The sequence below is a fragment of the Apodemus sylvaticus genome, chromosome 11 (assembly GCF_947179515.1).
Source record: "Apodemus sylvaticus chromosome 11, mApoSyl1.1, whole genome shotgun sequence".
In the NCBI taxonomy this organism is placed as follows: domain Eukaryota; kingdom Metazoa; phylum Chordata; class Mammalia; order Rodentia; family Muridae; genus Apodemus; species Apodemus sylvaticus.
The window spans coordinates 99,861,283-99,933,371 of NC_067482.1; positions in this window are offsets into that span (position 1 = coordinate 99,861,283).

Here is a 72,089-nt window from a genome sequence, read left to right on the forward strand (position 1 = left end):
TTGGAAGGTGTGCACAGGTCTGGCTTTTCACCAGCGCCATCACTTATTGTGGATGGCTTAATTCCTTCATGAAAGCTGATAACTCACAGAATTTGAAAGAGAAATAAAAAATTTAGCTTAGGATAAATTCATTGTTTTATTACATTAAGATTAACGAACACCTTAATCTCTCTCTCTCTCTCTCTCTCTCTCTCTCTCTCTCTCTCTCTCTCCAGTAGTTTAGAAGACAAAAGTCCCTCTCTCCTGAGCTTTAAAGTGTTTAAAAATTTAAAGATTGTTTTTTAAATGTTGAGATGTTTCATATGATGATGTTAATATTAAAACGCCATATTGGGGACAAGCAATAAAGGAAAGATTTTAGTTGAAGAGTGGCATGTTTCTATGTCAAAAGCCCATAGAAACATGGGCTTGATGGCTAGTTATTCATCAACTTGACACAAGCTAGAGTCATTTGGGAAGAGGAAACCTCAATTGAGAAAATGGCCCTTCAAGATTGCCCTGTGAACAAGCCTGTGGAGCATTTTCATAATCAATGATTTATGTAGGTGGGCCCAGATCACTGTAGCTCACACCACCCCTGGGATGGTGGTCCTCGGTGCTATAAGGTAGGAGGAAGAGCAAGCCAAGATGGACAATCCAGTAAGCAGCATACGTTCGTGGTTTCTTCATCTTGAGTTTCTGCTCTGTCTTAACCTTCATGGTAGACTATTATCAGGGCCTATAAACTGAAATTAATCCTTTCCTCTTCAGTGTCTTGCTTTTTGTTCATGGTGTTTTATCAGAGAAATAGAAACTAAGACAGATATCACTACACTTCCTTTGATATTGGGTGTCTGCACCTGCCAGATACAGATACAGTCTGCAGAGGACTGTATTTAGTTTCTAATGACTAATCTGAACATTAAACACACACACACACACACACACACTCACCTTGTGTACTCACTTTAAAGATTGATGTATTGAAGAGTAAACTTGACATTAATAGTTCCTTTCTCTTTATGCTCCAAGGTCCCCACACACTAGGAATGGATATCTTCATCTGTAGTGAGTGTCACCAGGCATCACAATCACTGCCATCTATCAGTCAACAAATAGTTGCTGCCTCACATGTACAGAGGCTATCATGTCTTACTAGGGCTTCGCTGTAGGTTGTAAGCCACACGACCAGCCCCATCTCTGTCTTATTAGCCTGACTGACGATTCTAGGGCTTACAAATTCTGTATTTCTATCTGTCTTCACATAATATCTTAAATACTTAATTTTAAGGCTTATCAAGTAGAAATCCTTTAAAAAAGAAGTTAGGTTAAGAAGTTTCTATTTTTTTCCATTTGGGAAGAAAGTATATTATTCCTGATACTCATCTGAAGCCACGGATTTATTTGATAAATTCAAGTTTCATTATTTTTGTTCATCTACCAGAATATGTTTAGATGACATGGGAATCCATATACTTACTATTTAACTACTGAGGGCCTGTGAGTTTACTGAGGCCCTGCTTAGAGCCTTTGTGCATATGGCATAGCTCTAGAAAGAAGCAATAAGCACTGGAAGAAAGCATCTTTTGGGAAGTTTTACTTTTGTGAGGTTATCTGTTGATAATGAAATATGGAAAAATTTCAACTATGCAAGGGTGAGTTTTAAAAATACTCTACAAAAATACATGTATAAACAGAAGTAGTCTATCGTTGCTGCAAATCTCAATATGTGAATTTTTTCCATTTTGAGGTTTTTATTCTTAGGTTCCTATATATGCATGCATGCGCGCGCACATACACACACACACACACACACACACACACACATTATAACTTTCTATTGATTGGACAAGAGATGCCTCTGAAATATCCTTATCAAGGTCATCATGCTTTGAAAATATTTAAAGAGATGTAATGCATTTTCAGTACAAGATGATAGTGTAGTTGTTTTTGCAGCGATTGTCATTGCTAGAGTACAGAACATTAGTCCTTGCCACTAGATATTTTTTTAAATGTAATAAGAAAGGAATATGATATGATCAACCCAACCAAAGTGCTAGAACATCTACCGCCACCTGTTAGCATCTTGCAGTTGATAATTTTGAACAAATGTCAGTAGTGTCAGGTCTTTGCATGTTTGAGATAAAGGCAGAGTCACTGACTTTCTATATTTCTGATGCTTTTTTTCTTTCTGTTCACATTTTCATTTTGTTTGCTTCAGCCTTTTCAACAACTGAGCAAGCAAAGTTTATGAGTCCATGGTCACACAGAATCTGGGGACAAAACAAAGGGAGATGTGTTTTTCTTGTATTCCACAGGAGCATGAATAAGTGAATAATGTCTTATCCTTTGAAAATGACCAAAAGTTATATTTTTCCTGGCCCTAAGTCAGGGTCACAGCTTGAAATCAAAGTGATTTTCCACAGTTAGGGTCTTTAGCATCACCTCCTCCATCTGCACTGTTTTCAATTGTTCCAGTAGAGAAAGCCGGGGCTAGGAGAGTGGATTCACAGATAGGTGTGGCTTTGATAAGACTTGGTCTGGTCTGTGTAGACCACCAGTTCCCTATGCAGCTTGTCACACTGTTCCCTGCCGATGTTGTTTTTTAGTCATGTGAAGAACAATGTCTGAATTGTTTTTATTTTTTATGAGAATCCTATCAACTTGGTAATTTATGGAGAATGGAAATATGTTTTTCATATTTTGAAAGGCTAGAAGTCTAAGATCAAGGTGACAATGTCTGAAGATGACCTCTGGCTACAGACTGGCGAAGAAGAACAGACTCCCCTGTCATAAGGGCAGGGATCTCAGTAATGAGAGAGAAGCGATCATAAACCAGGAAACTCATAGAGTTATATCTTTTGCAGAATCACAGTGACTATCTGACTGGCTTCTGAGCAAGTCAGCCAAACCTTAACAGATGACATCATTTTAGTAACACCACTTTAAGGTAGTAGGCTTTTGCATTATGTGATGTCAGGTATTGTACAATAGTTAAAAGGATGAGACAGGGCCAAGAGGGACTTCCTCCAGCTTCCTAAAGTCATCTGAAATATCTTCTTGAAGTCGTTGAGCATCTCTTCTGCCAGTAGGTTTGGTAGCCTCTGCAACTGGCTATTGCTTCATATTGGACAATGGATATTCCTGCTGGACTTGAATTGGAATCTCTTCCATTTACAAAATGTTGATAAGTGGTACTAACGAAAAATGCCTTAATTCCTTGTATAAAAGCATATTTCTTCTGATTTGTAGCACACTTCCTTTTCTGTGCTCACTGAAGAAGACACCCCTGTCCTGTCTTCTTGCTGACTCATTTCTGTATCCAAGATCAAAAGCACCCCTGTCCCAAGCATCCATGTGCTACTGCATCTGCACATCCCTTATCAGGTTTGAACTGCATCATGTACTGTCAGGGAAGACAAAGTAAGGACCATGTCTAGTAGCAATGCTAGGTTACCTCTTGTCTGAGGCTCATCTAGAGGAAGGTGGAAATTGCCTCCTGGTGCAGCTTTTATTGAAAATACTTTACCTAGACATATTCATCTTTCAGAGAATGTACATTTATTGGTTTGATTTCTAAACTAAGGAGAACTGTTGTTAAGATTTCATGGTTCAGATTCAGTCATATTATGGACCCAGTGGTGATATCAGTAATAAAAATATTATTGTTAGATAATTATATCAATATACAAATTGCTATAGAGTGAAGAATTGGAAGAAAGAATCCCAGCCTACCATTCTCGGCCATTAGCTCACTCTTGGAAATATTCATGGTTCATATGTCAGGATGAGTATTCAAAGATACACAGTAACTATTAGTTGTGGTTTTGTGTATGAGTGTGTATGTGTGTGTGTGTGTGTGTGTGTGAGTGTGTGTTTTCTTTCCTTTTTCTTGCTTTTCATTCCTTCTTTCTCCTCCTTTGGATAAAATTTTACTCTTTCATTCAAAGTGCGAATGGCCTGCAGTGAGAGGCTGGGTCCTTCTACAGCAAATGTGCTGTATTTGAACTTTGCTATCACACAACACTTTCTGTGGCCGCTTGTCTGAAATGACTTAATTTGCACTGCAGAACCAGCCCTGAACCCACAAATACTCCAAAAAGCCACAGTGAGCCAGGGCAGCAGACCTATTACTAATTTTTTATTAAAATCCCCGAGGCGCCCCGCACAGGGCCCCAAAGCAGCTTTAATAATAGACAACACACAGCACATTTTTCTTGTATTGCCATGTAATCAAATCTGAGGCTGCTGCTCACTTTCTTTGTTTTACCTAGAGGACCGGCTTCCAATTTAGTTGTGGCCTACTCTAAACTGATTCTTCATTGTAATTAATGCCTGCTTTGGCCTCAGCCACTTACACAACTTTCCATTAGAGGTTTGCAGCCATCCACTGAGTATTTTACTAAGTTACCCTCACAGACCTGCTATAGCTGCAATTTTGTTAAAGTCCTTTTTATTATTTTTTTACAAAGAATTTTTAAATTGCTTAGCTAAATAGTTTTTTTTTTAATTCCCCCTTTTCTCTACTTGTGCTGTACCTATTAAAATGTTTGGGCCAGAGTCCAAGTTATAGCCATACATACATACAACACACACACACACACACACACACACACACACACACACAATTTGCCCCTTTCCTGCCTCAAATAACCCCAGCCTGTAACTGATTTCAGAAAGAAGGCTGCGAGAACTTATTTAGATCACGATCTGCTAGGGCTTATTTTCTGTCTGTTTTGTTCTGTCTGTTTCCTCTGCGCTAGTACTTGGACATTCAAATTCCTTGCAGAGACAGTTGAGAGATGTCTGTAAACATCTGTGTGGGGAGTTCCCTCACAACTAAACTTAAAAAAGCATATGATGTGTCTTTGCTGCTCCTTGAACCTTCTCTGTTAGCTAGGTTGGCATCTTCAGTGGCTTTTCTTAGAGCCTTGTATAGAATGGCTTTCCTAGAAGATTCTACATCTGTTTATGGCTGTCTTCTCTCTCCCATTCCCAGGCTTTACTAAACTGCAAAGAACAACCATCAGCAAGTGTAGACCCTGGCTCCTTAGTTCCTTTGCATTTCTACCTGGAGAGGTGGTCTTCAGGAGTACTTATGAACACAGAGGTTCCACAACCTGTCCTGGATAACACATAGCTTCTGAAGGGCGGATCTTGGAGGGAACAATTCTTTTAGAAGCCTTTGCTGACAACACCCTGAACAGACATGCTGGTACCTCTGTGTAATTTTTAATTCCAACATTTTAAATATTAGTAGTTTGCCCACTAGGACTGCTAGGGAAACAACAGATTTCCTTAATTCTCTCTGTAATATTTCATAATCATTTGCTCTTGGATAATATTTTACAGAATGGCACAGTGCTGTTGGCCTTGTAAGTAGGATTTATAGACTCTGCTCACTTTTACCATGTGAGTTGTTGGAGTTGAAGCTTATACAAAGGTTTAATGGAATAAACAAACTATCTATGTTATGGTTTGCTGTCCATAACTGGCTCATGTATGATAAAAGAAAACACAGTTAGAGGTTGGGGAGAGTTGAGGTCCTATCTAGTTCCTGGTTATCGCTTATTTTTTGAGCAAACATGATCAATTCGTCCCTTTGTTGTGGTGTGACCACTTCAAATTTATGTTTAGTCCTTCCTTGTTTCTTCAAGAAGCATCTTTGGATATCATTAAACAAACAGAAACACTTAAATAAAGTGGTTGACCCACTATTCTTTTAAACATAGGTATCTTTCACACAAGAACAAGGCATTTAGTAAGAACCTAGTCTGAGTATGGGGTTTAGAAAAATCTCATGTGGTTTGTGCGTGCGTGCGTGTGTGTGTGTGTGTGTGTGTGTGTGTGTGTGTGTTACATAAACTTCTAAATATAATCTGGCAGTAAGCAGAGGGCAATGTTTAATTTCTCAGGTTTTGTATTTTTTTTTTTAATTTATTCTTTTTTTTTCTGTTTTCTTGCTTTTCTTTTTTTTCTTTTTGTCTTTTTTTTTATTTGATATAATTTATTTACATTTCAAATGATTTCCCCTTTTCTAGCCCCCCCCCCACTCCCCGAAAGTCCCGTAAGCCCCCTTCTCTTCCCCTGTCCTCCCTCCCACCCCTTCCCAGTTCCCCGTTCTGGTTTTGCCAAATACTGTTTCACTGAGTCTTTCCAGAACCAGGGACCACTCCTGCTTTCTTCTTGTATCTCATTTGATGTGTGGATTATGTTTTGGGTATTCCAGTTTTCTAGGTTAATAACCACTTATTAGTGAGTGCATACCATGATTCACCTTTTGAGTCTGGGTTACCTCACTTAGTATGATGTTCTCTAGCTCCATCCATTTGCCTAAGAATTTCATGAATTCATTGTTTCTAATGGCTGAATAGTATTCCATTGTGTAGATATACCACATTTTTTGTATCCACTCTTCTGTTGAGGGATACCTGGGTTCTTTCCAGCATCTGGCAATTATAAATAGGGCTGCTATGAACATAGTAGAGCATGTATCCTTATTACATGGTGGGGAATCCTCTGGGTATATGCCACAATTACGCTGATACCAAAGCCACAAAAAGATCCAACAAAGAAAGAGAACTTCAGACCAATTTCCCTTATGAACATCGATGCAAAAATACTCAACAAAATTCTTGCCAACCGAATCCAAGAACACATCAAAACGATCATCCACCATGATCAAGTAGGCTTTATCCCGGGAATGCAGGGTTGGTTCAATATACGGAAATCCATCAATACAATCCACTACATAAACAAACTCAAAGAACAAAACCACATGGTCATTTCATTGGATGCTGAAAAAGCATTTGACAAAATTCAGCATCCTTTCATGCTTAAAGTCTTGGAGAGAACAGGAATTCAAGGCCCATACCTAAACATAGTAAAAGCAATATACAGCAAACCGGTAGCCAGCATCAAACTAAACGGAGAGAAACTTGAAGCAATCCCACTGAAATCAGGGACCAGACAAGGCTGCCCCCTTTCTCCTTATCTTTTCAATATTGTACTTGAGGTACTAGCTCGGGCAATTCGACAACATAAGGAGGTCAAAGGGATACAAATTGGAAAGGAGGAAGTCAAACTATCATTATTTGCAGACGACATGATCGTCTACCTAAGTGACCCAAAGAACTCCACTAGAGAGCTCCTACAGCTGATAAACAACTTCAGCAAAGTGGCAGGTTACAAAATCAACTCAAGCAAATCAGTGGCCTTCCTATACTCAAAGGATAAGCAGGCTGAGAAAGAAATTAGGGAAATGACCCCCTTCACAATAGCCACAAACAGTATAAAGTATCTTGGGGTGACTCTTACCAAACATGCGAAAGATCTGTATGGCAAGAACTTCAAGACTCTGAAGAAGGAAATGGAAGAAGACCTCAAAAAATGGGAAAACCTCCCATGCTCATGGATCAGTAGAATCAATATAGTTAAAATGGCCATTTTGCCTAAAGCACTATACAGATTCAATGCAATACCCATCAAAATCCCAACTCAATTCTTCACAGAGTTAGAAAGAGCAATTATCAAATTCATCTGGAACAACAAAAAACCCAGGATAGCTAAAACTATTCTCAGCAACAAAAGAAAATCTGGGGGAATCAGTATCCCTGACCTCAAGCAATACTACAGAGCAATAGTGTTAAAAACTGCATGGTATTGGTACAGTGACAGGCAGGAGGATCAATGGAACAGGATTGAAGATCCAGAAATGAACCCACACACCTATGGCCACTTGATCCTCGACAAAGAGGCTGAAAACATCCAATGGAAAAAAGATAGCCTTTTCAACAAATGGTGCTGGTTCAACTGGAGGTCAGCATGCAGAAGAATGCGAATTGATCCATCCTTGTCTCCTTGTACTAAGCTCAAATCCAAATGGATCAAGGACCTCCACATAAAGCCAGACACTCTGAAGCTAATAGAAAAGAAACTGGGGAAGACCCTTGAGGACATCGGTACAGGGAGAAAGTTTCTGAACAGAACACCAATAGCGTATGCTCTAAGAGCAAGAATTGACAAATGGGACCTCATAAGGTTACAGAGTTTCTGTAAGGCAAAGGACACCATCAAGAGGACAGATCGGCAACCAACAAATTGGGAAAAGATCTTCACCAATCCTACATCAGATAGAGGGCTAATATCCAATATATATAAAGAACTCAAGAAGTTAGACTCCAGAAAACCGAACAACCCTATTAAAAAATGGGGTACAGAGTTAAACAAAGAATTCTCACCTGAAGAACTTCGGATGGCGGAGAAGCATCTTAAAAAATGCTCCACTTCATTAGTCATTAGGGAAATGCAAATCAAAACAACCCTAAGATTTCATCTTACACCAGTCAGAATGGCTAAGATTAAAAATTCAGGAGACAGCAGGTGTTGGAGAGGGTGCGGAGAAAGAGGAACACTCCTCCACTGCTGGTGGGGTTGCAAATTGGTACAACCACTCTGGAAAGCAGTCTGGCGGTTCCTCCGAAAACTGGGCACCTCACTTCCAGAAGATCCTGCTATACCACTCCTGGGCATATACCCAGAGGATTCCCCACCATGTAATAAGGATACATGCTCTACTATGTTCATAGCAGCCCTATTTATAATTGCCAGATGCTGGAAAGAACCCAGGTATCCCTCAACAGAAGAGTGGATACAAAAAATGTGGTATATCTACACAATGGAATACTATTCAGCCATTAGAAACAATGAATTCATGAAATTCTTAGGCAAATGGATGGAGCTAGAGAACATCATACTAAGTGAGGTAACCCAGACTCAAAAGGTGAATCATGGTATGCACTCACTAATAAGTGGTTATTAACCTAGAAAACTGGAATACCCAAAACATAATCCACACATCAAATGAGATACAAGAAGAAAGCAGGAGTGGTCCCTGGTTCTGGAAAGACTCAGTGAAACAGTATTTGGCAAAACCAGAACGGGGAACTGGGAAGGGGTGGGAGGGAGGACAGGGGAAGAGAAGGGGGCTTACGGGACTTTCGGGGAGTGGGGGGGGCTAGAAAAGGGGAAATCATTTGAAATGTAAATAAATTATATCAAATAATATAATTTTTACCACTTTTATTATCACTTTTATTATCAATTATCACTTTTACCATGTGAGTTGTTGGAGTTGAAGCTTATACAAAGGTTTAATGGAATAAACAAACTATCTATGTTATGGTTTGCTGTCCATAACTGGCTCATGTATGATAAAAGAAAACACAGTTAGAGGTTGGGGAGAGTTGAGGTCCTATCTAGTTCCTGGTTATCGCTTATTTTTTGAGCAAACATGATCAATTCGTCCCTTTGTTGTGGTGTGACCACTTCAAATTTATGTTTAGTCCTTCCTTGTTTCTTCAAGAAGCATCTTTGGATATCATTAAACAAACAGAAACACTTAAATAAAGTGGTTGACCCACTATTCTTTTAAACATAGGTATCTTTCACACAAGAACAAGGCATTTAGTAAGAACCTAGTCTGAGTATGGGGTTTAGAAAAATCTCATGTGGTTTGTGCGTGCGTGCGTGTGTGTGTGTGTGTGTGTGTGTGTGTGTGTGTGTGTTACATAAACTTCTAAATATAATCTGGCAGTAAGCAGAGGGCAATGTTTAATTTCTCAGGTTTTGTATTTTTTTTTTAATTTATTCTTTTTTTTCTGTTTTCTTGCTTTTCTTTTTTTTCTTTTTGTCTTTTTTTTTATTTGATATAATTTATTTACATTTCAAATGATTTCCCCTTTTCTAGCCCCCCCCCCCACTCCCCGAAAGTCCCGTAAGCCCCCTTCTCTTCCCCTGTCCTCCCTCCCACCCCTTCCCAGTTCCCCGTTCTGGTTTTGCCAAATACTGTTTCACTGAGTCTTTCCAGAACCAGGGACCACTCCTGCTTTCTTCTTGTATCTCATTTGATGTGTGGATTATGTTTTGGGTATTCCAGTTTTCTAGGTTAATAACCACTTATTAGTGAGTGCATACCATGATTCACCTTTTGAGTCTGGGTTACCTCACTTAGTATGATGTTCTCTAGCTCCATCCATTTGCCTAAGAATTTCATGAATTCATTGTTTCTAATGGCTGAATAGTATTCCATTGTGTAGATATACCACATTTTTTGTATCCACTCTTCTGTTGAGGGATACCTGGGTTCTTTCCAGCATCTGGCAATTATAAATAGGGCTGCTATGAACATAGTAGAGCATGTATCCTTATTACATGGTGGGGAATCCTCTGGGTATATGCCACAATTACGCTGATACCAAAGCCACAAAAAGATCCAACAAAGAAAGAGAACTTCAGACCAATTTCCCTTATGAACATCGATGCAAAAATACTCAACAAAATTCTTGCCAACCGAATCCAAGAACACATCAAAACGATCATCCACCATGATCAAGTAGGCTTTATCCCGGGAATGCAGGGTTGGTTCAATATACGGAAATCCATCAATACAATCCACTACATAAACAAACTCAAAGAACAAAACCACATGGTCATTTCATTGGATGCTGAAAAAGCATTTGACAAAATTCAGCATCCTTTCATGCTTAAAGTCTTGGAGAGAACAGGAATTCAAGGCCCATACCTAAACATAGTAAAAGCAATATACAGCAAACCGGTAGCCAGCATCAAACTAAACGGAGAGAAACTTGAAGCAATCCCACTGAAATCAGGGACCAGACAAGGCTGCCCCCTTTCTCCTTATCTTTTCAATATTGTACTTGAGGTACTAGCTCGGGCAATTCGACAACATAAGGAGGTCAAAGGGATACAAATTGGAAAGGAGGAAGTCAAACTATCATTATTTGCAGACGACATGATCGTCTACCTAAGTGACCCAAAGAACTCCACTAGAGAGCTCCTACAGCTGATAAACAACTTCAGCAAAGTGGCAGGTTACAAAATCAACTCAAGCAAATCAGTGGCCTTCCTATACTCAAAGGATAAGCAGGCTGAGAAAGAAATTAGGGAAATGACCCCCTTCACAATAGCCACAAACAGTATAAAGTATCTTGGGGTGACTCTTACCAAACATGCGAAAGATCTGTATGGCAAGAACTTCAAGACTCTGAAGAAGGAAATGGAAGAAGACCTCAAAAAATGGGAAAACCTCCCATGCTCATGGATCAGTAGAATCAATATAGTTAAAATGGCCATTTTGCCTAAAGCACTATACAGATTCAATGCAATACCCATCAAAATCCCAACTCAATTCTTCACAGAGTTAGAAAGAGCAATTATCAAATTCATCTGGAACAACAAAAAACCCAGGATAGCTAAAACTATTCTCAGCAACAAAAGAAAATCTGGGGGAATCAGTATCCCTGACCTCAAGCAATACTACAGAGCAATAGTGTTAAAAACTGCATGGTATTGGTACAGTGACAGGCAGGAGGATCAATGGAACAGGATTGAAGATCCAGAAATGAACCCACACACCTATGGCCACTTGATCCTCGACAAAGAGGCTGAAAACATCCAATGGAAAAAAGATAGCCTTTTCAACAAATGGTGCTGGTTCAACTGGAGGTCAGCATGCAGAAGAATGCGAATTGATCCATCCTTGTCTCCTTGTACTAAGCTCAAATCCAAATGGATCAAGGACCTCCACATAAAGCCAGACACTCTGAAGCTAATAGAAAAGAAACTGGGGAAGACCCTTGAGGACATCGGTACAGGGAGAAAGTTTCTGAACAGAACACCAATAGCGTATGCTCTAAGAGCAAGAATTGACAAATGGGACCTCATAAGGTTACAGAGTTTCTGTAAGGCAAAGGACACCATCAAGAGGACAGATCGGCAACCAACAAATTGGGAAAAGATCTTCACCAATCCTACATCAGATAGAGGGCTAATATCCAATATATATAAAGAACTCAAGAAGTTAGACTCCAGAAAACCGAACAACCCTATTAAAAAATGGGGTACAGAGTTAAACAAAGAATTCTCACCTGAAGAACTTCGGATGGCGGAGAAGCATCTTAAAAAATGCTCCACTTCATTAGTCATTAGGGAAATGCAAATCAAAACAACCCTAAGATTTCATCTTACACCAGTCAGAATGGCTAAGATTAAAAATTCAGGAGACAGCAGGTGTTGGAGAGGGTGCGGAGAAAGAGGAACACTCCTCCACTGCTGGTGGGGTTGCAAATTGGTACAACCACTCTGGAAAGCAGTCTGGCGGTTCCTCCGAAAACTGGGCACCTCACTTCCAGAAGATCCTGCTATACCACTCCTGGGCATATACCCAGAGGATTCCCCACCATGTAATAAGGATACATGCTCTACTATGTTCATAGCAGCCCTATTTATAATTGCCAGATGCTGGAAAGAACCCAGGTATCCCTCAACAGAAGAGTGGATACAAAAAATGTGGTATATCTACACAATGGAATACTATTCAGCCATTAGAAACAATGAATTCATGAAATTCTTAGGCAAATGGATGGAGCTAGAGAACATCATACTAAGTGAGGTAACCCAGACTCAAAAGGTGAATCATGGTATGCACTCACTAATAAGTGGTTATTAACCTAGAAAACTGGAATACCCAAAACATAATCCACACATCAAATGAGATACAAGAAGAAAGCAGGAGTGGTCCCTGGTTCTGGAAAGACTCAGTGAAACAGTATTTGGCAAAACCAGAACGGGGAACTGGGAAGGGGTGGGAGGGAGGACAGGGGAAGAGAAGGGGGCTTACGGGACTTTCGGGGAGTGGGGGGGGCTAGAAAAGGGGAAATCATTTGAAATGTAAATAAATTATATCAAATAATATAATTTTTACCACTTTTATTATCACTTTTATTATCAATTATCACTTTTACCATGTGAGTTGTTGGAGTTGAAGCTTATACAAAGGTTTAATGGAATAAACAAACTATCTATGTTATGGTTTGCTGTCCATAACTGGCTCATGTATGATAAAAGAAAACACAGTTAGAGGTTGGGGAGAGTTGAGGTCCTATCTAGTTCCTGGTTATCGCTTATTTTTTGAGCAAACATGATCAATTCGTCCCTTTGTTGTGGTGTGACCACTTCAAATTTATGTTTAGTCCTTCCTTGTTTCTTCAAGAAGCATCTTTGGATATCATTAAACAAACAGAAACACTTAAATAAAGTGGTTGACCCACTATTCTTTTAAACATAGGTATCTTTCACACAAGAACAAGGCATTTAGTAAGAACCTAGTCTGAGTATGGGGTTTAGAAAAATCTCATGTGGTTTGTGCGTGCGTGCGTGTGTGTGTGTGTGTGTGTGTGTGTGTGTGTGTGTGTGTGTGTGTTACATAAACTTCTAAATATAATCTGGCAGTAAGCAGAGGGCAATGTTTAATTTCTCAGGTTTTGTATTTTGCTTCTCAGTTGAAAAGCTCCTACGTACACTGGGACATGAGTTGTAAGTACTAGCTAAGATTACTTACAACACGTGTTATAAGACTAACAAAGACTATCAGCCAGCACTAAGGAGAAAATTCTTGTTTGTTTGTTTGTTTGTTTTTTGGATTGGATATTTTCTTTATTTACATTTCAAAAATTTCCCCTTTCCATGTCTCCCCTTTGGAACCCCCTATCCCATCTCCCCTCCCCCTGACTCTATGAGGGGGCTCACCCACTCCCTTCCTCTTGCCCTGGCATTCCCCTACACAGGGGCATCGAACGGCCCAAGAGTGTTCCCACTGATACGTGGCCAGCACCATGGGTGGCTTCATGCGTACTCTTTGGTTAGTGGTCTAGTTCCCGGAAGCTCTGTGGGGGAATCCGGCCTGTAGACACTATTGCTCCCTCCATGGGGCTGTAAAAACCCCTCAGCTCCTTCAGTCCCTTCTCCAACTCCTCCATCTGGGACCCCCGAGCTCAGTCCAATGGTTGGCTGTGAGCTTCCACATCAGTATTTGTCAGGCTCTGGCAGAGCCTCTCAGGAGACAGGCATATCAGGTTTCTAGCAGCAAGCACTTCCTGGCATCCACCACAATGTCCGGGTTTGGTGGCTATATATGGGATCGATCTCCAGGTTGGGCAGTCTCTGGATGGCCTTTCCTTCAGTCTTTGCTCCACACTTCATCTCCATATGTCCTCCTGTGAGTATTTTGTTCCCCCTTCTAAAAATCACTGAAGCATGCACATTTTGGTCTTCCTTCTTTTTAGGCTTCAAATGGTCTGTGAATTATATCTTGGGTATTCCTAGCTTCTGGGCTAATATCCACTTATCAGTGAGTGTATCTGTGTTCTTTTGTGATTGGGTTACTTTACTCAGGATGATACTTTCTAGTTCTATCCATTTGCCTAAGAATTTCATGAATTCATTGTTTATTGTGTAAAAAAAAGTACCACATTTTCTGTATTCACTCCTCTGTTGTGGGACAACTGGGTTCTTTCCAGCTTCTGGATATTATAAATAAGGCTGCTATGAACATAGTAGAGCATGTGTCCTTATTACATGTTGGAGCATCTTCTGGGTATATGCCCAGGAGTGGTATAGCTGGGTCCTATTTTCTGAGGGTTTGCCAAACTGATTTCCAGAGTGGTTGTACCAGCTTGCAATCCCACCAGCAATGGAGGAGTGTTCCTCTTTCTCTACATACTTGGCAGTATCTGCTGTCACCTGAGTTTTTGATCTTAGCCATTCTGACTGGTGTGAGGTAGAATCTCATGGTTGTTTTGATTTGCATTTCCCTCATGACTAAGGATGTTGAACATTTCTTTAGGTGCTTCTTGGCCATTCAGTATTCCTCAATTGTGAATTCTCTGTTTAGCTCTGTTCCCCATGTTTAATAGGGTGATTGGGTTCTCTGGAGTCTGACTTCTTATAAGTTAACTAAGGCGTGCTCCACACAGTTGTAGATTGTATCCCCCTTTTCACCCCTTCCCTTGGCCTGAGTAACCAGCTCATCCTCTCCTGCCTGCTTTCTGAATGTGAGCATGCCTGGCACCTCTTCTTTCCACGAGCAAACAGCTCTCCACAGCCCTAGTCCATACCCATTGACTTCTCTTTAAGAACTGCCTGACTGCCAGGCTGTGGTGGCACACGCCTGTAATCTCAGCACTCTGGGAGGCAGAGGCAGGTGGATTTCTGAATTTGAGGTCAGCCTGGTCTACAGAGTGAGTTCCAGGACAGTTAAGGCTATACAGAGAAACCCTGTCTCAAAAAAAAAAAACAAAAAAAAAAAAAAAAAAAAAAAACAAAAAAAAAAAACAAATCCCAAACAAACAAACAAAAAAAGAAACCAAAAAACAAAACAAAACAAAACACTTCCCCCCCCCCAAAAAGAACTGCCTGGCAGCAAGTGTGGGAGACTACCTACCACCAATTACAGCAGACAACAGTAATCCTGCTCCGTCCTGGGTACACACCATGGCTCTGTTTGCACTTATTTTCAAGTTAAATCAAGAAGCTTCACTCCATGGTCTTTAAGTTCTCAGAAGTGCAGTGGATAGTTCTGAGCTCGAGGCCAGCCTGATCTACAGAGTAAGTTCCAGGACAGCCAGGGCTACACAGAGAAACCCTGTCTCGAAAAAACCGAAAAAAAAAGTTCTCTTTTGTAGGATTTTTTCCCCTTTTGTAGATTTTTCTGAAGTGTGCATGTACATGTGTGAATTCATTGAAAGGCAGGAACATTCTATCGGGGTCTTTGACAGATGTTAGAATTTTCTAGCAAGTAGAACAATTGACCATATCTACCAGGTACCCAACCAGAATGTCCCTTACCAGCACTTAGGTGGAATCAGATGGATTCAGCACAGATGCATTTTGTTTCCACTTCAACAGGATATTTTCTTCTTTTCATGACACAAAGCAAGATGCTGAAGTATTACCTAGGGCTTGGATGATTGTTGGGCTGAACCAACTGGCAAGAGTCTTTGTCAAGATGCTGAGCACAATGGCGAGTACTCTTTCAAGCCATTGGGGTGACTTAGTCGCCATCCTCTTGGTATTCACCATTTATAGTACAAAGGGAGATAATCTAACTCAAGCTCCTCACTTATGTTCGAGGTGCCAGCATAGCACTTCTGTGTTTGAAAGAGGCAGGCAAAATAACTTCTGAAAGACATAACTAAGAAAGTTAAACTCAGAAGTTGCTTAAATAATGTAAAAACTCCGATGTAATAAACACATGATCTATCCTGCACTGGCCTTGCATTTCCTGTATGGACATAGATGATGTCTCTGACAGCAGGGAGGAGGAGCTTTCCAGTGAAGGAAGACTTCAGGGACATGGAAGCAGATGAGACACGAGGGAGGCTGGGCAAACCCTGTACTCTGCACTGGGCAGGATGAAACCACACAGGTAGCTGCTCAGGCAGTGGGTATGTCCCGGATGGTTGGAGAAGGCTGATAGCATGCTCCAATCATTGGGGTTGTTGTCCTAAAGAGATGCACCCGACAATTCTGACTCAGGTGGACCTGACTGAGGTGTTCACATGGACAGTCTTAATGAACCTGTGGCCTTCAGGAAAGCTTGTTCCAGTTGGGCTTCACTCTGCTTAGTATTACAATGTAATACAATGTAATTATGGAACATATCAGAGGTGAGTGACTAGGGAGAATATATCACATGCTCCCCTGGGAATAACTCTCTCTCTCTCTCTCTCTCTCTCTCTATATATATATATATATATATATATGTGTGTGTGTGTGTGTGTGTATATATATGTGTATGTATGTATATATATATGTATATATGTATATATGTGTGTGTACACATATACATGCACATATACATACACACATACATATATATTAATATATATTAAAGTTATTTATTTAATTTTTCCTCTGTATGGACAGACTGGGACACTGTTGGCTCGTAGGCTGAGCTGCTGGGTTGGAGTAGTAATATCCTTAAGAAACCCATTGCTATCCAACTTTTTTCCTCTGCGTGCTTGTCCTAAGTGTCTTTCCCTTTTGTGTATGTGTGTGTTTGAGACAGATGGCAGCTTTACAGTGTGATGTTAGGAGGAAAAGTGTTTGGGAAGGGAAGAGGGAAGGCAAACAAGAAAAGCAAGCCTTGAATAAGCAATTTTTCTTAAAAGGAATACATCCTGGGACAGTTTATTTTTGTGATCTGCCTGGAATTTGGGGACAATGTGCTAGAATTCTCTTCTTGCCTTCAGCTGGCAAGCTGCCTAAAAATGGTAGAGGACTTGGAAGAGAGACACAATGTTTCTATTAAAATAAGGCTTTATTGAAAGCAGGGCCAGTGGCTAAAGTTAGTCCTTGGTTTTTTTTTTAAGGCGCTGTTCCTGGGTCTATGAGAACAGTGAAGTGGAGAATGGAAACTATTATCCAACTTGGGCGCCAGGGCTCAAATATCTAAGTATATGCAAATCACTGCAGGCCAAGAGCTGGGCTGCTCCGGGAAGAGAATATGAATTATTTGGATAATTTCTTTAATTTCTCATTTTATTTATGGAGTGAACAGAGTCTATATTTGAACTCAGGATGAGTTTAATATATTTTCTTGAGCTGGAAACACTCCTCTGCATCTCTTCCTTCAGGGTTGTTACTGTTAATGTTTATAGGAAAAACCTCCTTATGGCTTGGGGATCATGCTGGGCTCTGGTCACATCAAATATCTTTGCAGTATTGCAGTCCTCCAGATGTGCAGGGATGGCTTCCAGACCAGATTCTGGTTCTTACAAGATCCCCAAACAAACTCTTCTCCATCACAACCAGCAGTTGTTGTTTTAAGATTTCTCTATTTGAATCAGTCTCAAAACTCAAAGATCATGCTGGTTCCTTGTTTTCATTGTGATTCCATCATGGCCTGTGTGCCATGGAGTCTTTTTGATACATTTCCCATATAGGGGTAATATTTGTTCATGTTTACTAGGCTTAATAGAAGTAATATGCCAACCTAAATTCATGAGTTAATCTCAATTATTATTTATAATAATTGTCAACATAATTGTTACACTCTATTTAAAAACATTTATTTATATGTGTGTACTTTTTCTATGTGTGTATTCATGTGTCTCTGTGTGTTGTGAATATGTGTATCCATGTGGACTCATGCTTGTATTAACACATGTAGCCCTCAGAGAGCAACTTGCAGGAGTTGTTTCTTTCCTTCTACCAGGTCGCTTCTGGGGATTGAACTATAGCAAACACTTTCTGCTGCTGAATGGGATGGATAAAGGGATAAAGGATAAGAATTAAACCATAAAACTATAGTGAAAGCTTCAAATAATACAAAGCTATAGTGTGTCCCTGAATGGGAAGGTTAGCTATTGTGAAGGCATTAGGATCATCCAATGATCTTTATTTGGTGCATTTCTAAAAAAAGAACAATCTTAGTTAAGATAAGTGTAAAGTTCACTTTGGAAAGAAACTACAAGTAATAAGAGATTTTGTAAAGGAGATAGTTCTTCTCTATTGACAATGTTATGCTTTTCTAAGCTAAACTATTGGAAAGTATGGAGATGTGGAGATGTGAATCTAAGCAGGTGTCTGAGAGCCAGATGTCAATGTATGTGGTTGGAAGTGTGGCATACATACCCACCCAGAAGCCCAGAGAGAGGAGAGGCTGGTTAATGAACAGTCTGAGCAAAATAGCTTTATAAATTGGAAGTAGAAATTTATAGCATTACTTCTTTTTTATGCAACGATTATACTAATTCCAAGTAATAAGTTACTAAATAAAGCCAGTAAAATACATAAAAGTCGATATTTATGTATTTAATATTTTCTATGTATAAAAATTATTATGTGTCAAAAGATATGAAAATAACCCACATAAAATTGAAACACTTGGGGCTGGGAAGATAGCTCAGTAGTTGAAAGTCCTGGCTATTTTCCCAGAGAATGTGAGTTCAATTCCCAGGACCCGTATAGTAGCTTACAATCATGTGTAACCCTAGTTCCAGGACATCTAACCTCCTACTCTGTTTCTCTACAGGTGCTCGGCATGTGTGTAGTATGAAGACATAGATACATGCAGGCAAAACTCTTATGCACATATGAATAAAAATCAAAACACGTATGCCAATGATATAAACAAAACTTAATGACAAACAACAAAACAAATATTTTGCAATTATTCATGCTAATACAATGTAGTAGTATAAATTGGTAGGCAAAGATGAGAAAACCTCCTAATTCCATTTCAAAATGTAAGTAAGTAAACACAAATGATTAGGCATATATGTTTAGTATGTGCTTATCAAGTATTTTGAACTCTAAATCTGCCAAAAGTACTTCAGTAAGTATAATGATGTCTCATATTTCATTATGAAGATGTCACAGACCTAATCAATGGTGTGACATTCCTCTCTGAGACCATGAGTGGAGGCAGAAAGGCTTACTCAGACAGGGATACAGAAATGTGCTCTGCTCGATTTTCTATTCAGCAGGGAAGTTTTAAGACTTAGTTTTGTTTCCTTATGTGTATGTATGTGCATATGCTGCCTGTATGGGGATGCCCTTACGGCTAACGGTATTGAACTTTGCAGAAGTGGAGTTATGCATAGTTGTGAGCTCCCTGATGATGTGGGTGCCCAGAACTGAACTGTCCTCTGGAGGAGCAACATATGCTCTTAGCCACCGGCCACCCCTCAGATGCTCTTCTGCACTTTTGTAACATAAATGAAGACCATCAACATTTCCACATCTATGATTTGAGTATAGGTTTCCTTCTTAAATGTGCGACAAAAGGAAACAGTTACAATTATAGTACACAAAGCTCTATAATAAAAATTTATAGCTGCTCAAAATGTAAAATAATACTTTCTATAATGGGAAAGACTCAATAAGTAAAACAAGTATGATCTAATTTATACAATTTTTTTCCTTAAATAAATCTCACATAACACACACACACACACACACACACACACACACACACACATACACACACACAAATTTCTTTTTTCTTTACTGAAAAGAATGTGAAAACTAAAAATTATGTAAAAATTATGTAAAGAGTGGACTCTTTACATAATATATATCTATAGTTTAAATTTTTAAAAATGATTTGTCAAATGTTATACTTTCAAAGAGGAACTGAACCAGTCCTACTGTTAAGTTTAGCTTCAGCTTCTAACTGAGGTGAAGAACTGTCCTGCTGTAATAGCCTTGGTCTGAGGGCCCCAAGTGACTGATGCTCAGAAGGAAGAACTTCTGGCTCTATTCATCAGAGAACTGCTATCCCCACCCCCAGCACCCTCCAAATCAGGGAAAGCTCTAGGAATTTGTAGGAATGCTTGGGTGACATTGTCATTTAAATTGTTTTAATTTCACTGAATTTTCTTTTATCTCTAGTAAAACATTTTGAAATAGTCCTTAAAAAAAGGCTAGAACCAAGCTATTGGCTGATCAATTTGATTAGCAGTTAGGAATTATAAATGGAAGATAAAATGAGTCTTTTCTTGTTATGCAGCCCTGGTAATAAATGACAAGTACATATTTTTCTGAGGCTTTTATTCTTAGAAAGGAAGCAAAGGATATAATAGGTTTTTAAAATACATGCCACATAATTTATTCTGACAAACAGATGTATTTTGTTGTTGCTATTATCATTTGATGAAATACTTTAAAACTAGTCCAAGGTGGTCCATTCAAATATAATACATCTAGTACATCGAGCAGTTAACAAAATTTGGATGTGTAGCATAGAATGGTCATTATTTTTACTGAAAAAAATAAAGGCACTAATTACTTACAGACAAGATACTTAGCACAAACAGATAAGCTTCAAAATGAAAAATTCTCGGTTTATGATAATTATGTTCTCTGCTTTGTTTTCAGAGACTGATAATTTGAGGCTTTAAAATCACCAGGAAGCCATTAATTGGAATTCTTCAATAAAAAATAAATTACATAGAAGTTCATGATGAGTTGTAAAGGCAGAGAGACTATATTATACAGTGGGCGACATTGCCTCACTATTTATAACCTCGTTCAAATATGTCTAACAGGAAACTCGAAGAGATTTGAGATGTGCGGATAGCAATTACTCACAGATCCAAACTATCTGCAGATATTTCAAATAGCGGCTTTTAGCAGATTTCCTCACCAACAAAGGCGACTTTCATTTGAAACAGCGTTCTGCTAACGTGTTGCTTCTTGCTTTTGATATCTTCCCTGGCTTCCTAAGGTCATCTTAGCTGTAGGAGAGATAAGTCTTCACATAACAAGACATGGTGGACCCATAGAAAAGCACCTTATCCCTGTGTAAAAGCAGACACATGCTGGAGTAGGTTCTGTACATTTTGTTGAAGGTCCAGGTTGCAGTGGCTGCACAGGTTAGCTGGAACCCAGCTTTGCAACATTACTCCTTTATGATTTCTAAAGAAAATCAAAGCATTGTAAATCCTGACCTACCATGCTTACGCAGGGCTGGAAGCAAGAGTCAGGCAAGAGATAAGGACTACAGTTTCTGTGTGGAGAAAACAAAACAAAACAAAAAAAAAGCATATCTAATCTGGGTCAAAGTGAGCTGCTAACTTTGCATTTCAAGGCTGGGCAGGTAGGGGTCAAGGTCATACAAAGCTGTAATACTAACTGAAGGGTATGTAGCCAATACAAATAGGATATGGATGCCTGGATGTCCATTACCTCCCTTTCCAGTGATGTCAGCAGAGAACAAGAATATTTTGATCATCTCCATGCAGGGTAATAGGAATTTCTGAAATGGAGATAAACAAACATTCCTCTATGGGAAAACAAGAGCTGGGGCCTGAGTCTAAGACGGTGGTTTATATTCAGTTTCAATACTCAGGTCTGTCATTCAGTCAACAGGCCTGTTCAGAATTGTAGAGGATTAGGCTAAAAGCAATCTAGATTTTTTTTATTGAGTGATTTTAAGTATTGTCAGAGACAAGTGGAGGCGATATCTTGGTTCTGTGAGATGGGCATAAGTTTTGTAATAATCTGCATTTGTTAGCAGATGTTGTGCTTCAGTAAAACATAGTTCTAAAACCTCAGTAACTTGATAAACACAATAGAGGATGAGTTCTCAACCCCTCTTCGTCCAGTATAGGTTGCTAGGGATTTCAATTCATCATAGTTATCAAGGAGCAAGGCTGATGAATTTACACGTTGTGTATTTATACAGTAAGGAACAGAAACTGTGAGGAGCTGTGCTTGAGCCATCAGTACCTCCACTCAAAACCAATTCAAGTCATTTCTGCTCATGTTTTACTGTCCAGAGCAAGAGTGACAGAGATGTGTACGGCTGGGGAGGACTAGAGAATTCGAAGCCAACTCTAATTCATGCACATTTCAATTCCCAGTGGTCTTACCATGAAGAACCTCAAAACTTAGTGTATAAAGCAGCACAAAATCATTTCTTACTTTTGTAGAGAGTTTTAAAATCCAAAATAAGTTTCATAGGTTCAAGTTCAAAGCAGAATCGAGGGTAGGATCTCACTTTAGGCTCTAAAGGAACATAATAGTTTTCTTATTCAAGCTTCTAAACCTGGACTTTGCTCCCAGTCCTTGGTGTGGGATCTTTACCTTCATCCAAGCTGGCAGTGTAGCATCTTGCTTTGTCATCAGACCCATTCTTTATGAAATGTGTAGCAAGCAATCTCCTTTCTTCTTCTACAAGAATACATTTGATTGCCTTCAGAACTCATCTGGATAGCATATATATTCATCTCAAGCTACACAACATAGTCATATTGACAAAGTCCACATTAGCAATATGCAGTGATATTAAAAGGTTCCAAGGATTAGGACCTAGATTATCCTATGGGCGCATAATTTACCCTAACAGGAGGTCATAGTCAAAGCCTTAGGAGTGATGCACAAACCTGTAAGTTACTTGATTAATAACCATAGCATGTGCACTCTGAGACTACGTTTTTTTTTTATTTGTAGAAATGAAGCTTGAAGATTTCGATAGGTCACCATTTTTGTTTTTTTTTCTTATTGTATTAGTTATTCATTCTCCCATTCATTTGGTTATGCCATGTTATTGTCCTTTTGGAATAGCAGCAGGTAGCAGGAAGTTCAGCGACACCATTAACCACAAACACTCATGAATTTGAAGCAGAAAGAGCAGACTGAAAATGAGTTGAGGCTGACAACTCTCAAAGCCTGCCTCAGTGATCTATTACATTCAACAAGGTTGCACCAGCTCTCCAGACAGTGGCAGTTACACGACCCCACCAGGGGATGCTTTCCATTCAGACATTCACAGTTGCTTCCTTTACAATTTATTTTAACTTACTAAGGCTTTGTGTTGGTGGTAATGTGGAGAGTTGACCACATGAATTCCCTTCCTGGATCATCTGGACAAGGAAGCAGGATGGCTCTTGGATTCAGGTTTTTTATAGAGTCACATGGGCACCATGTTCGACTGTTGCTTAGGGGAAACAGCTATGATTCTTCATGTTTATGTGGGTCAGAGAAACCCTAGTCCTAAAGAGACTGAGACTGAGAGAGTCTAGGGCACTGCACAGGAATGCACAACAGCAGCAGCAGCAGCAAAACTGATTTTCGTGACAAAAGTCCAGAGGTCTCCTTCTGGTCCAGGCTGGTGAGATTGTCTGAACATGTTCGGACTGTGATGGCCTGTGGCAAAGTGAAAGTTGAGATTTTTCACTGATTCTACTCCTAGACTCAGAACCTGCATGAATGTCTTCCATGTAATACAAGGATTCGACATCTAATTAATAGCAGTGGAAGAAAATGGGGGAAGATTTTCAAGACATTTTTTCTTTCCTAAGCTGAAGGAAGAATGCCTTTGGAGGGAGTCAGTAACTGCCCACGTGTGTTAACAAATTAAGGCGGTGATCTAGAGAGAGCTTGGTAAAATGTGTATTTTTAAAATTTCCTCAATCTTGATCTAAATATCCTAAATGCTTCTGAGCAGGAGAGGAGGAGAGGAGAAATCTGTTCGTCAGATTCCAGCAGACTTGTCTTCAGTCACCCAGAAAAAGCAGCCAGAAAACATCCTAGGAAACTCAAGGGTAACTAGTCAGAGCAACATTCCAGGGAGACAGCTAACTACTGGTTTTTCAACTTGGCCACGGACAACAGTGAAAGGACAACTCAAGTATGCAATCAACAAACCAAAGTTGTGTGTTGCAGAAAGAAGGCAAAACCAGACATTGGAAATGTTACTAGGGAAATGTTAGTAGAGCACACAGCTGAGTCTCAATAGTCATTAACTCATCTCTTGACCAATGTTAAGATCACAACACATTAGCCTATAAACGGGGAAGGAAGGAGATGGTTGTTTCTGAAAGTCATATAAGGAAATTAGATCCTTCTAATGTCTTACCTTGAAGGGAGGTGAGTGGTGATTCGAGTGACAATCTCGATGTTAGTAGGAAATGTTAGATGTTAGTAGGAAAACAAAGCTTAAAACATGACTTAAATGTTGGGTGACATGTGCTAGGGATTGCAGCTGTTAACCTCAAAGCTAGCAGAGCAGAGAGCAAAAAACCACCATTTCATAAAAAGACAAAATAGTAAATTAAACCACAAAGGAAAAAAGGTGAAGAGAAAAAAGGGGGAAACAATCTGTTGATATACAAAGGATGCCATTTTAATATTGATGCACTACATGTAAATTTATCTTCTAAAATGTAAGCTCTTTTAGTTGACTAATAATGGTGATAACCAAGTTCAATGTGATTGTAAGTAAATTCACCACAAATGAAATAACACAGGGAAAAACTATAAAGGGTCAAGAAATATACATATGTATATATATGAAAAATTAAATATTAATGAGATAATTAAAAAGAAATGCATTGGATGTTAAGATGTATGTGCATTAATGATACATTTCACCAACAAGATCCAGTACTCATAAAACCTTGTGCATCTAAAAGTACACCTTTAAAACATGTGAAATTGATAACATCCCAGTTTGTTTCCTAGCACTCATGTCAGATAGTTCACAACCACATATACATCTAGCTGCTTAAAATCTGACATTCTTAAGTAATGCTTCCTGCCACACACATATACACACAGTTTTAAAAAGAGTTGAGAGTGTACTGGTACTAAAGATTGCTTAGAGGTTAAAAGCGTGCTTTGTTTTTGCAGAAGATTTGAGTTTGGCTCTAAGCATCCCTATCGGGTATTTCACAACCACCTGTTACGTTAGCTCCTGGATATCTTACAGCCTCTTCTCGACTCTGCAGGCAACTGCACTCACATGTGCACATATTTACACACAGGCACACAAAATTGGAAACAAACTATAAATCTTCGAAAAAGTAATTAGAAATTAAGTAAGAAAGGGCTAGCCAAAAAGTTTTCTTTCCCTCAAATTTACAAATGAAAATAAGTTCATTTTTTCCTTTACTTGATGAGCAATTAGGTGACAGGTAGCTGGAGAAACGGCAGGATGCCTGAAAGAACCCGATGCAATAATCCCGTAAGTCTGGGCAGAAAAAAATTGTTAAAAATAGACTCAGTTAAATTAATACAATTTGGGCATGTTCATTTGTCATTACCTATTAAAATGTGATTTGTGGTTATTGTTTGTCTCAGAAATCACGATTTAATAGTTTTAATACTATAAGAAAAAGCAGATAGCCTATTTGTAGATAGATAAAGGCACATTGAAAAGGATATATCCTCTCGGTATTGTTAGTCACAGGCAAAAAGTATCTCCACACAACCTGTGACAAGTACAGTCTTCTGAAGACAGGGAGAGATCAACAGACATTTCATTTTGTTAGCAAGTATGGAACTATGGATGTGAAATTATTCTGATTTGGTTTGTGAAATGAAATAATATAAAATATAAATCTATCCATGTGTCCATAGAGAAGAGGTATGAAAGAAGCAGAAATCAGTAGGTAACAGATGCTGCATGCTTAACTGTGGCCACCTTGGTAAAGGAAATAGAGTCAGTCAAATATTTATTGGTTGATTGCCTAATAACCATAGCTACCTGCATTTTCTTTTAAGCATTATCCAGTTATTCTATTCCTAAGCTGTGTGTATATGAACTATCTTACGAGAACATCAGAGGCAGAGGCTTTGCTGTCAGGTCCATCACTGACTCCGCACTCCAGGCAGGGGTCTGCCGAGGAAGGCAGTCACCAGCTACTCGGAGCAGGGGAGAGACATTGCTCTTGAACCTGAAACTGCCATAGGAGTCTATGTCCAGCGACATCCCTGTGCTGGTCGCTGGTGGATAACTTGAGCTCTGGGAAGAATTCTTTGATTGGTGGATTCTTATGAAAGTTCATCCCTGTTCTAAAATGACAGAAGTAGCTGCAGGTTGGTTGGAATCCTGACAGTCTGCACACCAATGTCGCTGTCCTTGGATCACTCTACATTTGACTCTGTAGCCTGTACCAGTGCTCCCCAGTGCCCAGACTTGCACAACACATGCAGAATCTTTCTATAATGCTTAATTTGTGGTGCTAACCCCTCTTCTATTACTTTCTTTGACAAATACACATCTTTTTATGACCTAATGACATAGCCAGTGTGAGTCTACAGAGACAGGGTAACAGTGTCAAGAAAAAAATGAAGCAGCATTGGCCAGCATGTGTGGTCTGTGCATAACATATTTCAATGCCAAGATGGAGAGGGTAAAGTAAGGGACAGTGCTGAACAGTAAACATATTGGATCTCTACAGGCACAAGAACAGCTCATAGTGCTCCTTGAATAAAACCCATCATAAATCACATGACATCAGCCAATAAGAGGTGCAGAGCAGATTAAAAATTATCTCCACTCCTTCACCAATACAGTGGCTGCTATCCAGGGCCCATTGTTGACCCAGTCAACTTTGAGAAATGCATTTTTTACTGAAAAGAAATTTTCTATAATGAGAGGTTATCTTTTATTTTTTATTAATTTTTTATTTTTTGTAACTGCCATTGAGGAAGAGAAACTTTCATTGAATTGACAGCTTTGGCAAGGAAATTGCTTTCTGATATCTCCCAAGAGTTCATCTTCTATTCCATCTTCTTCATAAGCTTCGTAAGGAAGAAACTAATACATTTTTTTAAAGTCCATCTAAGTGTGAGTTCCAGGATGCCCACAACTCTGGGCTTGGGACAAGAAAATGACCTTTGAATGCTGTTATGGAGAAAGTTTTCTGGGAAACAAGCTATGATCTAGAGATTGGCACAATACTGTTGACTGAGGAATGATCTCAGGGAGAAGTGCATGAGAAATAAAGGATAGGGTTAGTTGTAGCCACATTGCAGCTGGCGTGCCCTGAAGAAGTTCCTCCTGAGTGTAGTGGTGCATAGATTCTTTGTAGTCTGCTATGACTTTGGACATTGACTCCCTGAGAAAAGGGACTGATCTTAACAAGGTGGTGGTTGACTGACTTCAGGACCTCTCAGGAATGATTCCCCAAGTTCCTCACCACACACCCTGCAGTTGGAGAGTGGAAAGCTTGGTCTTGGAGCCCACTATCTAAGTGGAAGCTCACGCTTCTGCTAGTGGGTTAAAATATGGATATTTATTGCCCGCTACTGTTGTCATTGTATCAGTCAAATCATTCACCATCTACCTGCAACAAAAAGATTGAATCCATGACTGTGTCACTTCCACCTCTGGTTTCTATGTAAGAAGAATTTCCCTGTTGAAATGTTTTAGGCATACGTCCTTAAACTACAAGCAGGACAGCTGACATAGTCTGGTCAGTAAGCCCACTCTGGTCTTTTGCTGTGCCTTTGTTTAAACTCTCCTGGGCAGGCTCGGAGAAAGGAGGTCACCTGCATCTTTGACAGTCTGAAATGTTCAGGAACACTTCCAAAATTTAATTAAGTACTGATTGTCTTCTATGCACATGAGAGACGAAGAAAATCTTCAGAAATGACAGAATTAAGCATGCTCTATTTTGTAGCCTTGTAATGACCTGCAGCAAATGCCTGACCTAGTTCTGAGGGGCCTTGAGTCCACTCACATGAGCATGAAGCCTTACAAAGCTGACTCAGAAATCAAAGTACAAAATTGGGAACAGTCATGGTGATGGGGTAGGGGGGATGCACTTTCCTGTGGTTAGAAAATCCAATATTTAGGATGAAATGGAGATCGCCCCGAGTCATCGAGATTAGATGCAGTTGTGCAGGAACTATGCAGTGTTTCAGAGGGGTGGCACCATCCGTGATAAGGACTCATCAGCAATTGGAGTCTCTTATCATTGCAAAGATTCTGTGAACAGGTACTCCCCAGTAGCCTTAAAGCTTAAAGGCTTCCGTTTGCCCCTGGGAGGTTCACGAGTACACTGTGCTCCATGGACACCCTAACTGCTGTGCATGTTAGAGTCCAATCCTCCCTCCCCCGTGCTCTGGTCGGGGCGGCCCTTATTGACCAGAAGAGTACATGCTTCTTCTGTTCTTTCCAACAGAATGCCACATTAACACCAGGAGGCAAAGCTGGGCAGTGTTAGGGAAATCAGAACTGACCCTTGTATCACAAGAGAACACAGGGGAAATAGCTTCTCTAACCTGCCGCCACCTGGGCACATGCGATGGTGGTTTTCTCCCAACGTTCAGGCTTCAGCTCTTGAAGAGTGTTCCAGAATGTTTCAAGTAATAAACAAAAAACACCAACACGAACCAAAACAGACAAACAAGCCAAACAAAACAAAAGCAAACCGGTGAGGTAAATTTGTAAAATTCTATTTCCCGCACTCTCCATCTTGAAGATTTACAGTGAATGTTAATACACTAAAAGTCCTCTGCTTCCGAAAGTCTGATCCGTTCAGTTTCTGGGGCCTTACTTGATTCATTTGTTCTTCTCTGGCCTCTTTTGGATGACCTTTAGAATCTCAGCCTTCCCCAGATAGACTACAGTCCGTTCTCTCTGCAGTTGTTTTGGTTGGGCTCGCCAGATTGCCAGCCTGCCTGCGAACTCACAGGCCGCCTGAGCCATCTTCCGGCAGGTCTGCCCTCTGCTTCTCTGGGGACCTTTGGCCATTCCATGAAAGGAGGTTAAGGAAGGCCCCAGGATTAACCGTCACATCCATCCTTCCTTCCCTCGTCTCAGTCCCTCTTCCTCTCATCTCTCCTCCTGCCTTTTCCTCCCTCTTTTCTCTTGTGTCAATGTTCCCCTTGCAGCCTACTGTTGTGGATTCCTTTAATATTCAGTCTCTTCATTGTCTTTTAATCTTTCAACATGTCATAGACACCTATGGTCCGTATTTTGTCTGCGGTACTGCTGGGCAATTGAAGAATCCCTCATTATGGACTGGATGACTTTGATCAAATCCATTCCTGAGAGCCTGACTCAGAGGCCAGGCTGTCCTGGAGATGGGCATTCATTCTAGGAAACAGTTTTCGAGTCTATGGGGAACTTGGTCCGGGAAGCAGGAGTGAGATCAAGGATGATATCAGGTCTCAAAAAAAAATGTGCAAGGATGGTTGTGGGCTCCTAGTAAGCAAATCAGAGCTTATTTGATTGCTTGGTTCTTTTAGTCTGATATGTATAGAAAAAATGGTTGCAAGTCACTTAAGAAAGCCCCTGAGAAGCTTCCTGGAACACATTTCTTGTTTTCACTGGCCCTGTCCCTTCCCCCACTTACGAAGTTTTCTTATTTTGGTCCTTTAAAAATGGTCTAATAACTTCTTCTTATAAATAGTAGCTACTTACCCTCAAATTTACCTCCCCCAAAATAAATGTTCACAATCAACTCCAGTGTACAATATAAGGAAGTGATGGTAGCTATTTCTCCAGTAGGACTTACATGGCATCACGCACCTCCATGAAAATGGGAATTATATGGAATCTACTTTGCTTTTGGGCAACCTGGTCTCCGTAGAGAACATTCAATTTCTTCCTGCTTGAGAGCATGGTTGGGCAGGATTTCAAGGCCCAACTTTAATAGATTTCTTTCTAGATATCTGAATAGATTGATACAAAAAGAGGGGGAGGGGAAGAAAGAAAATGAGAAGAGGGCTTTTATACTCTGAGAGTACCCACACGCTTTCAAAAGGGTAAGTATGCATAATATTTCTTGGGCAAATTGTACTTATCCAACAAAGTACAAACCTGGACTAGACACGTAATAGATAATAATGTTCAAATGTTCCCAACAATAACACAATAAAACTTCCCAAAAATGATCATGAGAAAATTTAGTTTGAGTTGTTCATTAAGGAAGAGAAACAACAAGGAAGATAAAACAAATATATTCAACACAAGACTCCAAGTGACAGAAGGCCCAAGCATGTCAGTCTTGTCTCTTTATTTCTCGTATTTTAATCAACCAAATGGCAATGATTGCATGCATTATTTTGTAGCATCTCTTGGTCCAGGATGTCTCAGCTCTGTTGATGACACGAGGAGTATGGGGTGATTTTCAGAGGGGGAAAGAAGATTTTCTGGCTAAAGTACTTTTAGATCTTGAATCCGGACTGACATTGGGGATTGGCTGTTTCTGGTCTTTTGAGTGATGTTTTCTTTGGCACGATGTTAGTGCAGCACCAGGCTTGCTGAGTAGCTTGACCCAAGGACAGACACTCAGTTTCCAAGCAAAAATAACCAGAAATACAACCGTTAAAGTTATAGATCAGATAAGCTTTGCTTCCATCTATAGAGTCATCACTTTTACCTGTTCTTCCAGACATGCTGACCTGACCCATCATAACAAGTTCTGAGGTACACCAGAGCAATTTCATTCTAGGAAGAATGGTGACTGGTGGCTTTGTTTGACTTATATTTGTTTTATGAAAATTTAAGTTGCTACTTTGATACTTGCCTGTGGTACCATGTGGCTTTCCACTTTCTCAACCTGGGATTCAGAAGAAGCTGGACCAGCTTGGCCAGTCAGTGGGAGAGAATGAATAACATTCGGTGTCATGTGGGTGGCAGCAGCCACATGAATTGGGCGCATCAGTCTAAGAGAGGATGCAGACAAACAGAGCATGTGCCCTAATCGAGACCTCACTGCTGCCTGTGACTCCATTCTGAGGGTGACTGGTTTTGTAACCTGTTCCAAATCCAACTTTTTGATTAGACCCTGGTCCTAGAAAGACATAAGGCAAAGACATCCCATCTGTTGCTAAAGACCCTCTAAGAGAATATCGCAGAGTGTGGACACAGTGTGATATCCTGTTTCTCTTCACCAGTGTATGGCTGCCCAGAAAGAAATGTTGGGCTCAGCAGGGTAGCCAGGAACCCCAAGGCATCAGCAACAGCTAAAATGGGTGAAGATACTCTGCCAGTTTCCAGGAGTATTGGTGGCAGAGGTGTCAGAAGCTAGGCTATATATACAAGTAATTGGACGTCCTGTGTCAGCAGGCAACAACCATTCAAACACAGTAACATTCATCTGTTGTTTTGCATGGATGGAGAGAAAGGGTGTTTGTGGAGAGCTGCAGGTTGTAAGAGCCAGCACACAGTTTTGAGAATCCTCCATCAGGTGGGCAGGCAGGACAAGGCAAGAGGTGTCTGAGAATCTCAGCAGTAGGAAGCAGGTCCTGAAAAAGCCACTCAAGTTTCAAATGTCTACTCCATAGCGGCAAATCATTCCCTATGGTGATTAGTAAACTCTGGTGATTCAGGCCTATGTTGCAGGCCAGAAGGCCAACTATCAAGGGCAGAGTGTAGAGTATCTTTCCAGTGCTGTGGATGGAAGAAGCACTATGTTCTTTCTCTGGTCTCTCAGTCGGTCTTGTTCTATTACTGATCTTTGCATCCTGAGCTGGTTTGGACACTGAAGTGGTCCATGGGTCCAGTGGCTGGGTTTGCTCCTCCTCCTCCTCACTGCCATCACATCTCTATTTGCCAAGAGAAGATGGATACGTGCACTGGTTTGGACTCTCATTCATCCCTCTGGGGGAGGGAGGAGAGCCTTAAAGAATGTTCCAAGAAGTTGGTTCTTTTTTCTTGTTTCTTTTTATTTCTATTACAAGAGGATCCACAAAGAAGAATAAAAGTATGCAACTTTACAAGGGGATATTTTGTAAAAGACTTTTTAGTAATTATTCTTCCCTAACTTCAAATGTTACTTTCCTGGCTTCCTTTCAGAGTTCCTGGGCACCCACCCATCTGTTAATTTTGTTTCTGAATGTCAGTGCCCCACAACCCACATTCTTACTCTAACCCCTTAAGGATCTTCTCTATTATAGGGGTCTCTAGACAAAGGGGTCAGTGAGTGCTTGAGAAATCCTTAGAACCACAGAGCCTGAAAGTAAGAGCACGTCCCCCACAGGAGGTTCCAGGAAGGGCAGGTCATCAGTCTGCATGTCGTCTTCCTCAGTCAAGAAACACAGGGTCCCACACAAGATAGTTAAAGCACAGTCTAATGCGCGACCATCACCTTTCTGTTTCATGGTGGTGTTCTGACCTGAGATTGTTGGGCACAAGAGAAGGGGGCACAGAGATAAGAAAGAAAAAAGATGAATGTGTATACTTCTTGTGTCTACATGGTGTGTTTGTTAGAACTCTTGAGACATTATGTGAGGGAGATAAGTGGAAAGCAGTTGTATTAAGCATATATTGTAACTCCTCATATTACAAGGTAGTTGCCCCAAAATAATACAATGCTTCATTTCTTTGTATATTAAATAGACATGTAGACATATTATATAAGCATATGCACATGCACAGATGCATGTGTGTATGCATTTAACGGTCCCAGATTGAAAGGGAAGTCAGAATCCTCATATAAAACACAGCATTGGGAAGCAATTTTCAGCTTGGGTTTCCTCTTCCCTTTGTGGGTTGAGATGATGTTTGAGTACAGTCTTACTCTTTCTTCTCTGCTCGGAGGGTTGCCATTTGTCTAAGTGCTGTGTTCATACATACATTGCCTAAGCTCTGTAGACGTTCATGGTTGCCGAGAACTACTCTAGGAGTCTAATATTCTCTCTGCCTTAGCTTTGTAATAGCAGGAATCTGGTGAAGGAATGTGAATGCTAAACAGGGTTTACTGTAGGAGGAGATGGTGGAAGGGAAATTACAGAAGCCAGGGGGCAGCATGTAGGCCAGTACTAGCACAGTACCTTTTGAGGAGGGGGAGTGGAAGTGCCCCAAGACTGGAAACAAACGCCCACAATTCTCTACTTATTCTTAACGATAAAGCAGAGGACAGCGGGAAGGCAAGCCACCTCACAGCCTGGATGGAAAAAGACAGACACTGTAGAGGCAGAAAGGTTGAAAGAAAAAAAATGGGTTCATGGGGCAGGAGCATTAGGAGAAAACTTTATTGTAATAAATACTGTAAGAGTTAATGCCTCATTTCCCAGAATACTGAAAATAGGAAGTACTTCCTTAGTGGAAAAGAAGTTCGTGGAGTGTTGATCTCCATGGATACCCGAGGCTATAACTTCCCTCTGTTCTCATTCCTTGTGAGAATTAAGAATTACTTAGCATCAGAGAAATGGAAAGATCTGGGCCACAGACATTTTGTGAGCTAGCCCTCTGACTGGAGGGGAGACTGTGAGCCTCCATCTTACTGTCACTGACCTTGGAAGCTGACAGGCAGAACACTGAAATGGCGAGGCTGTGGTCCTTGTGCTACTGCAGCTGGCCTAGGGGACAGCCTTCTGTCCATTCCTGTTTGACTCATTTCTTCATTGCAGAAGAGGAATGATCAGGAAAATCGCGTATCATTCTAAAGTTGACTTCTCTGTACCAGGACACCTGGACGGTGACATTAACCAGAGATGCATTGTCTTAGAGAATCTCTAATCCCAAGCCAACCAGGGCTAGCCCAGAAGCACAGAAGGTGTCCACTCCCAGCACCATCCCTTGGCAGTCAGTTCCACATGCTTCTGAGTAAACATGTTGGCTGTGCAGCTTCCTTTCTGGTAGGTGGACCCTGGCAGGACTGTGGAGTGTGAGAAGCAGAAGCCTCTTTCTACACTCTTCAAAGCAGCAACCCATCCTGTATCAAAGGCTGCTGCTTTGTGTGGGAACACAAAGTGAGGCTGAGACACCATTGGGATTGGATGGCAGCGCTCTGTACTGTGCGTGTGGTCATTGTGCCGGCCCTGTGTGTGGCCGCTGCGGAGGCTGCTCCGGTGGGATCCTTGCAGAGCGAGGCCTTCTCAGATGGTACTCAGTGTTCTTTGAGCCGACTTGGGAACCACTCTCTGGGCGAGCGTTCTTTCTGTAAAAAGGTTCTGTGTAGAGGAAGCTGTGAGCCCCAGCAGAGTCTAAGGTCTTGACGCCCAGACCGCCTTGCCTTCAGTTCCCACGCACCTTGGCGTTCGAGAGCTCCTTGTAATTTCTTGGAGGCGGGGCCTTTGGACATAACCTGGCTGTTCACACCCAGGTCCCCAGCAGTGATCTCTCCTCAGCTAGAAGCAGAAGCAATAAGGACCATCACCTCAGTAGCATTTGCCCACTGAACTCTCCACAGCACCTGCTTTGAGTGGATGGTTAGATGAAAAATAATTCCCCTGGCTCGCCGGGACCAAAACAGTAGCGACTTAGCGCCTCCCGGAAACACAAGCCCGGTTTGTACTCAGGCCTTTTCCTTGGTTTTCTGGCTAGTTTTCCTGAAAGCCAATTGGTTCAAAGGGACCAACCCTCCTTTTTTTCTAAACTCTCTCTGACCTTTCCTTTAACTATCTGGTGACATGTGTACATGTGTTTTTATTCCAGGCTGCCACAGGCCCATTTGGACATGGATACAAATCAAAAGTAAATACATCCATGATAAAGAAGCTCTCTTCCCCGCCAGCTTGTTGCTTACACAGCCACCAGTCTGTACTCGCTTCCGCTGGCTGCTTTATTTGCTGGGTCCCCATGTCAGCAGTCAACAGGAGTGCAAACAAAATCTGTCCCTTTCAACACCACGCATTCCTTCCCTGAACTTAGGAGAAGAGGTGACAAACACTGCTTGTCAATCAGGAGCAAGCTAGCCTTGCCTTTACCAAGCCCTGTATCCTTACGGGCTAAGTAAGGAGACACGGCTTTCCCTACAAGGTTCGAATCCTGCACAGCTCAGGCAGATCCCACAATGCTGAACGTCGTCTGGCTTAGTTTATTTTCTTCTCTCTTCCTGTCCCTGGAGGAGGCAGTCAATGCTTCTGTTTATCCACAGGGTCAGTTGCTGCCTTAGTAGACAGTATTCCTCCTTGTACCGCCACTAGTCCCCATTCCTTGTTACGTCTTGCCCTCACACTCCTCTTTCTTTTTAGAATCAGTTTTCTGCGTTTAAACCTAGAAGCCTTTCTCTCTCATTTTGCTGTAGGTGACCTTTGGTTCTCACTTCTCCTGCCTGTTCTTCCTTCAAAGGCTAGACTTGGGCTCGTGATGGGTTTCAGTATTTTTCCTCCATTCTTTGACCTCATCAATCAGCTATCTTTGCCTCATGAATTGGTTTACCTCCCTGTGAGTTTTCTCTTCCTCCTTAAAGCCCCCATTCTCTCCTCCACAGCCATTTTGATCTCATTATTATTTTTCACCATAATCCTTTTCCACAAGTGTTGGCATCTCTGGTTTCTCCATCCCTGGCAAACCGTTCTTATGCAGCTCCCGCTTACACCCACCTCAAGAACTTTATTAAGCATTAGATATTTTCATTAGGCTCCAAATCCTAGTGACCACTCCTTCCTTGCAGCCTGGGAAGTCTTTTCTTCTTCCGGCTCCTGGAAGGACAGCCGTCTGTCTGTCTGTCTGTCTGCCTGCTGTCTCCATCAGCCCTCTGCTCTGCCTTGACTCCCTAGAAGAGGTTCTTCAGCTCCAACACTCACGTGGCAGCAATCCCTTTGGGTCTCAAGCCTCCTGCCCAGTTCACCTGTTTCAAAATGAAACAGACAAGAACCGGCTTCTTTTGCTTTTCTGATTCATCTTGCCTCCCTTCTATGAAGTCTCCATGTCTTCTGAGTCTCTTGTCCATGTTTTAGGAATTCAGTCAGTTGCTGGATTTTGTCAGTTTCTTATCAGCATCTCTTATACCCGGCTCCTCCCCTCCCCTCCCCTCCTCTCATTTCTTCTTCCCTTCCCACCTCTCCTTTCCTCTCTCTTCCCCTCCCCTCTCCTCTTTTCCCCTCTCCATTCCTCCCCTTTCCTGAGTTTCATTATATTTTCATTAAGTTCAAATGATCATCCTACCTCATCCTCTCAAATAACTGGAACCACAGGACCTGCACTATTTCTTTCTAGATTTTTTTTTTATTCCCCCAAATAACCTTGTTTTAAATGGCTAAGCCTCCTTCAAAAGCTGACCAAGAATTGTCACAGCTATTTTGGCACCTAACTCATATATTTTGGACCACCTTTCTCTCTCATATACATGTTTTAACTGTGAAACATTCATGTATTTTAACATTTTATTATGTTGAATTTATCTAGTTTGAAATTAGTAGCTTTATAGTGAAGTTATTTGAGAAAATCAATAAATATTTATAGATATATATTTATAAACTGTGCTGGTGTTGCAGGTAAATAGCACTGCACCCACCAAAGTGTAGTATTTTCATCAGATTCTCTATGTGAAAGTGTTTGCTTATTTGGAAAAGACTAAGAAGAACTAACCTTGTGGTGAGAAATCAAAGACTGAACACCAGGAGCACTCCAGAAAAGAGTCGTGGAGGAGGCAGGGACTTTCCTGGAAGTTGTAGGGTTCATGGAAGATAAGAAAAGACTTCCCCGAGTATGTTTTGCATGTCGAAGAACTGCTTCTTGTCAACAAAGTAGCTTCTTTGTCTACATTAGTATCCTAGTTTTGTAGCAAACAGGAAACAAGGAGAAGAGGAGAAACTTTGGGAAACAATGTAAAACAAGTTCTGGCAAAGAAGTGGAAAACCTTGTACAAAACCACAGTAGCCTGGACTTCACTGTCCAGGAACATCCCATGCCCTTCCATCTACCTATGGGTAGAGTTTATATCTGTGAGTTGTTTTATTTGAGTCTATATTGCTTTAGGTGTGGATACTTTTTATTTCTGAATACAAAAGCCGAGGGCACTGTGCAGGATAGGCCCTCGGGCTTCCTGCCTGCATTTTCAATTACTAGCTAAGAGCCTTGCAAGATTTCCAGAGATGTTTAAGAGGCAACATTAGCTCTCTAATCGAATTTTTAAAAAGTAGACAAATGCTCAGAAATATTACATAGCTACTAGGATCATACCAGAACTAATACAATTTTGGATTTTTTATTATTGTAAATGATAAATAACATAAAATGGCCCACTTTATCAGTGTTGAGGTATGTGATTCTTTGTTACATTAATTTCATTCACAATAACACTTTGCCATTACCAGTATTTTCAATATTTTTCACAATCCAACATACACTTGTAACTATGAAATAACATTAAATACATGCTTTTCTACCCTACAACTTCTGATAACATGTATTTTATTTTCTATACCTATCAATTTATCCATTCTAATCACTTAATACAAGTGAAAATATACAATTCATGTCCCACTGTGTCTGCCTGTATGTAGCATGTTCACCGGGCTTATTTATACCACAGCATAGGTCAGAACATTTTCCACCAGCACTCCACCAGCCTCCAGTGTGTGTCTGCACCCCATGTTGTTTACTCAGTTCATCTACAAGATGACCATGGCTTGTTTCCGTATTCTGTCTATTGTGAATAACGTTGCAGAAAATGCTGGTACGCCTCTCTTCTTTTGAGCACATATACAGAGATGGAATTGCTGAGTTGTATTGTAATTCTGTGTTAAACTTATTGAAGGATAAGCAAGCTATCCTAAGTAAGCCATAATGCCTACATATTTCTTTTACATTTCCACAAAGCAGCAAAATTTTGTCTCCATATCTTCATCAAATTTTGTTATTTTCTCCCCCTAATTTTTTAAAATGTAGATAGCCCAGTAGATATGAAGTGGTATGTTTTGTAATTATCATTTTCATTTTTCAGGTAACTAATGAAATCACTTATTCTTTCTATGTAGACTGCTCGTATTATATTCTTACTTGCCCATTTAAATACTAGGCAGTGTGTATTCTCCAATGGTGGCAAACATTTTCTCTTAAATTTTCTCTCCTTTAGTAATGCCTTTTGTTGCAAAAAAAAAAGTCTAATTTTGGAAGTCTTTACCCCTCCCCAGTGTTATACTAAGAAAATCTATTGGCAAATTCATACTTATAAAGACTTAACAGTTTCAGTGAAAAGTTAATGCTTTTAACTCTTTTGTTTAGAATATTCGGTCCCTGTTTGTCTACAATATGAGGTAGAGGACCAGCTTCATTCCTGTTCTGCAGAAATCCATGTGTTCTAAGACACGGCTGCCCATAGACACCGTGTGACAAGTTTCTCAAGAGTCACTTTTCCATGGGCGCATGGATTGATTTACTCAGCATTTTACTGTGTTGGGGTGCACTCTTCAGCCAGTAACAACGTGATTTGTTTCCCGGTTATCTGCAGAAGATTTTGAAACAAGAAAACGAGAATTATCTAAGTTTGTTTTTCTTCTTCATCCCTTGAATATCCATGTGAATCTGAGGATCTGTTTTTCCATCCCTGCAAAAGTGGCTGTTGGGATTTCAGGAGTTGCCTTGAATCATCAGATAGTTTTGAATCATGTCCTACTGTAACTGTGTAAATATATTTACTCATGATCACAGGATGCTTTCTTATATCTTTAGAATTTTAAAATATTTATTTAGTATTACTTTATAACTTTTTATTAGGATATTTATATCTCTATGATTAAATGTAGCCCTGAGCATTTGATTTTAAATATTCTATCACAGATAGATTTGCGTTATACTTTAGTTTGGGAATTATTCAACACAGGGTTAAACAGAGTACTAATTTGCATATGTATTCATTCTTTTATATATTTTACTTGCTATCTATATTTTATTTGTGTTTATATCATATTTCACTTGCCATGTTTAAATATGCAATGTTTGAGTTTTAATTATGTCCAATTATTTTATTTCTTTAGTGACAGTTTTTAACTTATTCATTACTTAAGAATCTACTGTTTAATTTCTACCTATTGGCAAATTTCCAAGGTTTCCTATAAAACTCTGACTTCATAATATTATGATCAGAAGAGACATTTTTTTGTGTGATTCCAGTATTTCTATTTATCATAGCTTATTTTGTGTTATAAGATTTATTCTGGAGAACATTGCACATTCTGACTTGGTTGTTTCCATATTCTACATGCACCCCTTTGGACCTCAGACCTTAAATGAAGCCTGTTTCTCCCTCCTCCTTTCCTTCAGTCACCTTTTGTGTCATTGTTACCTGTTTTAAAGCTCTTCTCTACCGTATTTATAATTGTTACGTCTTTCTCATAAGATGACTCCTGATAATGGAGAATGTCTTTCTTTGTGTCGTGTGACAGCTTTTAACATGAACTTTGTTTTGTCTGATATTAATATAGCTACATTAGTTGTTCTTTTATGAGTGTGTGCAAAATAACCCTTTCCATCTTTTCTCGTCAATTAACTTTATATTTAATGAATCTAGAGTGAATCTCTCACAGGTAGTATAGAATTGAATAATGTTTTAAAATTCATTTTCTCAGCCTCTGTCTTTTGATTGGAGAATTTAACCCATTTATATTAAAATTCATTACTGATAAGGCTTAAGTGACTTTACTGTATTTTTCTATCATTTTTGTGCCTAACTTTCTTAATAACACTTTTCTTTTATGTTTGGTTATATTTTGTACTGAATTATTTTGATTGAATATGCATTTGCTATTATGTGTGCAGTTTTCGATATTTCATTTGTGGTTATTGTGAGGATTGTATTTAGCATCTGAAATTAACACAGATATAAAGTTTGATCTGACTACTAACATACCACACAACCTGTGTCTATAATGCTTTATTCTATAGCTTAACTTATGCTATAACAAATTAAACCTTTCTACATTGTCAGCCCAATAATATTGATTATAATTATTTTTATGCTTTTGCCTTTTAGTTCTTACAGAAAATAACAAGAGTAGTTACAGAAATACAATATCAGACTTAATCTTCACCTATACATTTAATTTTACCTTATATATGCATACTTTCAGAAGTATTAATATTCTTAAATCTATTTTATTCTTGCAATTTGTATTTTTCTGAACTAAAATAAGAACATGAAGAGACTTTGCACTGATAGCTAGATGTCACCTGAGCTGACTGACAGTGTGGAAGAGTATACTCTACACTAACCACTGAATGCCACTCTGACACAGAAACCCATTTGGAATTAGTTTTGTTTTGTTTTGTTCTTTTGAGAGAGTCTCACCATACACCTCAGGTTGGACTTAAACTCATGGCATTCCTCCTGATCTAGCTTTCTTCTTGCAGTGAATATAGGCAATAGTTACCATGGCCATATTGAAGAGAATTACAATTTCTACCATAATGTTCCTTCTGGAAATTGTTCACATGCATTTTCATATGCTGTAGAGAGTCCAGGTAGGAAAAGCACATAAGACTTGAGAGCTCTGCTGTCAAGACTCTGTAAAGGGCAAAGTGCTCACGAGGCCCTGGTCTTCTTGAGGGACTATGACAGCTAGTCCTAGCCAGTGGAGGGGATCACTTTCATCAGTGCGTGGTCAATCACGGAGTGAGGCCGACACTCAGGTAACAACCGCCAAACTGTATCTATGCAGGCAATTCTATTTAAATTCAGTGATCACACACACACACACACACACACACACACACACACACACACACAAGACAGGAAAGTAGGAAAGGAGCTTGTTGGAAAAAGGATTTTAGCAGAACAATGAGTAAGGATAAGACAAGTTATAGAAAGCAAGAAGGAGCAAAATCCATTATGTACATGTATGAAACTGTTAAGGAAGCAAAAATAATAATTTTTAATAGTGAAAAAAAATCCTAAAACAATAATCCACTTCAGATGAGAACAAAACTGTCTGGAAGCTGCTATTTTAGGTTAGACCATGATGTGATAATTTACGAATTAAAAATTTTCCTTTTATAGAATCAAGTAAACCTATTGGGGAGAAAGAACTAACAGGTAGAGCAGTTGATTAGCCTGGAGATTCAAGCAGCTACTGCTTGCAAGCCATTTAAAGTGAACTTGTCCTCAAAGAACAACTAGTGACTACAGAGATCCTCCCCGTTTCTTAGCTGGCTTTGGGTTCATCCCTTATGTGATGTCACTCCGCCTGAGGATTCTCCTTGGAATTTCCTGTGAGATAGACTTAATAGAACTAGATTAGGCCTTTGATTATCTGAGCATGTACTAATTTCTTCCACAGCTTTGAAGTCCTGCCAAATCTAGAATTCTTCTCCATCTTTCCTTCCCACCTTCCCTTCTTCCCTCCCTCCCTTCCTCTATCTCTCCATGTGCACATGTGTATTTATGTGTGTTTTTATGCTTGTGTATATGTTTATGTGTATTTCTGGGTGTGTGTGTATGAGTGTGTGTGTGTGGGTGTGTGTGTTTTGAGCATTTTGTCAGATGAGAAGCCCACAATAATCTTTTTTTTACAATTTGTTTATTTGTAAGTAAGTTTATTTATTTATTCACTTTACAACCACCATGCAGTTTTTATGACTATTGCTCTGTAGGTCAGCTTGAAGTCATGCATAGTGTGCTCCTCTACGCAAGTGATAAATGGGCTGAGAAAGAAGTTAGGGACACAGTACCCTTCTCAATAGCCACAAACAATATAAAACACCTTGGTGTAACTCTAACCCAGTGAGACCTGTATGAAAATTCTGTACAACTAACCTTCAAGTCTCTGAAGAAAGAAATTGTGGGCAATATCAGAAGATGGGAAGATCTTCCATGCTCATAGATTGGTAGGGTTAACAGTAAAAATGACCATCTTACTAAAAGTAATTTACAAATCCAACACAATTTTTACAGATCTTAAAAGAAAAAGGTTTCAACTTCATATGAAAAAACAAAACAAAACAATCCAGGATACCTAAGATAATCCTGAACAATAAAAGAACTTCTGGAAATATTACCATATATTGCTTAAGGTTCCTGCAGTGTAACAGATTTGTCTCTTCTTGCCTTGAAGATTCTTCCTGTCTTTGGAGAACTTGATATTCTTCCCTGTAAAGGTCTCTTTGAGCTCATGCTAACTGAGGATGCTGGCTGATTTTCTTGGGTTTGTGGATTCATGTCTTTCATCATAAATGTGCTGTTTTCAGCCAGCCTCCTCTCAAATCTCTATTCTTCTCTCTTGTATCTACCATCTCCTCTAGGATCCCCAGAATACCTAAGTCTAAGCTAATCTCCTTGAGGAAATTCAGAAAACTCTGGGTCCTTCCCCCCCCCCCTACTTTTTCTTCTGTTCTCTAGTCTGGATGACATAAATTATTCCAATGTGAGTTCACTGATTATTGTGAAGACCCAAATCATCTACTGTTGATTTTATGAACAGTAAATTCTTTATGAATTCTTAATTTTCACTTTTAAAAAAGAAGGTGTCAGCACCCCTCAGACCGTGGGAGGTCTCTTGTGTGGTTAAGCTCTCACCTTTGATCTCATTCATTTGAAAGTGCTTAGGTTGTCTCTCAGTGACCCTAGGCAATTTCTGGAGCAAGCTTATCATTACACAAAACAGAGATGGCGGTCCTGTGTGTAGCTCCCAGTCTAACTAGAATAGATACACAAAATCATTTGCCAACACACCAGTCTTTTACTTTTTCCCCAGGAAAAAGACATTAGGTTCCTGCAGGGGAGGTATGGATACACTGGTATTCCTCGAAGCCTTCACATGGACTTGAAATTGCTTTTGGTTTGGTTTAGTGTTCAAATTTTTTGCTGAAACCCCTTGTTGTTTTCCAACATTGTAGTAGAGTTGGTTTTGATAGTGTTTCTTGCATGTATTTTTATGGGGGTGGTGAAAGCTTGAAGCTTTTTACTGTGTTATTTTTCTGATCTCATCCCCATTCTAAAACTTTACTCAGTTGATCCTCTAAGTTTAAAAGAATCCAAAAGGATCTTTGAGAGAAGATATTGATATAGCTGATGTAGATGTAGATGTAAATGGAGAGAGATGGAGAGATGGAGAGAGAAATATATACATATAGAGATAGAGGAAGAGGAAGAGAGATAGAGAGATGGAGAGGTAGAGAGAGGAAGAGAGATAGGGATAGAGAGATGGAGAGAGATGGAGTAATAAAGAGATAGAGAGAGATAGAGAGAGGGAGAGACAGAGTTGTGTGTGTGTGTGTGTGTGTGTGTGTGTGTGTGTGTGAGAGAGAGAGAGAGAGAGAGAGAGAGAGAGAGAGAGAGAGAGAGAGAGAGAGAGAGAATCTTGCAGGTTGCAATCTTCCCCAGAGAATTTGGTACGCTGGAATTTCCAGGATAACTTCAGAATGTTTTAGGATTTTTACAATCCATCTTTCCTGGCTTCATTTGCAAATACCTTGGATATGGTTTTTAAACCTTATTAAATGACAGGCTTCCATTTGACTCAAGGTTTTATGACTATAAGTTTCAGGAAGGTATTGTTTCACAGCAAGTTCTTAGTAGAGCTAGCAAAGGTGTGGGTTCTTCAATCAAAGCCAGTCAGTGTCAAACAGCTCAGCTCAGTAGCTAGAATGAGATATATGTGCAAGTCTTGCAGTTTGCTCAATGTTCATGTAACATGTAGGGAAAGGCAAGTGAGGGGATTTCTGTGAGAATTCTCACTGCTATTCTCTCATGCTGAGCAATCCAACGCTGGCAAAACGACCCTGGTATCGCACTACCACTGGTGTAGATTGAAAGCTTGAAAGGGCAACTGGTCAACTATCAATTGTTACTGTAGAATGCCTCTTGAGAGACTCACTTCCCTTTAACACTCATCCCAGTAATTAGAAAATTATATTTTTATCATCACACACAGTTCTCTCTCCCCTAAGAAGAGACCAATAAACTATTTACCCCCATCTTGCTCCATTTTAAGCACCACTTATTCATGACTACCAGCTATGAATACAGAAGAATACTATATGGTGGTAGAGAAATGCTTTTCTGTTCTTCCACGTTTTCTTTTAAATAAAGAAGAGGAACTTGTGTAATTCTTGAATAAGACGTTGGTGCCCAGGGAAGACATACAATGTCTGTCATGCATAGACCTGACAGGAAGCTCTGGTGTTGGAGCCTTTTCTGTGTAAGCAAATAGCAGCATGCTGAATGAACTGCACCTATTGCAAGGATGTTCTGCTCTTCTCTAGCTAGCTGTTTAGGGCCATAAGATTGTCATAGTAATTGAGTAATTTATAATTTTGCATATTTTTACAATGAATTAAATATTTTTGGTCCATGTATGTGTTTATTAGTATTATTTATATGTAATTGAGTATGTACTATATAGATATGTTTTACTATCTTACACAATTACTATTAACTGGTTTTACAACTTTAGAAAAGGATGACACGATCACTCAGGGAGGAGCAATGACTTATAGTCCAAGCAACATTGTCTAAGTGAAGAGCAGTCATCTTGGAGTTGCCCTGCTGCCTGGCGTGCTGACATAGCTGTGATGCCCCCAGCTGGCTTCTTCAGGTGGAATGACAATTACATACATTCTGATGCTTGACGCCCACACAGCATAAAGAAAAACGACAGCAGTGATCTTAAGTTCACAAAGGAAGCCTACAACCACAGCAAAAGGAAGCAAACAACAGCCCAGCCAACTGAAAAGAGGGTTGGCAAAAATTTAGAAATATTGAATTTAATTGTAAATAATCTCAATGTAATTGTAAATAAATCCATTGGGTAACAGAAAGATGGAGTGGAAGAAATGACTCCTTCTTTGAGTTTATAATATCAGAACAGGGCTTCTTCACTCAGCTTAACATGACTTCTAAGAATTCTCTAACTCTCTTCTCCAATGTTTGCCTAGATTTTCTCTCACTATTTTCTATGACCCTCTGTTCTTTATATTGGATATGTGATGTTTATATGCCATTTATCCCTTGGAAAAAAGTTATATACTAGTAATTATAGGAACTGGTAATTGGCTGGTTAGTAGTAAATGGATAATATATTAAAAAGCTGTTTGAAAAGAATCAATAATGTGTAATATAATATTTTTCAAACATATCTTCAGAATAAAAAAGTAATGCTTATTAAAAAGTGCATCTTGACTTCAAAGTAGCAAGTCAAATATTTGGCGATTCTTAATCTGGTATGTAATCCCAACAAAACCATGTAGCACTTCAGCTCCTGGCAGCTCAGTTTTCTCACCAAAATAATCACCGTTCCAGACTGACCATTTAACCCATTCGAAATATCATAGGAGCAGATGCTGAGCCCTTGCATGGACCCAGGGGCTGACCTGACTAGAAATGGCCACGGAGGGAAGAAATGATAGAGCCACTCACAAAACAACTGGGAATTCTCTGAGGAAAAAAACACAGCACTGGAGAATTTCACTATCTTTTATCACAGAAGCCTGAACAGAGACACAGAATTCTTGCATATATGTGAACAAGGAAGTGGAGTTTATGGTACACTTCTGGATCAAGGAGACAGTATCAGCCAATGTCGGGTAGTCTCTGTGGGACACAGGCTTCCGGCCAGGAGGGAAAGCCACAGTGACCATTTTCTGCACATACCATACGTATTCATTCTAGGACCCGGAAGAAGGTTTTACCATTCATATGGAGGTGAAGCTAAGGTTTCTAGCATGGCTATGCTCATATGCGCAATGCACATTTAGACGTGACTCAAAGCTTTGTCCACTATCTCAGGCAGAAATATATCAATTATATGTTTATGTTCTTAATATAGGAATACTGTGCACTTAAAAAATGTAAAATGTAGTTTTTGAGCTATTCTTATGCTCATAATCAAATCTACACTTCTGTTTTCAAACTATGTAGGAAAAGTGTCCTCTAAACAATTTAAAATCAAACATCTAATCTGAACAGAAATCAATCTCTGTTTAAGACAAGTTTGCAAAACACAGGTTTCTTTCAAAGGATGATTATTCTGATTTGCTTAATAATTTAACCTTTTCTTTCCAAACATGTATCTGAAAGCAGTGTACTCCCTGCCCATGTCTGTCTGACATTTCTGCTCAGCCACTGTTGAGTGGTAGAGGGAAGGAACTCTCCCTTCTAAGCCACCTTATTTCTCCAAGAAGTTGAGCTCAGGACCTTAAGTGCTGTCTCACAAACCATAGCTTTCAGAACTGCGCACAGATACTTGCTGCTTTGAGAAATAAGAAAATAAATGTTAGCGTGATTCAGGAAGAAAATATCTGTGTTCTTGATCATAGACAAAGGCAAAAGGCAATATCTAAGGTTTGGATTGTTTTCATTAGCTTTCTTTCCCTTTCCTGTTAAAGATCGGGCTGGAAACTTTGTTGTTACTGTTATTTTTGTTTTGTTTTGCTTTTTGGTTTAGGTAGAGTGTTAAGTCCAAAATTAGGCTCCTCCCATAATTGTAATCTCACATGAGCCCAATTTATCACAGCTCTTCATTCAGCTGAGCAGATACAATTTGGGCTTTGTCTCTCTTCCAATCATTGTTACAATCCATATGTGTTTAGTGTAGCTGAAGTAACTTCACATTCTGCTAATAAATAGTAGAATATAATGTTTAATATTCTGTGTTTCATTAATTAATAACCAAATAGTTACAAGTTAGAATTTTAACTATATAAGACTTTGATTTCAAATCATACTCAAAGGATTCCAAAGGAAAGCATACTTCTAAGTCACTTTTATAGAAATGGTTGATGGGCACAGGGGGAAATGTCCTGAACAGAACACCAATAGCTTAAGTTCTAAATCAGGAATCTACAAATGGGACCTCATAAAATTGCAAAGCTTCTGTAAGGCAAAGGACACCGTCAAAAGGACAAAACAGCAACCAACAGATTGGGAAAAGATCTTTACCAATCTTACATCTGATAGAGGGTTAATATCCAATATACACAAAGAACTCAAGAAGTTAGGCTCCAGAGAACCAAATAATCCTATTAAAATGGGGAACAGAGATAAACAGAGAATTCTCACCAGAGGAAACTGGAATGGATGAGAAGCACCTAAAGAAATGTTCAACATCATTAGTTATCAGGGAAATGAAAATCAAAACAACCCTGAGAGTCCACCTCACACCAGTCAGAATGGCTAAGATCAAAAAGCAGATCTTGGAAGAGGAAGTGGAGAAAGAGGAATAGTCCTCCGTTGTTGGTGGGATTGCAAACTGGTACAACCTCTCTGGAAATCAGTACGGTGGTTCCTCAGAAAATTGGACATAGTACTACCTGAGGAGCAAGCTATCGCACTCCTGGGCCTATACCCAGAAGATGCTTGTTTCGGGAATTATTAAAAAGTAGAACAAGCACATTCCTGTGCTTGTGCCTCTGCCCCGGTGGCCTGGCAGGCCATGCACTGGCAGGCAATGGCCGATCTGTTTCTATCTAGTAGAGATTCTGATTCTGAACTCCACAGTCTCTCCACCCAGCTCGCTAGGTTTCCACTGGAGAGTCAGTACCTCGCCATCCCCATGCTTCAAATCCCCCACAGCCTTTGTGGAGCACCTCAGGGAAACCCACGCTTGGCCACTGTACCTTTCTCACTTGAACCCAGATGAACCACTGCGTGAAGGAAAAAGCAACACAAATTTAGTTCAGAAACAATGGCAACTCAATCTCTGGGCACAACAACTAAGACCTAATCTTGTGAGCTTTATTAAAATCTGATCCCTCTGGTGGTCAGTCCTTGTGGATCCGCCATGATACTGGGAAAAATTCTAACAGCTACATCTTACCTTTCTGCTGTCCCGGTTCCAAAAGGAACTCCCTCTCTCCTTCCATTCAAGCTGGAAGTCCTGCTTACTCTCCCAGCGATTGGCTCCTTTATTCATTAGGGGATTGGTACACAAGAACAGCACCAGGCCCATCCACAACAGATGCTCCTCCATATAATAAGGACACATGTTCCACCATGTTCATAGCAGTCATATTTATAATAGCCAGAAGCTGGAAACAACCCAGATGTTCCTCAACAGAGGAATGGATACAGAAATTGTGGTACATTTATACAATTGGATACTACACAGATATTAAAAACAGACCTCATGAAATTTGCACGCGGATGGATGGAACTTGAATATACCTAATTTAAAAAAAATTGGTAAAGTGAAGAAAACATTGTTTATAGCTTTATAGCATAGAATTAATTTAAAATTGCATCACAGTGTTTAGATTTTCCATAGCAGGTCATGGATATGGGGCAGGTGCTTAGGCACTTGGGTGCTTCTGTGTGACATTGGATCATATAAGAAGGAGTCTCCTTGGGTGCCATTTCTTTCCATCACCTTGACTGAGGTACACTGAGCAGCTTAAAGTGCTCATAGGTGCAGTCATGCAATCACCACCACACCAAAGCATGGCACACTCTGGTGGGCACTCCAACTGCTTTCTACCTCTGCAATCAGCTCCCCCTGCACCACTCACCATGTCCAGGCAGCCTCAGAGGAGCTGCACCAGGTCTCCACAGATCAGGAAAAAGAATGTCTTGTCATAAGCCTAACTTCATGGTGTTGGCTTCTTCTCTAGGGAGACCATGTATGTCTGGGATGCCTGCAAAAGTGAACCACTGGACTTTTAACATTTAACCGATGATGAGTTTTGCCTCAGAATCTAGAAATACTCTGGGAGGGATTTGGGATTTGAAGCAGCTTTGATGAATTAAAATTTCCACATTTTTTTTTTTTTTTTTTTTTTTTTTTTTAGAAATAGGGTCTTACTATGTGACCCAGGCTGACACATACATAGTCTAGACTTGCTGTTTTCTTGTCTCAGTTCTAATGTGCTGGAAATGTGGATGCCAGGCCTAATTTCTAAGTTCAATTCTTTACCTGAACTTGGTCCCATACATTTAGCCATTACTAAAATAAATTAGGCTTTAATTATAATATATTTTATAATGTATAGTTTACACATATTATATAGAAAACATATATATCCATGTATATATTATATATACTTTATATATTATATATATTATGTAATAGTAATGTATATATATTGTATATACTATCACATATACTATAGTATATATGAATATACATACTATATAATATATGTGCATATATACATGTATGCATTTCACATATTCATCACTCAGAATGGAATGGGTAGTTACCCTCTGACTACTGAAACATATAGAACAATTTCTTATTTTTAAGAAATTATGAATACAGGATTTTGCTTTACTCAATACTGGGCATGCTCAAGAGGCTGGGCCAAGAGGAAGCATCATCATTTGACTTTACTCCAGAATCTTTGCTCAATAGACATCTGACTTCATGTGACTATCAAGGCTATCAAGAGTATCAAGCACTGCTGGTGGTCTGTTGAGGGACCAACAGATGAATTCTCCTGGGGAGCATCTCACTGGGATCAAAGCTCAGAACAGGATATTCCATCTCTTACTCTTAAAGTGTCTGTGCTTTGGATAGCCAGCTGATGTCTTTGGTTTTGGTTTTCCAGTTAAACTGATACTGTCCCCCGAGGAAGAAATGGTGCCATGTACAGCTTTCACCCTTGAGAGGGTCCCGAGTGACCAGTTTAGCAGGCTGTGGGGCAATGGCCTCTTCAGTGTCAGTTCCATGGCTTTTACTCATGCACTCAGTTTATGTTAAATTAGCTTACATTTTTTTTTTTAAATAAAGTTGGCACTCTTTTGATCTATCTCAGGGACAGTTATCTTTCCAACTTACAGATTTCCATTTATTCTTTGTGATATTTAGTGGGAAAATTCACTTTAACCTCTCAGTGGCTGTAATTCTCTTCTTTCCTCTATTGTAACTTAATGAATTCATCGTTTAATTTCTTGTTGAGAAATTTGGGAGAATATAATTTACTTAAAGCAATAAGTTGTATACTACTTCCTCCATTTTTTTCTTTCATAGGGAACAACTACAACATATGCAGATTCCTAAGAGAGGAAATAAGATGTGGAAAAGGTGGCTTTCTTCAAAGGCACCAGGAACATTAGTGTCATGTCTAAAGCACCCATTTGTGTCAACTGTACAGACCTTTCAATGGAAAATTGTGCTGTGTTACCTTTCAGAGGATGAAATGCTAATTTGGGATTACAGTTTTTGAACTGGAAGGCTGCATTTTGCATGGGATTTTGTTTAATTTCCCAGTGAAAAAAAGGCATTTGAAACACAACTGCCTACAGCCAACTGTCAACAAAAATCAACTGTAATAGCACAGAGCCTGTCACCAACGTGTGTGGCGATGTGGTAATCTTCTCAATTTAGCCAGATATTTCGTCTCTTCACAGAATAGCTGAAAGTCTTGCTAGGCATTTATGAATATCAGAGGTGTTATTAGGCTGATAATGGGACCAGATTAAGGTAGTGTATACTGGTTCAATGTGTCAGTTAAAGAGACACATAATGAGATAGTCCATGGTCCTTGGTAGAAGGACTCTGTCTTTCAGGCTTGCTCTAGATTTGAATGATGACATGCTGGGTCCCATCTGTTGTGGCTTTCGTGGGGAAAATGAAGATGTTATGCTATCCCACCACTGAAATCTGTTTTTGTTTATTAAGAGATTAAAATGGAAAAAAATCTCTGAAAATGGAAGTCAGAAAGGCAGGCTGTGCACATGTCCCAGGCAAGGCTGACTGAGTGTCACTTCTTTGTGGAGAGCCAGGGTTGATGAAGGCTTGGGGAATCTCCTCCTCCCTAGCCATTGAGATCCAAGAGCTAGACAATATTCTCCTTTCAGAGTTTGTCCTTTATGGTAGTGCCCTGGAGAATTCTAAATAATAACCAACAAATACCAGGTGAAAAATAATGCTGAACCCCATCTTAGGAAAGGCAAAGTCTTTGTTGTCAGTCTACTACAGCCTTGGTGAAGCAGCCCTTGCCTTCCCATGCAGATGGGCCTCTGACAGAGGGAAGTGGCCAGTGATACTTGTTGCTGGACAGCAAAAACGATAGTTAAGCCAATCCAATACCATCATCCACAGTTCTGTATTTGAGTTTTGACACATAGCTTGATTACCCATTGATGCAGAAATGTGAAGTACACAAGGAGGAAGAGAGAGGTATCTTAGTCGTCACAGTTATGCACTCATTAAACTATGAAAAGCCAATGGAACAGAGTAAAGGTGATGATGTCATGGGGTAATGGGGGGTGGAGGCAATAGCTTTGCATGGCTGCTGGTCTTTCTGTTACCTCAACTTCCTTGACTAGCTCTGCAGGCTCTTCAGGTACCCAGAGACTTTAACCCTCTATGAAGAATTTCTCTTAACTTTCCAGTAGTAAGAGTAGGATTAATGCTTGAATCCAATTAGGAAACTTGTGAGCCCAAGGTGCCATGTCAGAGTGGCAGTTTCTAACCACTGCCTGAGATAGATTTAAAAACAACACAGAAAATAAGTGGGGAGAACTTATTAACCATAACTATGGTCTTGGGATAGGGAATGGTAGAAAGAAGGGTGATGACATTTATTTCTTTAGTTTGTAATGAACATGTAGCAAGGCCTTTGCATACATGGTGATTACTTTCTCTTGTGATAGATAGTCAGCAAGGAATATAAACATATGTGGAAATTTTTAAACAGATGTGTGAATTTTATGATTTTGTCTATGAGGGAAGAGTTAGGAGAAATTGTGGTAGATCTGTAGGAGGTTTCGTGAAGGATCTTTAGCACTAAATGATTTTGCGCATTGCTTGATGATATTTACTGAGGAAAAGCTCTCGTACGGTTTGATTAATTCCCTTGTAGGATGATGGTTCCTGGATGTATCCAGAAAGAGGTACTGGAGTGTACTCCTGTTCTTTATCTTAAAAGAAGAGACCCAAACCAAACCAAACCAAACCCAATCCAACCCAAACCCAACCCAACCCAACCCAACCCAACCCAACCCAACCCAACCCAAACCAAACCAAACCAAACCAAACCAAACCAAACCAAACCTAAACCAAACCAAACCAAACCAAACCAAACCAAACCAAACCAACCCAAACCAAACAAACCCAACCCAACCCAACCCAACCCAACCCAACCCAACCCAACCCAAACCAAACCAAACCAAACCAAACCAAACCAAACCAAACCAAACCAAACCAAACCAAACAACAGATTTCTATTTCTTTGTTTTTATTGGTCTTTGTCTATGTGGAATGGATTTTGATGGTAGCAAATGAAGCAAGAGTGAGAGAAGACCACTTTCCACTCCACAAGAGGCGAGATTTAAAGAGCAAAGCCACCAACCGCTCACCCAGCAATCAGCAGCATTTATATATGAAGCAACTCTCCGAGCCTCTGCCTTCTCTGTGGGTCTGGTTGAGAGTGGTTCTTCTGGACCAGAGGGTATATAATCTATTGCCCATTTCTTCTAATATCAAATTCTAGCCTAAATACAGACTTTTAATGAGCAGCTCATATGGAAATAATTAATTTAAAAGAGAAATTAGCTATCATTACTGATTTGTTTTTTTTTTCTTTTTCTTTTTTCTTTTAGAAATGATTTGGTGTTCCATTTCAAGTTTTCCAGCTAATTTGATAAGAACACACACACACACACACAAACATTGGAGAAATAAGTGTATTTTTTGTTGTTGTTCTCATCACCCCTTCTTGTTAAAACTGCATAGTTAATTTGCAGAGGTAGGCATCCCATTGAGTGCTCAGGATAAAAAGATATAAGATTGCTGTTTGATGTCTTCAAGATCATTGGATACCCAGAATAAACCCCCTACAGGGTACCAGGCTCATAACTGTAAAAGCAAAGAGGGATCTAGAGCATTAGAAAGGCGATGTGCCACACACGAGACTGCAGTTACCAAGCAGCAGAATTTATTGAGCATGGAAAATTTTGTCACTAAATAGATGAACAGTCCTCCTGAGTCCTTCCTGAGATGTGAGACAAGTGGCTCAGCAGGCGTTCTCTCTTCTTCAAGGATTCTACTTAGGAAAAAGAAAAGTTAGGTAGATCTAGGCATACTAAGAAGTAAGCATGTGGATGAAGAGGTACGGCCGAAAGTTGCATGGGCCACTACTTTAGAAGTCAAGAGCTGACTGATTAGGATGTTTCTCTAGGGGCCCTGATCTTGACATCATTTGATGATGGTACTTTTAGTTTCGTTTCTTTTCCTGTGAAAATGTGATGATAAATGTGCAATCACCGCAATCTCCCTTGTCCATTCAGATGTCACACTATGAAATAATTGTAGGCAAACTGCAACTCCTCACGTTCTGATTCATTCCAATAAGAAAGGATGCATGAACTTCTCTTTATAATTAGGCTTGGAGAAAGAGTGAGATCAGTAGGCATCATTTTCTTTCTGTTTATTTATTAATTTATTTTTGCAATATTGGGTGCTGAACCAGCATATGCTAGGCAAACACTCTGCTGCTGAGTTGTAGCCCAGGCTATATTTTTAATGAGACCACATTCTCCGATATTCACCACAGAATTACCCAACAGATATTGATCTGGAGTCTCATTGGCAGCAGAAGTCAGAAGGGAATAGGACACCAAAAAAGGCTACACCAGGTCTTTGCACACATACGGTTCTATTTCTGGGAGAAAAACACATCCCCACATAAATAAGCTAGGGAATCCCATGCTGTCCTGATGGCCAGAGAAGAGTGGGTGCAGTTAGGCTTTCTCTGTACTTTTGTGCTATGGGCTGTCCCCTTCTCAAGCCACATCTCCAACCTGGCTCCCTTATCCTTAACATGAACAATGGACACTTAAACATTTATATTTTACATACATAGCAATGTAATTTTAAGTTCTTTCCCCTTTCATAAGAAATTCCTTTCCTCAAATCTGTCATATATATTATATATTGACATCATATATCATATTATGAAACATCAAACATCATATATCACGTATCATATATCATATATCACATATCACGTATTATATATTGCATATATGATCATATATCACATATATAATAGAATATCATATAATATATTATAGTCTATATAATATTACACATTAATACTATACATTACATATTATATTTATGTGGTACTATATCAGAGAATATGCAATATTAATATATTATGTATTAAATATTACATATAACACATTCTGCATTATATGTTACATATTGTGTGTGTGTGTTTTATGTGTGTGTGTGTTTTGTGTGTGTGTGTGTTTTGTGTGTTATGCTTTAGAGCTCTCAGTGAGCCAAGAACAAAGTAATTTCCCTAGCAATTGCAAATTCTACTTTATATAATCCAGAAGCCAAAAAGGACAAGGAGCTGGATTGTAGATATTTGCATACATGCCTTTATAAAATTTCAGCTTCTTGAAGCAAACATTAATCTGGGTCTTTTGTCTCCCATGATAGCTAATTCCCTGTCAAGCACATAGTAGGAACTAACGGAATTAAATTTAATTATAAAAATCTGCCAGTTCTTGCCAAAGGTATTAGCTAATGCATGCTTGAAGAAAATTAACTAATAATTAGGATTTTCAAAGTCAGTATTCCCATGAATTTTGGCTGGGAAGACATATTTCCTTACTGATGAACATAAGGCTTTTCAGACCAATGAATCTGGTACCCTGCAATCTCTTGCCAACAAGGGCTGGTAGGTGTGAGGGAAGAGTGTGAGCTTAGTGCAGATGTCAGCAAGTGTTTGTTACTTGAGTGTCTCTTGCCAGGACTCAAGGCTCAGGAGGGAGAAGAGAGATGAAGCAAGAGGCGATTCCACTTTGGCTTCAAGTTTCTGAGCTGTCTAGCCTGTCCTCTCCTCCTGAATGATTCCAGGTTTCTTGTCCATCACTCACTTGAGAATTTGGTTCAAACTACTTCTTTATTAAGCTATACTGTGGGCAAAGTTTACATCTAGAGGAAAGGGTAGGAAGACAATTTAAGTAAGCGTTATCCCACTTGAGAACTGCAACTCAACTCAGCAGCAGAAGATGACAGCGACGTTCCCTCTGCCCTGGGCTTTCCTCTCACTTGTTTATAACGAAGCATGTACACACATGCATTCATGCACATGTTAGTGTTTTCACAGGTGAGGCAACTCTGAGGAATGCTGCATACCTCCTAATTTGGCGGTGTTAATAAATATAGCTGCAAACTATGTCAGACTTTTGGGGGGCAATGGCAATTTTGGGAAGGCAACTGCCATAGGAAGGAAGCATAATTATCCTACATGTCTTGAGTTTTATGTACCTAAGTCTACCTATGAGTTAAATTATTGAGAAATATATAATGGTTATTGCCAGTTCTCTAAGCCATTCTCTGTCTGTGTATTCAATAGATGGTGACTAAATATGTAACCAGTGCCAGGGACTAGGAAGATCACAGAAAATAGAAGGGGATAAAGACAAAGCTTGTACATGACACAGATTTTAATCACATTACCAATGCATCCTTGCATCTACGACAAAGGCTAAGTGTTTAATATTATGAGAGAGTGTAGCAGAGGATCCAGCTGTTCAGGGAGGCCTCCCTTTCATTGCCTGGTTTTGCTCATATCGTGCTTTTTAGACAGCTTGTATGGCAAGCATATATTTTCCCTCCATCTTGTCTTTTCTGTCCAGGTCCGTCTGTATACATGACTTAAACTGACTGGATCAAACACCTTGTTTTTTCTTTTCCTCTCATGTTATGTATGTATGTATGTATGTATGTATGTATGTATGTATGTATTTCATGCCATCAGAAGTACTTTAATGGAGCCATGTTTACTCAGCATCCTGAGATGCTCACAACTGCATCCTAAATGCACTTTCTCCAGTCACTCAGCACACACTGGAGCTTGTCAGTGAGCTGGAAAACAGGGCTGAATGATGGATCAGTAAACTTGGCTTTTATGTTGCATGGTCCAATTTTGAACTGTATTATATTAAAATAGAGTGCACTGGAGGTGGGATGATGTGTGGTAAGAACAAGAACTCAACTAGCCCTGCCAGTCACCCACAGGAGGCCTCGCGTAAGTAGTAGATCTTCTCTCAGCCTCAGTGACTGCATCTGTAATATGGGAATTATAGTTGCTGCTATTCTGCAGCTTTTTATAAAGGCATCACTGAGGCCAAGATAGCAGTCGAAGGCTCAGACAGTGCCTTGATTTAGCAAAAGGCTCAGTAAATATTTGTTATTTTCCTTCCTTTGGTGGCTCTGCATAGCTGTGTGTCATAGGCACATTCTGCCCTTCTACAAGCCTTACATTTTCTAAACAGGCACACTTTACTGTGGAAGGCTGATGAAAGGGGAGATTCAGGAAGAATTCCTATTCAGATGTAGGAAAGTGAGATGCCGGTCCCCTCTTTCAGAAGATGATTCTACAGAAGAGGGAAGGAAAGATGAATGTGTATTCAGATGATTCAAACCATTGGGCAGGCGCTGCGACTTAGACACAGATGAGTTAATTGTTTTGCCTTAAACATATTTCCTGAAGAACAGAAGCCGCATAACCGCACACATTGTTATGTATTTTAGACAAATAGCACTCTGAATCAAATTATGCTTCATGCATAAAATATTAAAATAAGACATTTATAACAAATCTTTCTAACTTAGTGCCTAGCTCCAAAACAGATTTATATATGGATAAGCAATAGGTGTGATAAATGCAGGGCAGATACCATCATTTAAATTGCAAATCCAAAGGGCATCATGGTAAGGAAAAGAACGCCATCCTGAAGTACTGAAGAGAAAGATGCAGCTCTGCAGTGTTTTTAGGGATGCTGCCTGTTTGTGCTCCATGTCGTACCTGGGCACCACATCTGGGAATTCTAGGATCTGCACAGTTTCTTAAACCTCAGTTTAAATTACTCATTGAAATTTCTATACATTGTTCCTTTAGTTGATTGTTGAAATTTTGCTAATGCATACTTCCTGGAGTCCTCAAAGTTATTTCCCTTGTTTGGCTGAGTTTAGGAGAGGGGCTCTACTTCCAGTTTACATAGGGAGTGGATGCCTTCCTCTGGAGAGAATCGGCCTCTCCACAGGAAGCCCATGATGCCCTGGACTCCTGCTCTTTTGCAGGTTTTGAGGCATGCGGGGAATGCTGCAAGGGTTTGTCTCCAGAAACAATCCCCAATAAAGGTTCTGAAACTTGTTTGATTTACTTTGAAAACCTTTAGTGCTTCCAAGTAGACCGTGTGCAGGGCCGAACACTTTAAGTGGCCTCGACTTGTTAGCACTGTAGGAGTCCAAGAACGACTGTGCACTTGGATAGCCCCTGCATGAAGCTGTGGTTTGGGATTCACAAGGTGCACAAACCTTAGGGCAGAATATCCTCTGTACTCTCACCGTCACTGGACATGGAAACAGGCAGCTAAGACATTCCAAGTGGGGCCTACGAGGATCAAAGGGCTGTGGGAGGAATGCGGTGAGGCAGGAAAAATGTTAAACCAGTATTTCCCAGAGCTGACAACTTAAGATGTGTCTTTTAGCACCGTTTTTGCTTTTAGCCAGTGAACTGAGACTGTCCTCCTTAGCAAGCAATAGAGCTGTTTTACTGTGAGCCTGTTTCCTACACCTCATCTGTACTCTGGAGAGATTCCCCTTCCTGTCAAGGATCCCAATATGAGGGTTTTTTCCCCCCACAGAGGATACGTAATATTAAGTTTTTAATATCTTTGTTTCTCACATGACTGTGTCCTCTGTCTTCCTCTTTCCTATTCTACTTATTCCAGCTGTCCCCAAAACACTTTAGTGGTTATTGGATTAAAAGCAGCAAAGTTATAAAGGTGGGACCGGAGAGATGTCTCAGTGGCGAGGGCACTGTCTGCTCTTACAGATAACCTGAGTTTGATTCCCGGCACCCACATGATGACTCACAACCCATTTGTGACTCCAGTTGAGGTGCTCGGATGCCCTCTTCTGGTTTCCACAGGAAACATGAAAAACAACCAGATAAAACTATACACATTAAAAAAAATAACAATTTTATAATTATTTTTACAACAATAGGGAAGAAATAAATGCTAGATTCCAGATTCTGGGTGGCAAGCTTCAATCATCGTATATGCCAGCCAGTCATCAGTCATTCTAGAATACAAAAATTAGGCCTAGATATATCCCAATGATAAGTTTTATACAACACAAACACACACAAACACACACACACACACACACACACACACACACACACACACACACACACACCCTGATAGTTACTTCCATTTAATTCAATAATCATAAATAATAATTAGGAAGAAATTAAATACAAGCAAATTCTGCACTATTAGACTTTTCTCGGAACCAAGATGGGTCAGGATGGATTACGAAGGCTTTTTGCCATGAAGAATAAAGCACAATGTTAGAACAGAAATGTCGTATTAGATCTGTACCACCCAGCACAAGATCTAGAACCACTGGAGTGTGAGTAAGGCATGCCTGTGAGGGGTTATTTCCAGGTAGGAAGAACTACCTCCAAGATGCGGACCACCATGGTATGGTTTTATGTAACCCTTCCTTCCTTGGGTTGCTTATGTCAGAGCATTTTTATCACAAAAATGGAAAAGGTATTATAATATGTTTTTTTAACTTCTTTAAAATGTGGTGTGTGTGTGTGTGTGTGTGTGTGTGTGTGTCTGTGTGTGACATTATGAGTCCTACTGATGGGGGTGACTAGATTGGATGTAAAGTAATGCAGAAATGATTTTGGCATTTGGCCTCTGGAAATGTTTTCCATGGCATACCCAGAATTCACTGTAAATGCTGAAGTGACCCCTTGCAGAGAATTCCAAGTGATGAGTAGCCACTGCTTAATGTCCCTTAGTGAGCTTGGATTGAGACCAGAAGATTTGCCAACTTTACCATCTGTTTGTCCATGGATTATTATTTACTTATGACTCTTCTTAAGACACATGTACCTGTTTATCATCCCCATCCCCTAGGAGGGGAGTAGCTTCATTGAATGTGTTTTGGGGCTTTGAAGTCAGGATTGCCTGAGCTCAGTACTACACTTTGCTGTGACCTAAGGAGTCACCACAGCCATGTCTTATCTGGAGTTTTGTTATCTGTGAAACACAGCAGTAGATGACAAATTCATGAGAGAGTAACAGCTCTTTGTGTGGTGACACAATGCTATACTTCACATATGGGCAGTGCCCAATGAAACAGATTTCTACCTACTTTTTCAAGAACCTTGAGACCAACTTCTAAGGAACCAAGACTATTATCACTGATTTTTTTTTTAATGTGAAGAATATTATTCGGAGTATTGATACAGGTTTGCAATGTCTCTCTCTCAGAGCTCCCATGGAAAGAGTCGCCCACAGCTCTCAGCCTTTGCACTTGTTCTTCCTCACACTAAAGAACGCCCTTTCTCCTATCCTTCTCATCCTGCAAGGCCCGCTGTCACCATTTTGTACCAACTCTTTGACTACTCTATATTGCACTAATTTGCCAACTTGATAGATCAGGAATCCAGATCTAATCAACTGGTAAATGTGAACCGGATGCCCCAGATTCTGGAGTTGAGGCTTACACGTGTGGTTTGCTCGCCCAACTACAGTGAAGGCAGTGAGCTGTACTTTGCATCCCCTTCATGACCCTCACACATCCGCTCTAAAGATACTTGTTGATCAATTGATAAACAATGGCAAGACTAATAGAAAAGCCTTAAATAGAGCTGTAATTATTCATAGTAGAGGATGCTTCAACATGAAATATTACAGGTCTCTGTACTGAACAATGGGCATACATGTCACAATTTAAGATTGCCATTGTGCACAATTTCCATAATATTTAACTGTTTAGTTTTAGGAAATGTCTGAGTTAGTAGAAAAGGATGATACAGATGCATTTGGACATACATCCATCAATAATTATGTCCCAAGTTTTTAAACTTATATAGCTCTTTATCCCTATACATACATAAATGTATATAATATATATACATATATATGTATATATATATATATGAAAAAACCTTTCTTTTTCTCTGTCAATATAGATAAAGATATAGATAAATAGATACAGAGAGAGCAGGGAAGTACTCTGTTTCTGATTGTAGTCTTTTTTCCATAAGGCAGTGGGACATTGATTCTTTCAAGTGAGCTTAATCACACTGAATATGGCATTCCTGTCATTAAAAAGAGTCAAATGTTCTTGGCTACATTCACAAAGGAGTCCCCTAATGCTTCCTTTAATTGGCAGGATCCACCCGTGGTATCTTTTTGCAAATGCATTCAGCATTGAAGACTGGGGCTGTGTGTGTGTCTGTGTATGTTCTCTGTAGGCGATACTCTATCCTGATCAGACAACTGGTACATCGGACTAGGACACACTGTAGGCAGACAATGCAACGCCTCTCATACCACCCCCCAGTACACATTTTTTTAAACCCTGAAATATGGTTGATATGGTCCATTGCAAAATGAACCTATATTTGAAATGGCAAAATTGTAATGTAAGATATACTGGGGTCAGTGGGGTGTGCTGTTTTTTGCATATATTTTTTCTCCCCTGACCCATGCCATTCCTCTGCATACTGGAAAAAAAAAGCTTCATCTCACACAGAAATGTGATGTCCTTTACTGCCAGAGGCTGTTGCTGTTTTAAATGAGGAAAAAGCACAATGCATGAAGAAGGAAAATTAAAGCATATTCATTTTGGAAATTAGATATGGTGTCAGGAGACTCTCAGAGAATAGCCACATTTGAATGGACCCTGCACTGCAAGACAGTTCAATGAACTTCTGACCACTATTTATGCTATGGAAGCTTTTGAAGTAGGGGAGGGGGCAAAGCACTTCTTAGCTGCTTAATAGCTCAACACATTTTTCTTTCTTCCCATTTCCCCACTAGATATTTGTCTGTTCCTTTGGCATATATAAGATATGCAAACACAATGTAGTTTATTGGCAGGCTTTGTGTTAATATTTCTAGGTTGGTACCAAAACACACAGCCATTGAGTGAGTGAATGAATCCCTCCTGGACCAGGCCTGTGACCTTTCTTAACCTCCACAGCAGCCTGCATTCTGCCTGTGGGTAGTATGGAATGGCCATCCACAATCAGAGTTGTGTGAGCCTTAGGAGTGACAGTGACCTTTTTAGGGGTCATTCTACAAATGCAAAGAGAATACCTTCTGCAATTCTCAAGGATTCTTTATGCAAAATTGAGCAGGGATGGGGAGCGGGATGGGAAAGGCACTTTGCCTAATTTCTCCCTTTCTATTATTTGGAAGAACAGTTCTCAATTTGTGATCATCCCCTTTCTGCTTCACTGCCTGCCTCCTGCAGAGCACATCACACCAGTCAGGTTAAGTGGGATTCAAGGGCCCTCCAGGAAGAAAAGCCTGGAGTTGTGATTCAGCACTCAATAAGGCAGTACCTGGGAAGATGCGACAGATAAAGGGTTAATCTTGAATACAGGGCAGGGGCAAATAGAGGTAGAAGAAGAAATCCAATTTGAATTGGTATTAATGAAAGCTATGCTTTAATTGTTACAGAGACAGAAAGCACAGAGCTAAGTATTACAAATTGCAGATTGTGAGCCCCTGTTGGCTTTATTATTTATATTACTATTCATGCAATGATATCAAATCTAAGGGGTCACTGTGTTTGATTAATTTATTTTATAGGAAAATTAAGACTTCACTTCTTAGAGAAATCATTTCATGTTGTTCCTGGTGACTTGTCCACACTGGTACACACTGGATTGTGCCTCTCTCGGAATCTAGATCTCTGCGCTCTCTTTCTGGTCCTTGTTGGTTCTCACAGCTGACCTCTCACTTTGCTCCTGGGTTAATTAGTGACCCTCGATCTCACTAAAAGGTAAAGTGATGCTGAGGTTTTATTAGTGGCTGAGGTGGGATGAGGTCAAGGGAGTCCAGGGAAAGGCATGATAATGAGATCTCGCAGTGGCACGGAATGTCCACGTACCTGATGTTGACCTTACCCGAGTGTCCTTGGTGTAGCAAATAAGGCTGACATTTCCCTTCGGAGATTGGGAAAAGTGAAACCAAACAAGAAAACATAACATTTTCAGCACGCTTCGAGCTTTGGCTACTTTCCTCTGTCTTGAGCTCTGGGGGGGGGGGCGCGGTGGGGGGTGATGGGACACCACTTTAACCACCACCCTTCCCCTTCCCCACTCGGTATTATTCATTAGGGGAGAATGATTTATTTTTTCCCCTTCTTTGGCCTGAAAACGTATCTCCTCTCACTAGCCAGTAACAACCCTTCTGCTCGTCTGTATGTCAAACCTTCCCAACTGAAGTAATGTGATCTCTGACAATTGGACAGAACCAGGGAGTGTTCTAAGGACCATTCTGGTCTCAGGATGAGAACTCCTCTGGCAGACTGCTTTTTCCCAGGGCTGGAAGGGTGAATTCTGTAGTTGACCAGGGCCATTAGCTGAGAAAAACCTGAGAAATACTTTAATCAAAATCTTGGCCTCTGCAGCTCACCCTCTCCAATCCCTTACCTATATGAGCACCCCATTTGTTCTCCATTCCTGTGTCAGCTGTGTTTCCATGGCTTTGTGAGAGGAGACCCCCCAGTGACCCCAGGGTCCATCTTATCCTCCCACCTTAATGAACACAAATGAAACAGATTAAGGTGAGCAGGAAAGGGAGAAACCACAGTGGCCATGGAAGCTGAGCTATGGGCCAAGATGATGCAACAGTCTGAGGGATGTCAGGTAAGAACTGGACCATTCAAAAGTGTGACCAGGAGGAATAAGTGTATTTTCTAACTCGCCAGCTCCTTCATGCAACTGCGGTCTGCTTTTGATGGACCCGTGAACTTAACTGTCTTGTGTATATTGATCTCTCTTGCATTGGCACTGGGATAGCACCACAGTTGTCACACTGTTTGTGATGATCCACTCTTCTCCAGCCACTGTGGTTGCTAATGGGGACTGGACATTTGAAATAATGAGAGAAAGAGAAGGAAATGCTGAAACCTGACACTATCAGCTACAATGAGTCCTTTTATTCTTAGGGACCTTGGGAAAACACCGAGGGGACAAGCTTGGACAGAATTTCTGCTTTGGTTCATTACAAATGGACATATTATTGCAGCTATTAATGATTGTACTATTTTAGGAATTTGAAATACGACCCAAGTGTAAATAGTATGCAGTGATTATCAAGCCTTATATGCAAATCTACTACAGAAGCAAACATGTTGTAGGGTAAGGTAACCTCACTGCATCCTGAGGATAAAGTTTGAAGTGTCCTCTGTGTCATGAGGGCTTTGTTGGTAGCTCTAGTTTATTGATTATTTTAGGGTGTATGGGGGGCAGGGTCATCAAGAATTGAAAATATCATAGTAGACACTCTTTTCTGAAATACTAAGTTTCAGACAAGGATTCTGTGACATAGTAGACTGATGGATAGAGGGGATAGAGAAAAGGACAGAATTGGGTTCAAATCCTGTGTTTTGCCTGGGGAAGCTCAGACTGACCTTGTCTTGCCCTCACCACCAGTAAAAACTATGCAGACAAGTTTAGAACTTGTGCCATTGACAAGAGATTTGACAGAAGTATTGGGGCAATACTTATTCAATACAAAGACTAGAGATATTATTATTAGTATGCTAATAATATTCACTGGGGAGATAGGAGAGACTTCACAATGAGCCTGTGTCATTCCACAGTTTCCCTCTATCTTGCTGATAAATAAATCAAGTTTCAGAGAAGCTAAGCATTTTGCTGTGTCACATAAACAAGGATAGGTTTGGAGTTCTGTGTGCTATTTTCTTCTCATGTGTCTTAGTAGTCATGGTCTACCTCATCTTCAGTATCCATCAGCTCACAGGCTCTGCTGTCCATAGGAGAGCAGAATTCCCTCTAGTCTCACTTTCATGTAACATTTTAGTGTCTAAGCTTTTTGCTTACACTGACAACGAACACTAAACACTCTTTATCCCTTTTAAAGGTAAATACAAGTTCATCAACATTTCCATTTCAAAGAACTGTTAAAAAAAAAAGACCCATTTCTGGTCTGGGGAGATGTTCCCAACCCATCAAGCACTTACTGTGAAAAACGTCAGGATCTGAGTCAGGGTCTCCAGTGCCCACATGAAAAGCCAAGTGTGGGGTTTCACATTTTCAGACTGTGTCTGGGGAGGCAGGAACAGGCTGATCTCATGAGGTTCTGGGCCACAGCTTGCCTGGTCTAAACAGAGAGATTTAGACTCAAGAAAATAACCTTTCCTGAAAAAATAAAGTGGCGAGCAACTAAAAAAGATAACTAAAGATCCCTCTGGCTTCTCTATGCAAGAACACACATTTATACATTCAACATAATGCACATGTGTGCACATACACATGCACACACGCACAATATGAGAAAGAACGTTGGGAACACAGAGGAGGAACCTTGCATGTCTCTAGCAGGATTTTCATGTGCCCTGTTACCATTGCCACTGTACCTATCTCAAAGCACTCAGCCATGCTGCTCATTGTAGAGAGATCATCTTGTGTATTGTAGGGATGCCTCAGCTGTTAATTAAAAGGCCTGCGGCCTATGGCTTAGGCAGGAAATAGAGGTGGGACAGCCAGGAGGAGAAAGGATTCTGGGAGAGAAGGATGGTAGAGGAGCCTGAAAAGATGTGAGGAGATGGACGCAGGAGATGGAGCACAGGTGACCAGCCATGTGGCAGAACATAGGTTAAAATAAATGGCTTATCTTTAGTTAGGATATAGTGAGAATAGAGCCTAGCTATACGGCTGAGATATATGTAAATATAAGTTGAGTCTGAGTCTTATTTCTGGGAGCATGGGGCTGGGAGGCAGAACCAGGACCTGACTTCAACAACTCACATATACGGAGAGACAAGTTTTGTTTTATTTAGTATCAAGAACATATCCCCGCCAGGCAGCAGTGGCAGATGCCTTTAATCCTAGCATTTGGGAGGCAGAGGCAGGTGGATTTCTGAGTTCAAGTCCAGCCTGGTCTACAGAGTGAGTAGGACAGCCAGAGCTACACAGAGAAACCCTGTCTTGAAAAACAAAACAAAACAAAACAAAACAAAACAAAACAAAACATATCCCCATCAGCTCCATAAAACAGGATCTTGATGACAGGACAATTGTGTCAGAACCCTGTAATACGGAGAGTAATATCAAATTGAGTAAAATCCCAATGCCAAAAGAATCCCTCCTTTCCTGTAGGCATACAGGTGCTCCTCGGCAAAGGCTGAAGCCACTCTCCCCTATCCCAGATATGAGCGAGTATGCTGTGGTCACATAAACATATGTGTGTTTTCAGGCCCCTTCATCTGGGTGGATATCCCACTGAGGTTTGGAGTGGAAAATTCCGGATTCTTTGGAGACTCAGTTTTATCATGTGATGTTTTTGTGGAAACTGTCTTATGAGAGGATGTTTTGCTAGGGCAGACACCTTGGGAAGGTGCTTTGCTGGGACATGTGGTGTTTTTCTGGAAGCTGCCTGGGACAAGGGTATGTGATGCTTTTCTAGTGCTTGAGAGAACATGTGATACTCGGAAAGGGTATAACACAACAGGCAGTGGAGGACACTGTCGTATTGATTTTCTTTGGGCTTTGCTGATATTGTTTTTCACTGATGATGCTGTGGCATTGGTTCACCTTGCCTTCTTCACTGATTAAATGTACCAAGGAACTTCTCATGTAGTGCATTCTTGCCACTTGGGTCTATTGACAGAGATCCTCTTGGTTTTTTGTGGATTGAACTGCCATTGTTGATTCATGAATAGTGTTTGTGAGTGAATTGTGCTACCAAAGGCTGCTGATTTGTGTGAACTGAACTCCTGATGCCCTGACAACAAAGATTGGAATTGCCCCCAAAGAACTATTTATAAACAGGTTCACATCCCACTTTGTCCTATAAACCCCCCTTTCTACTACTTCTGATGTGTGATGAGCTACAAGGGAGATTATAAAGTGTTTAAGAACCTTTGTTAAAGTAGGTTTGAAAAATCTAAGCCTACAGAGGTGTTATTCTACTTGAAGAGATGATGGTTCATAGAATACAAGAACTTACTCTGCCTCACACAGTAGTTAAACTGTAGAGTCTAAACTCAGAACAAGTCTAAATCCAAAGCCTGCATTTCCAGCATCCCATCATACATGGACATGCAAATGCTATGTTCTAATTAGCAGCACTTGTTAGAACAATATGGAATTAATAGACCTTTTCTCCCCTTCCCCAAATAATCTGCCTTTCATCTCCCCCTTAACATCACAGATGAATTATTTTTTCCAAAGTCCAAGGACAGGTACTAATTTGGGGGCAATTAGTTTAGGTGTTTTGTGGGGCCTGGATAACCTATGCTTTCTCTGATCTCAGGCAAGTCAAGTTACCCAATTATTTTTGAAAATAATTGCTGTTTTCATTGTCATCCATTTCTACCCTTGGCCCACTGTTTACCTCAGAGAGGAGCAATAATGAATTCCAGTTACAGCCTGACATGACAATGAGATTGCCAATAGAAATCAATGACATGCCCCAAGACAAGCAAGGGTTTATGAGGCAGTCTAACGGAGTCCTTAGATTCTATGTACCTCATTGTTTCTGTGCTCAAGTGGATTATACAATTTTCATGTTCTGGGATGGTATAGTCAGGATTCTAACGGAGTTTAATAAAGTTGGAAGTGTTATTACAGGAGTCTTATAGAAGAAGAATTTTAAATGTAGTGTGTTCTAATGATGAGCCTTGGTTGACTAGTAAGGTTATGTTCAGATTTATCCACTTTAGAAAGGTGAGGCTGGCAGTGCACATGAGATCTGAGACTCCCCCTTTCTGAACCAGGAGAGTAAATCTTGGTGGAAGTGAAGAACTATTCTCAGTATAGGTGAATGTCATTTCATCCATTTTTTTCTACTTTTAAGTATTACTGCTATTTTGAGCAACATAGTTAAAAATATGTTCTAGTCCCCAGAACAAAGCACAGGGAAGTGGGAAGAATGATGTTGCAGCACACACATAGTCATGCTGTACCAAGCATGGGAACTGTTGGCCATGAGGGCTCACAGTCTTCTCTAAATGTCCCAGTGTGAAAGGAGATGTGGATTCTCGGGTTGTTAATAAACTTTAAATCAGCTACATTTTGAAATGACTGTATCTATGATATAAGTGGTCAAAGAAGATATCAAAACTATTTCACTGGTTTCTTTTTACCTTTTAAAGTATAGTTGCTATGTCAAATTGCCTAAGTGCCTTGCAGCTTCTCTTGTGTAGACAGCAGTAGTCCAATATAATATATAAATGATGGCATAAGGGAATCAAATTCCAGTAGTCTGGCTTTATTTAAAACTATGGGTTGACATGCATTCTGCATGAGCAGGATGTGGATTTCTTTGCCTCTTCTGCTGTGATGTTCACTCTTCCTCCCACTGCCCCAAAACCCCATGTCCACTCCACATCTTTATCCCAACAACTTTGCAAACAGAGGATCCTCCCAATAAATCCGAAGTTACTTCCTTTCATACCCTCTTACCGGGCTTAGAAATATAATAGTTATGGCCACAGAGAAATGTTTTCCTGTATATTTTTGGTTAACTAAAACCCCCAACCTCAAAGGGCATGATATACAATAAGCTACTGGAGCAATTTATTCCTCTCTTCATGGATTAGAGAGGAGGTACTTGGAGCGGCTTGTTAAAGAGAAGAGCTTGGCCCTTGCCCTTGCTCTGTGCTTAATGATCCCCTCTTCATGTGCCACCTCTCTAATCTGCGGAGAGATAGGTACAAATTGTATCTATAATGCAATATTACTTAACAGTATAATGTATGATAAATCATAGAATTGCATCCCTACCTTGTAATTGGTGAGATGTGTTGCATGAGAGATCCCCTAATTCAATAGAGAGTGGTTGCTCTTATGCATAACTGCCTCTCTGGATCAAACCAATTCAGCCTGCAAGTGATGAGGAGAGAGTTAAAGCATTTTTTTAATTAAAAGAAAAGCAAAAATATGATGTAGAATGGCTTTTTTTTGCCCCTGCATTCAAATGGCTATTTAATAATCCTCTAGTTGAATAGAGTCTCTTCTTCCTTTTTCTGTAAAGGGCGGGTTAGGCTCTGCTAAGTGGGCACCTAAGAGAACATGCGTGTTCTCCTCAGCAACCATGGCTTTCTCACTGTTGCTCTCACCCAAGTGTGTTTATGGACTTCTTCACCTAATCTCCATGCATAGGTTTTTTTCTCACTGTTGAACTTATATTCATTCCTTTTTCCTACAGAGCATACTATCTGATGCCTCACATTATCTTATATTTCTTTAAACTTCTCGGTTTGTTTTACTCCTTAGCATGTTTACTGTGGCAGCCTCTTTTTCCCCAGCTCCTGACTATCTTAACTTCTTAAGTACTCCTAGCAAAGCAAAGATCATCCAAGGACTTGTTATTGAAGACTGTGTTGTAGGTAACTACATTTCTGCTCCAGAGTGCGTGAGAGGGGATCCTGACATATGGATTGTGACTGAAGAAAATTGCTCATACCTGTGTTCTTGATCACCTGCAAATTTCCAACCAACACTGTGTGTTCTGCTATGTGTGTTTGTTTAATTAAGTTTGCTATAGCTGTTAGGATTCACAGAGATGATCCTCTCTGGCTGGATGACAATGGAGATTGTGCTAGTCTTTCAGGAAGGCTGAAGAGACTTGAGTGGACTCACCAGTATAGGGGTCACAAATGTCTATGTGGGAATGTGACCTGGAAGCCGTTTCTCAGCAGCTCAGCCCTCTCCTGGTCCTATTACTTCATTTCATCTCAGCAAATGTCTCTCATAGAGGGAAGTTCTGTGACGCACTGTTCTGGCCTGAAAAACATCCCATAAAGGTTATCACATACTCTCCAACTACAGAATTTCATCTATTGAGAATTTCATCTCAAATGATTGAGATTCCGTGATTTATCACTTTCTTTTTAATCTTCAGTTATACTTTAAAAACAACCAAATTTAAATGTAGTTTTCCTCTTCATTTGATCACTTCTTAATTCTAACTTTCTACAAAGAGAAGAAGGGCAGATTTTGAAGTGAGCCATTGCTTCTGTCCAAACATACACAGGACGCCACCAGAATTACAGAGTGACATCTCTGGGGGTGGAGTTCCCTGGTGGGTGTTCCCTTTCGCCACACAGTGCTTCTGTGCTCCTAGTGTTTCACAGCGTAATGAAAAGAAGCAACTCATTGGGTGAATACTCCACAATACAGTTTCAGAGATTAGACTATGACTTCTCATCTGCCAGCTATATTTTTACTCAGCCTGTTAACCAAGGAAAACAAGGTTGCAAACGATGCCAACTACGCTTCTCAGCTACAAGATGTCAATAGCCCTTGATTCTGTTGCTGTCACCACTAATTTCTCCAAGTTAAAAAAAAGTGTCAGAAAAACAAATCGCCTTAAACACCCTTGTGTTGTTCCTAGGGCAATCTCCAGAGAGGCAGGCATCCAGTAGATCGGTTGTAGTTTTTGAAACCACTTTTACTCACTAATACTGAGGCTGTTAGAAATGGTTGTTCACACTGGTTTTTGAGTTTAGGGATTTTTTTCCCTCTCCTTGTGTTTTCATGCTGACATTTTAACCATAAAAATGTCTTTTCATCTTCTGCTCCCTCTCTCCCCCTCCTTCTCTTCCCCCTTCCTCTTTCCCTCTTTCTCTTTCTCTCTCTCCCTCCCCCCTCTGTCTCTCTCAAGCAAACAAACATGAGACAATTTGTTTGGAAAATATGTGGGTTGTTGACAAAATAATCAGTATTTTAGAGAAATGTCAGAGCCAGTGTCGAGAGCCCGTACTTCTGTGTTGCTTCCATGAAAATGGAATTTGGTGCTTTCTCTCCTGACAAGCGACCTCCACAGCGTGTAGAAGTTTCTTTGTTTTTGCTGCATATTGTCTGTCTACTTTCACTGAAAGCCCACTCGATGGTCTCGAAAGATCAATTCTATTTTGCTATGAATGTGTCTCTTAACCTTTTCCCTAGAAACTGCAGCAGTCTATGAGTGAGTGGCACAAAAGGAGGACATGGCAGATGAGCTGCAAGGAAACACAGGGTTATATTATAATTCGCCAGAAAAGAGCATTGCACTAATCAGTACCCATATCATACATTTGTAAAAATGACTGCCTGGCAGGTGAAAAATCTATTTTTTTTTTGACAGCATACTTTTAGTCTTAAATCAATCCAACACAATAGTTCCTTTTCTTGCTCTACACAAACTCTCTTTCACCTCCTGAAAAACTGTACCCTTGTGAGCCATAGAATGTTCTTGATTCCTTCCATTCTCTGTGCGGTGGCAGTGTTTGGATGGATACAGGAAGCAGATTCATTTGGCAGAATGTTTTTATATGCATATCAGCTCAAGACTAGGATTTAACAATTTCATGGATTAAAGGCTCAGTCCAAAACTTTGTATTTTGCTGTGAAATACCTGCAGTGTGATTTGGTCTTCTGACCCTAAGAGAGCGTCTCTTAGGTGTGTGATTTTAACCTATGCATAGACCACAGCAGCAATGAATCTTGAAGCAGATTAAGTAATTTCCACATAATGGTGTGTTCATTAGAGTTTCAAAGAACCTAGCATTAATATACAAAGCCTTGATGTATTTGGATATTTCAGGATATATCCCATTTTGTATATATACATACATGTACACATACATAGACATGCTATATATTATATATCTCTGATACATATATCAGAATAAGTCCATATATTATATATAATATAATATATGTAGTAGCTGTTCAGACTTTGTGCACTTTGACCTGTTTTTAGGAGTGTGTGGAAATGGATGCCCTACTGAGCTAAGTGAATGGTATTTTATCACTCCTGAATCCTTAAAAATAAAATAAAAGAAAACAGAGAAGAAAAGATGGCTGACTCATTTGCATATTAAAATGCTGAAGATTGTATGAACCAGAAGCTGCAGATATCTGACACTCTCACATCTCAGGGAGATTTGATTTACCTTATCTCTTTTGCTTGAGCTCTTCTTTGGTCTGGGAAATTTTGATTACAAAAGTCTCTTACACTCATCTGGGACAATGTTCTTGAACATTAGTACCCTGGGACAACCAGAGGAGCCTGTCAGGACCCAGAGCTAGAATCAGTAGTACAGTGCCCTGAATTCAACTCTCTAGCAAGAGACAAAGTTTCCAGGACCCCTGCTCAGTGCCAACCCCTTTGTGAAGTAAAGGACAGATCCACATAAGGAAACAAAAAGAGACCCTACCAGTGAGCTTCAGAGAGGATTACCTTCAGAACAAGGGATTTGGTCAAAAAACCCCAATGCTTTCCTGGGAATAAGCATCTAATTAGCATGGAAATCTAAATATGCTCCTGACTTTCTACAAATGTGTTTTCTTCTTTCTGAAACTGATGAGTCTTCTTATTAAGCACATTTTTAAAAGTAGAAATTATGGGCTCCAGGAGAACACTACACGGGCTACTGATTCCTCTGAACCTATGATGAAAAGAGCTTTGGGCACCGCTGCCTTTACAAAGAGAGGACTTGTCCTTATCTTGTCAACAGCACATTAAAAAATGTGAATAAGAGAGGAATGGCCAGAGAGACCACATCTCAAGGTACCTGCCTCTCAGATGAAACCAATACCTTGCTATTACTGAAAGCAGAACAGCTTGTGATACCCAAACAAAGTGGATCGTGTATATATGTATGTTAGCAGTAGTGTGTGCCTGTATGGTTCTGTGTCCTGCTGCTGCTATGTGTCTGCATATATGGAAAGAATGTGTGCACTTCTGTAAGGGGCCTGTGCACATATAAATTATTATGTGTGTTATATGGGTCTGTGGGTATTGTGTGTTTTCCTATTCAATACATGGTCACTTTACAGACTTTATTAAAATTAGCAAATACATCTCCTTCTCTGCCTCTCTTACAGTCCTTAACTCTGTGCTCTGACTTACTGAATTTGAAGTCACAGAAATCAAGAAAGAGGTGATTACACCTTTCATGTTGATCAGATGAAAATTCAATTGCCTTATGTTTTTTTTGCTGGAAGGTTCATGGGTCATAGCACGCAATAGACCAGGATGGGTTGAGAGACATGGGACATTTGCCACATGGATGTAAGTCTGAAGCACACGAAAGGGCCCAAGTCCCTTTATCTTTTAGCTTTCTTAATCCCCCGGTGGGTTCAGGCCAGGTGTTCCCACTCTGTGAGCGTTTGTCCTTCCTCTCTGTCTTCCTCTTGGCGCTTTCTAGCATAGCCTGTCCTTTTCTCCCCCATTATTTGTGCCTCTCATTTACAAAGAAGGCACTAAAAGTTCAACACCACAAAATCCTCTATTACATTTATAAAAACTAAAGCCAGACAGGAGCTTTTGGACATTCAAATTCAGTTCCCCTATTTACTGATGACTGTCTACAGAGCTGATTCCACAGAGCCTGCTGACTCGGGCTGAGCTTGCAAGCTGTACTGCAGGTTGACAGGA